The 60229-nt window shown below is 40.8% G+C and overlaps 1 long non-coding RNA gene across 1 annotated transcript; it reads right to left on the minus strand.

Moving 5' to 3' along the window:
* Positions 1–29112: 29112 nt before the first annotated feature.
* On the minus strand, positions 29113–43197 carry LOC106592955 (uncharacterized). The gene is made up of 6 exons (XR_006763630.2): positions 41508–43197; positions 39196–39303; positions 33633–35572; positions 33390–33506; positions 33040–33138; positions 29113–31622 (listed from the first exon to the last, which is right to left on the minus strand). It is a non-coding gene; the product is annotated as an uncharacterized LOC106592955 (long non-coding RNA).
* Positions 43198–60229: the final 17032 nt, after the last annotated feature.

A 60229-nucleotide genomic window follows, 5' to 3' on the forward strand; every position in this document is an offset into this window, starting at 1 on the left:
CTAACCTTCCCTCATATCATATCACTACATACAGACATGTCTAACACTAACCTACCCTCATATCATAACACTACATACAGACATGACTACAACTAACCTACCCTCATATCATAACACTACATACAGACATGTCTAACACTAACCTACCCTCATATCATAACACTAACCTACCCTCATATCATAACACTACATATAGACATGTCTACCACTAACCTACCCTCATATCATAACACTACATACAGACATGTCTACCACTAACCTACCCTCATATCATAACACTACATACAGACATGTCTACCACTAACCTACCCTCATATCATAACACTACATACAGACATGTCTATCACTAACCTACCCTCATATCATAACACTAACCTACCCTCATTTCATAATTCTACATACAGACATGTCTAACACTAACCTAACCTCATATCATAACACTATCCTACCCTCATATCATAACACTACATACAGACGTGTCTACCACTAACCTACCCTCATATCATAACACTACATACAGACATGTCTAACATAACCTACACACATATCATAACACTACATACAGACGTGTCTACCACTAACCTACCCTCATATCATAACACTACATACAGACATGTCAAACACTAACCTACCCTCATATCATAACACTACATACAGACATGTCTAACACTAACCTACCCTCATATCATAACACTACATACAGACATGTCTACCACTAACCTACCTTCATATCATAACACTACATACAGACATGTCTACCACTAACCTACCCTCATATCATAACACTACATACAGACATGTCTACCACTAACCTACCCTCATATCATAACACTAGATACAGACATGTCTACCACTAAGCTACCCTCCTATCATACCACTAACCTACCCTCATATCATAACACTAACCTACCTTCATATCATAACACTACATACAGACATGTCTACCACTAACCTACCCTCATATCATAACACTACATACAGACATGTCTACCACTAACCTACCCCTCATATCATAACACTAACCTACACTCATATCATAACACTACATACAGACATGTCTAACACTAACCTACCCTCATATCATAACACTACATACAGACATGTCTAACACTAACCTACCCTCATATCATAACACTACATACAGACATGTCTACCACTAACCTACCCTCATATCATACCACTAACCTACCCTCATATCATAACACTACATACAGACATGTCTACCACTAACCTACCCTCATATCATAACACTACATACAGACATGTCTAACACTAACCTACCCTCATATCATAACACTACATACAGACATGTCTAACACTAACCTACCCTCATATCATAACACTACATACAGACATGTCTACCACTAACCTACCCTCATATCATAACACTAACCTACCCTCATATCATAACACTAACCTACCCCTCATGTCGTAACACTACATACAGACATGTCTAACACTAACCTACCCTCATATCGTAACACTACATACAGACATGTCTAACACTAACCTACCCTCATATCATAACACTACATACAGACATGTCTAACACTAACCTACCCTCATATCATAACACTAACCTACCCTCATTTCATAACACTAACCTACATTCATATCATAACACTACATACAGACATGTCTAACACTAACCTACCCTCATATCATAACACTACATACAGACATGTCTACCACTAACCTACCCTCATATCATAACACTAACCTACCTCTCATATCATAACACTACATACAGACATGTCTACCACTAACCTACCCCTCATATCATAACACTACATACAGACATGTCTACCACTAACCTACCCTCATATCATAACACTACATACAGACATGTCTAACACTAACCTACCCTCATTTCATAACACTAACCTACACTCATATCATAACACTACATACAGACATGTCTAACACTAACCTACCCTCATATCATAACACTACATACAGACATGTCTAACACTAACCTACCCTCATATCATAACACTACATACAGACATGTCTACCACTAACCTACCCTCATATCATAACACTACATACAGACATGTCTAACACTAACCTACCCTCATATCATAACACTACATACAGACATGTCTACCACTAACCTACCCTCATATCATAACACTACATACAGACATGTCTAACACTAACCTACTCTCATATCATAACACTACATACAGACATGTCTACCACTAACCTACCCTCATATCATAACACTACATACAGACATGTCTACCACTAACCTACCCCTCATGTCGTAACACTACATACAGACATGTCTAACACTAACCTACCCTCATGTCGTAACACTACATACAGACATGTCTAACACTAACCTACCCTCATATCATAACACTACATACAGACATTTTTACCACTAACCTACCCTCATATCATAACACTAACCTACCTCTCATATCATAACACTACATACAGACATGTCTACCACTAACCTACCCCTCATATCATAACACTTCATACAGACATGTCTACCACTTACCTACCCTCATATCATAACACTACATACAGACATGTCTAACACTAACCTACCCTCATATCATAACACTAACCTACCTCTCATATCATAACACTACATACAGACATGTCTACCACTAACCTACCCCTCATATCATAACACTACATACAGACATGTCTACCACTAACCTACCCTCATGTCATAACACTACATACAGACATGTATACCACTTACCTACCCTCATATCATAACACTAACCTACCCTCATATCATAACACTACATACAGACATGTCTAACACTAACCTTCCCTCATATCATATCACTACATACAGACATGTCTAACACTAACCTACCCTCATATCATAACACTACATACAGACATGACTACAACTAACCTACCCTCATATCATAACACTACATACAGACATGTCTAACACTAACCTACCCTCATATCATAACACTAACCTACCCTCATATCATAACACTACATATAGACATGTCTACCACTAACCTACCCTCATATCATAACACTACATACAGACATGTCTACCACTAACCTACCCTCATATCATAACACTACATACAGACATGTCTACCACTAACCTACCCTCATATCATAACACTACATACAGACATGTCTATCACTAACCTACCCTCATATCATAACACTAACCTACCCTCATTTCATAATTCTACATACAGACATGTCTAACACTAACCTACCCTCATATCATAACACTATCCTACCCTCATATCATAACACTACATACAGACGTGTCTACCACTAACCTACCCTCATATCATAACACTACATACAGACATGTCTAACATAACCTACACACATATCATAACACTACATACAGACGTGTCTACCACTAACCTACCCTCATATCATAACACTACATACAGACATGTCAAACACTAACCTACCCTCATATCATAACACTACATACAGACATGTCTAACACTAACCTACCCTCATATCATAACACTACATACAGACATGTCTACCACTAACCTACCTTCATATCATAACACTACATACAGACATGTCTACCACTAACCTACCCTCATATCATAACACTACATACAGACATGTCTACCACTAACCTACCCTCATATCATAACACTAGATACAGACATGTCTACCACTAAGCTACCCTCCTATCATACCACTAACCTACCCTCATATCATAACACTAACCTACCTTCATATCATAACACTACATACAGACATGTCTACCACTAACCTACCCTCATATCATAACACTACATACAGACATGTCTACCACTAACCTACCCCTCATATCATAACACTAACCTACACTCATATCATAACACTACATACAGACATGTCTAACACTAACCTACCCTCATATCATAACACTACATACAGACATGTCTAACACTAACCTACCCTCATATCATAACACTACATACAGACATGTCTACCACTAACCTACCCTCATATCATACCACTAACCTACCCTCATATCATAACACTACATACAGACATGTCTACCACTAACCTACCCTCATATCATAACACTACATACAGACATGTCTAACACTAACCTACCCTCATATCATAACACTACATACAGACATGTCTAACACTAACCTACCCTCATATCATAACACTACATACAGACATGTCTACCACTAACCTACCCTCATATCATAACACTAACCTACCCTCATATCATAACACTAACCTACCCCTCATGTCGTAACACTACATACAGACATGTCTAACACTAACCTACCCTCATATCGTAACACTACATACAGACATGTCTAACACTAACCTACCCTCATATCATAACACTACATACAGACATGTCTAACACTAACATACCCTCATATCATAACACTAACCTACCCTCATTTCATAACACTAACCTACATTCATATCATAACACTACATACAGACATGTCTAACACTAACCTACCCTCATATCATAACACTACATACAGACATGTCTACCACTAACCTACCCTCATATCATAACACTAACCTACCTCTCATATCATAACACTACATACAGACATGTCTACCACTAACCTACCCCTCATATCATAACACTACATACAGACATGTCTACCACTAACCTACCCTCATATCATAACACTACATACAGACATGTCTAACACTAACCTACCCTCATTTCATAACACTAACCTACACTCATATCATAACACTACATACAGACATGTCTAACACTAACCTACCCTCATATCATAACACTACATACAGACATGTCTAACACTAACCTACCCTCATATCATAACACTACATACAGACATGTCTACCACTAACCTACCCTCATATCATAACACTACATACAGACATGTCTAACACTAACCTACCCTCATATCATAACACTACATACAGACATGTCTACCACTAACCTACCCTCATATCATAACACTACATACAGACATGTCTAACACTAACCTACTCTCATATCATAACACTACATACAGACATGTCTACCACTAACCTACCCTCATATCATAACACTACATACAGACATGTCTACCACTAACCTACCCCTCATATCATAACACTTCATACAGACATGTCTACCACTTACCTACCCTCATATCATAACACTACATACAGACATGTATACCACTTACCTACCCTCATATCATAACACTAACCTACCCTCATATCATAACACTACATACAGACATGTCTAACACTAACCTACCCTCATATCATAACACTAACCTACCTCTCATATCATAACACTACATACAGACATGTCTACCACTAACCTACCCCTCATATCATAACACTACATACAGACATGTCTACCACTAACCTACCCTCATGTCATAACACTACATACAGACATGTATACCACTTACCTACCCTCATATCATAACACTAACCTACCCTCATATCATAACACTACATACAGACATGTCTACCACTAACCTACCCTCATATCATAACACTACATACAGACATGTCTACCACTAATCTACCCTCATATCATAACACTACATACAGACATGTCTACCACTAACCTACCCTCATATCATAACACTACATACAGACATGTCTAACACTAACCTACCCTCATTTCATAACACTAACCTACCCCTCATATCATAACACTACATACAGACATGTCTACCACTAACCTACCCCTCATATCATAACACTAACCTACACTCATATCATAACACTACATACAGACATGTCTAACACTAACCTACCCTCATATCATAACACTACATACAGACATGTCTAAGACTAACCTACCCTCATATCATAACACTACATACAGACATGTCTACCACTAACCTACCCTCATATCATAACACTACATACAGACATGTCTAACACTAACATACCCTCATATCATAACACTAACCTACCCTCATTTCATAACACTAACCTACATTCATATCATAACACTACATACAGACATGTCTAACACTAACCTACCCTCATATCATAACACTACATACAGACATGTCTACCACTAACCTACCCTCATATCATAACACTAACCTACCTCTCATATCATAACACTACATACAGACATGTCTACCACTAACCTACCCCTCATATCATAACACTACATACAGACATGTCTACCACTAACCTACCCTCATATCATAACACTACATACAGACATGTCTAACACTAACCTACCCTCATTTCATAACACTAACCTACACTCATATCATAACACTACATACAGACATGTCTAACACTAACCTACCCTCATATCATAACACTACATACAGACATGTCTAACACTAACCTACCCTCATATCATAACACTACATACAGACATGTCTACCACTAACCTACCCTCATATCATAACACTACATACAGACATGTCTAACACTAACCTACCCTCATATCATAACACTACATACAGACATGTCTACCACTAACCTACCCTCATATCATAACACTACATACAGACATGTCTAACACTAACCTACTCTCATATCATAACACTACATACAGACATGTCTACCACTAACCTACCCTCATATCATAACACTACATACAGACATGTCTACCACTAACCTACCCCTCATATCATAACACTTCATACAGACATGTCTACCACTTACCTACCCTCATATCATAACACTACATACAGACATGTATACCACTTACCTACCCTCATATCATAACACTAACCTACCCTCATATCATAACACTACATACAGACATGTCTAACACTAACCTACCCTCATATCATAACACTAACCTACCTCTCATATCATAACACTACATACAGACATGTCTACCACTAACCTACCCCTCATATCATAACACTACATACAGACATGTCTACCACTAACCTACCCTCATGTCATAACACTACATACAGACATGTATACCACTTACCTACCCTCATATCATAACACTAACCTACCCTCATATCATAACACTACATACAGACATGTCTACCACTAACCTACCCTCATATCATAACACTACATACAGACATGTCTACCACTAATCTACCCTCATATCATAACACTACATACAGACATGTCTACCACTAACCTACCCTCATATCATAACACTACATACAGACATGTCTAACACTAACCTACCCTCATTTCATAACACTAACCTACCCCTCATATCATAACACTACATACAGACATGTCTACCACTAACCTACCCCTCATATCATAACACTAACCTACACTCATATCATAACACTACATACAGACATGTCTAACACTAACCTACCCTCATATCATAACACTACATACAGACATGTCTAACACTAACCTACCCTCATATCATAACACTACATACAGACATGTCTACCACTAACCTACCCTCATATCATACCACTAACCTACCCTCATATCATAACACTACATACAGACATGTCTACCACTAACCTACCCTCATATCATAACACTACATACAGACATGTCTAACACTAACCTACCTTCATATCATAACACTACATACAGACATGTCTAACACTAACCTACCCTCATATCATAACACTACATACAGACATGTCTACCACTAACCTACCCTCATATCATACCACTAACCTACCCTCATATCATAACACTAACCTACCCTCATATCATAACACTAACCTACCCTCATATCATAACACTACATACAGACATGTCTAACACTAACCTACCCTCATATCATAACACTACATACAGACATGTCTACCACTAACCTACCCTCATATCATAACACTAACCTACCCTCATATCATAACACTAACCTACCCCTCATGTCGTAACACTACATACAGACATGTCTAACACTAACCTACCCTCATATCGTAACACTACATACAGACATGTCTAACACTAACCTACCCTCATATCATAACACTACATACAGACATGTCTAACACTAACCTACCCTCATTTCATAACACTAACCTACATTCATATCATAACACTACATACAGACATGTCTAACACTAACCTACCCTCATATCATAACACTACATACAGACATGTCTACCACTAACCTACCCTCATATCATAACACTAACCTACCTCTCATATCATAACACTACATACAGACATGTCTACCACTAACCTACCCCTCATATCATAACACTACATACAGACATGTCTACCACTAACCTACCCTCATATCATAACACTACATACAGACATGTCTAACACTAACCTACCCTCATTTCATAACACTAACCTACACTCATATCATAACACTACATACAGACATGTCTAACACTAACCTACCCTCATATCATAACACTACATACAGACATGTCTAACACTAACCTACCCTCATATCATAACACTACATACAGACATGTCTACCACTAACCTACCCTCATATCATAACACTACATACAGACATGTCTAACACTAACCTACCCTCATATCATAACACTACATACAGACATGTCTACCACTAACCTACCCTCATATCATAACACTACATACAGACATGTCTAACACTAACCTACTCTCATATCATAACACTACATACAGACATGTCTACCACTAACCTACCCTCATATCATAACACTACATACAGACATGTCTACCACTAACCTACCCCTCATGTCGTAACACTACATACAGACATGTCTAACACTAACCTACCCTCATATCGTAACACTACATACAGACATGTCTAACACTAACCTACCCTCATATCATAACACTACATACAGACATTTTTACCACTAACCTACCCTCATATCATAACACTAACCTACCTCTCATATCATAACACTACATATAGACATGTCTACCACTAACCTACCCCTCATATCATAACACTTCATACAGACATGTCTACCACTTACCTACCCTCATATCATAACACTACATACAGACATGTATACCACTTACCTACCCTCATATCATAACACTAACCTACCCTCATATCATAACACTACATACAGACATGTCTAACACTAACCTACCCTCATATCATAACACTAACCTACCTCTCATATCATAACACTACATACAGACATGTCTACCACTAACCTACCCCTCATATCATAACACTACATACAGACATGTCTACCACTAACCTACCCTCATGTCATAACACTACATACAGACATGTATACCACTTACCTACCCTCATATCATAACACTAACCTACCCTCATATCATAACACTACATACAGACATGTCTACCACTAACCTACCCTCATATCATAACACTACATACAGACATGTCTACCACTAATCTACCCTCATATCATAACACTACATACAGACATGTCTACCACTAACCTACCCTCATATCATAACACTACATACAGACATGTCTAACACTAACCTACCCTCATTTCATAACACTAACCTACCCCTCATATCATAACACTACATACAGACATGTCTACCACTAACCTACCCCTCATATCATAACACTAACCTACACTCATATCATAACACTACATACAGACATGTCTAACACTAACCTACCCTCATATCATAACACTACATACAGACATGTCTAACACTAACCTACCCTCATATCATAACACTACATACAGACATGTCTACCACTAACCTACCCTCATATCATACCACTAACCTACCCTCATATCATAACACTACATACAGACATGTCTACCACTAACCTACCCTCATATCATAACACTACATACAGACATGTCTAACACTAACCTACCTTCATATCATAACACTACATACAGACATGTCTAACACTAACCTACCCTCATATCATAACACTACATACAGACATGTCTACCACTAACCTACCCTCATATCATACCACTAACCTACCCTCATATCATAACACTAACCTACCCTCATATCATAACACTAACCTACCCTCATATCATAACACTACATACAGACATGTCTAACACTAACCTACCCTCATATCATAACACTACATACAGACATGTCTACCACTAACCTACCCTCATATCATAACACTAACCTACCCTCATATCATAACACTAACCTACCCCTCATGTCGTAACACTACATACAGACATGTCTAACACTAACCTACCCTCATATCGTAACACTACATACAGACATGTCTAACACTAACCTACCCTCATATCATAACACTACATACAGACATGTCTAACACTAACCTACCCTCATTTCATAACACTAACCTACATTCATATCATAACACTACATACAGACATGTCTAACACTAACCTACCCTCATATCATAACACTACATACAGACATGTCTACCACTAACCTACCCTCATATCATAACACTAACCTACCTCTCATATCATAACACTACATACAGACATGTCTACCACTAACCTACCCCTCATATCATAACACTACATACAGACATGTCTACCACTAACCTACCCTCATATCATAACACTACATACAGACATGTCTAACACTAACCTACCCTCATTTCATAACACTAACCTACACTCATATCATAACACTACATACAGACATGTCTAACACTAACCTACCCTCATATCATAACACTACATACAGACATGTCTAACACTAACCTACCCTCATATCATAACACTACATACAGACATGTCTACCACTAACCTACCCTCATATCATAACACTACATACAGACATGTCTAACACTAACCTACCCTCATATCATAACACTACATACAGACATGTCTACCACTAACCTACCCTCATATCATAACACTACATACAGACATGTCTAACACTAACCTACTCTCATATCATAACACTACATACAGACATGTCTACCACTAACCTACCCTCATATCATAACACTACATACAGACATGTCTACCACTAACCTACCCCTCATGTCGTAACACTACATACAGACATGTCTAACACTAACCTACCCTCATATCGTAACACTACATACAGACATGTCTAACACTAACCTACCCTCATATCATAACACTACATACAGACATTTTTACCACTAACCTACCCTCATATCATAACACTAACCTACCTCTCATATCATAACACTACATATAGACATGTCTACCACTAACCTACCCCTCATATCATAACACTTCATACAGACATGTCTACCACTTACCTACCCTCATATCATAACACTACATACAGACATGTATACCACTTACCTACCCTCATATCATAACACTAACCTACCCTCATATCATAACACTACATACAGACATGTCTAACACTAACCTACCCTCATATCATAACACTAACCTACCTCTCATATCATAACACTACATACAGACATGTCTACCACTAACCTACCCCTCATATCATAACACTACATACAGACATGTCTACCACTAACCTACCCTCATGTCATAACACTACATACAGACATGTATACCACTTACCTACCCTCATATCATAACACTAACCTACCCTCATATCATAACACTACATACAGACATGTCTAACACTAACCTTCCCTCATATCATATCACTACATACAGACATGTCTAACACTAACCTACCCTCATATCATAACACTACATACAGACATGACTACCACTAACCTACCCTCATATCATAACACTACATACAGACATGTCTAACACTAACCTACCCTCATATCATAACACTAACCTACCCTCATATCATAACACTACATATAGACATGTCTACCACTAACCTACCCTCATATCATAACACTACATACAGACATGTCTACCACTAACCTACCCTCATATCATAACACTACATACAGACATGTCTACCACTAATCTACCCTCATATCATAACACTACATACAGACATGTCTACCACTAACCTACCCTCATATCATAACACTACATACAGACATGTCTATCACTAACCTACCCTCATATCATAACACTAACCTACCCTCATTTCATAACACTACATACAGACATGTCTAACACTAACCTACCCTCATATCATAACACTATCCTACCCTCATATCATAACACTACATACAGACGTGTCTACCACTAACCTACCCTCATATCATAACACTACATACAGACATGTCTAACATAACCTACACACATATCATAACACTACATACAGACGTGTCTACCACTAACCTACCCTCATATCATAACACTACATACAGACATGTCAAACACTAACCTACCCTCATATCATAACACTACATACAGACATGTCTAACACTAACCTACCCTCATATCATAACACTACATACAGACATGTCTAACACTAACCTACCCTCATATCATAACACTACATACAGACATGTCTACCACTAACCTACCCTCATATCATACCACTAACCTACCCTCATATCATAACACTACATACAGACATGTCTACCACTAACCTACCCTCATATCATAACACTACATACAGACATGTCTAACACTAACCTACCTTCATATCATAACACTACATACAGACATGTCTAACACTAACCTACCCTCATATCATAACACTACATACAGACATGTCTACCACTAACCTACCCTCATATCATACCACTAACCTACCCTCATATCATAACACTAACCTACCCTCATATCATAACACTAACCTACCCTCATATCATAACACTACATACAGACATGTCTAACACTAACCTACCCTCATATCATAACACTACATACAGACATGTCTACCACTAACCTACCCTCATATCATAACACTAACCTACCTCTCATATCATAACACTACATATAGACATGTCTACCACTAACCTACCCCTCATATCATAACACTTCATACAGACATGTCTACCACTTACCTACCCTCATATCATAACACTACATACAGACATGTATACCACTTACCTACCCTCATATCATAACACTAACCTACCCTCATATCATAACACTACATACAGACATGTCTAACACTAACCTACCCTCATATCATAACACTAACCTACCTCTCATATCATAACACTACATACAGACATGTCTACCACTAACCTACCCCTCATATCATAACACTACATACAGACATGTCTACCACTAACCTACCCTCATGTCATAACACTACATACAGACATGTATACCACTTACCTACCCTCATATCATAACACTAACCTACCCTCATATCATAACACTACATACAGACATGTCTAACACTAACCTTCCCTCATATCATATCACTACATACAGACATGTCTAACACTAACCTACCCTCATATCATAACACTACATACAGACATGACTACCACTAACCTACCCTCATATCATAACACTACATACAGACATGTCTAACACTAACCTACCCTCATATCATAACACTGACCTACCCTCATATCATAACACTACATATAGACATGTCTACCACTAACCTACCCTCATATCATAACACTACATACAGACATGTCTACCACTAACCTACCCTCATATCATAACACTACATACAGACATGTCTACCACTAATCTACCCTCATATCATAACACTACATACAGACATGTCTACCACTAACCTACCCTCATATCATAACACTACATACAGACATGTCTATCACTAACCTACCCTCATATCATAACACTAACCTACCCTCATTTCATAACACTACATACAGACATGTCTAACACTAACCTACCCTCATATCATAACACTATCCTACCCTCATATCATAACACTACATACAGACGTGTCTACCACTAACCTACCCTCATATCATAACACTACATACAGACATGTCTAACATAACCTACACACATATCATAACACTACATACAGACGTGTCTACCACTAACCTACCCTCATATCATAACACTACATACAGACATGTCAAACACTAACCTACCCTCATATCATAACACTACATACAGACATGTCTAACACTAACCTACCCTCATATCATAACACTACATACAGACATGTCTAACACTAACCTACCCTCATATCATAACACTACATACAGACATGTCTACCACTAACCTACCCTCATATCATACCACTAACCTACCCTCATATCATAACACTACATACAGACATGTCTACCACTAACCTACCCTCATATCATAACACTACATACAGACATGTCTAACACTAACCTACCTTCATATCATAACACTACATACAGACATGTCTAACACTAACCTACCCTCATATCATAACACTACATACAGACATGTCTACCACTAACCTACCCTCATATCATACCACTAACCTACCCTCATATCATAACACTAACCTACCCTCATATCATAACACTACATACAGACATGTCTAACACTAACCTACCCTCATATCATAACACTACATACAGACATGTCTACCACTAACCTACCCTCATATCATAACACTAACCTACCCTCATATCATAACACTAACCTACCCCTCATGTCGTAACACTACATACAGACATGTCTAACACTAACCTACCCTCATATCGTAACACTACATACAGACATGTCTAACACTAACCTACCCTCATATCATAACACTACATACAGACATGTCTAACACTAACCTACCCTCATTTCATAACACTAACCTACATTCATATCATAACACTACATACAGACATGTCTAACACTAACCTACCCTCATATCATAACACTACATACAGACATGTCTACCACTAACTTACCCTCATATCATAACACTAACCTACCTCTCATATCATAACACTACATACAGACGTGTCTACCACTAACCTACCCTCATATCATAACACTACATACAGACATGTCTAACATAACCTACACACATATCATAACACTACATACAGACGTGTCTACCACTAACCTACCCTCATATCATAACACTACATACAGACATGTCAAACACTAACCTACCCTCATATCATAACACTACATACAGACATGTCTAACACTAACCTACCCTCATATCATAACACTACATACAGACATGTCTAACACTAACCTACCCTCATATCATAACACTACATACAGACATGTCTACCACTAACCTACCCTCATATCATACCACTAACCTACCCTCATATCATAACACTACATACAGACATGTCTACCACTAACCTACCCTCATATCATAACACTACATACAGACATGTCTAACACTAACCTACCTTCATATCATAACACTACATACAGACATGTCTAACACTAACCTACCCTCATATCATAACACTACATACAGACATGTCTACCACTAACCTACCCTCATATCATACCACTAACCTACCCTCATATCATAACACTAACCTACCCTCATATCATAACACTAACCTACCCTCATATCATAACACTACATACAGACATGTCAAACACTAACCTACCCTCATATCATAACACTACATACAGACATGTCTACCACTAACCTACCCTCATATCATAACACTAACCTACCCTCATATCATAACACTAACCTACCCCTCATGTCGTAACACTACATACAGACATGTCTAACACTAACCTACCCTCATATCGTAACACTACATACAGACATGTCTAACACTAACCTACCCTCATATCATAACACTACATACAGACATGTCTAACACTAACCTACCCTCATTTCATAACACTAACCTACATTCATATCATAACACTACATACAGACATGTCTAACACTAACCTACCCTCATATCATAACACTACATACAGACATGTCTACCACTAACTTACCCTCATATCATAACACTAACCTACCTCTCATATCATAACACTACATACAGACATGTCTACCACTAACCTACCCCTCATATCATAACACTACATACAGACATGTCTACCACTAACCTACCCTCAAATCATAACACTACATACAGACATGTCTAACACTAACCTACCCTCATTTCATAACACTAACCTACACTCATATCATAACACTACATACAGACATGTCTAACACTAACCTACCCTCATATCATAACACTACATACAGACATGTCTAACACTAACCTACCCTCATATCATAACACTACATACAGACATGTCTACCACTAACCTACCCTCATATCATAACACTACATACAGACATGTCTATCACTAACCTACCCTCATATCATAACACTAACCTACCCTCATTTCATAACACTACATACAGACATGTCTAACACTAACCTACCCTCATATCATAACACTATCCTACCCTCATATCATAACACTACATACAGACGTGTCTACCACTAACCTACCCTCATATCATAACACTACATACAGACATGTCTAACATAACCTACACACATATCATAACACTACATACAGACGTGTCTACCACTAACCTACCCTCATATCATAACACTACATACAGACATGTCAAACACTAACCTACCCTCATATCATAACACTACATACAGACATGTCTAACACTAACCTACCCTCATATCATAACACTACATACAGACATGTCTAACACTAACCTACCCTCATATCATAACACTACATACAGACATGTCTACCACTAACCTACCCTCATATCATACCACTAACCTACCCTCATATCATAACACTACATACAGACATGTCTACCACTAACCTACCCTCATATCATAACACTACATACAGACATGTCTAACACTAACCTACCTTCATATCATAACACTACATACAGACATGTCTAACACTAACCTACCCTCATATCATAACACTACATACAGACATGTCTACCACTAACCTACCCTCATATCATACCACTAACCTACCCTCATATCATAACACTAACCTACCCTCATATCATAACACTAACCTACCCTCATATCATAACACTACATACAGACATGTCTAACACTAACCTACCCTCATATCATAACACTACATACAGACATGTCTACCACTAACCTACCCTCATATCATAACACTAACCTACCCTCATATCATAACACTAACCTACCCCTCATGTCGTAACACTACATACAGACATGTCTAACACTAACCTACCCTCATATCGTAACACTACATACAGACATGTCTAACACTAACCTACCCTCATATCATAACACTACATACAGACATGTCTAACACTAACCTACCCTCATTTCATAACACTAACCTACATTCATATCATAACACTACATACAGACATGTCTAACACTAACCTACCCTCATATCATAACACTACATACAGACATGTCTACCACTAACTTACCCTCATATCATAACACTAACCTACCTCTCATATCATAACACTACATACAGACGTGTCTACCACTAACCTACCCTCATATCATAACACTACATACAGACATGTCTAACATAACCTACACACATATCATAACACTACATACAGACGTGTCTACCACTAACCTACCCTCATATCATAACACTACATACAGACATGTCAAACACTAACCTACCCTCATATCATAACACTACATACAGACATGTCTAACACTAACCTACCCTCATATCATAACACTACATACAGACATGTCTAACACTAACCTACCCTCATATCATAACACTACATACAGACATGTCTACCACTAACCTACCCTCATATCATACCACTAACCTACCCTCATATCATAACACTACATACAGACATGTCTACCACTAACCTACCCTCATATCATAACACTACATACAGACATGTCTAACACTAACCTACCTTCATATCATAACACTACATACAGACATGTCTAACACTAACCTACCCTCATATCATAACACTACATACAGACATGTCTACCACTAACCTACCCTCATATCATACCACTAACCTACCCTCATATCATAACACTAACCTACCCTCATATCATAACACTAACCTACCCTCATATCATAACACTACATACAGACATGTCAAACACTAACCTACCCTCATATCATAACACTACATACAGACATGTCTACCACTAACCTACCCTCATATCATAACACTAACCTACCCTCATATCATAACACTAACCTACCCCTCATGTCGTAACACTACATACAGACATGTCTAACACTAACCTACCCTCATATCGTAACACTACATACAGACATGTCTAACACTAACCTACCCTCATATCATAACACTACATACAGACATGTCTAACACTAACCTACCCTCATTTCATAACACTAACCTACATTCATATCATAACACTACATACAGACATGTCTAACACTAACCTACCCTCATATCATAACACTACATACAGACATGTCTACCACTAACTTACCCTCATATCATAACACTAACCTACCTCTCATATCATAACACTACATACAGACATGTCTACCACTAACCTACCCCTCATATCATAACACTACATACAGACATGTCTACCACTAACCTACCCTCATATCATAACACTACATACAGACATGTCTAACACTAACCTACCCTCATTTCATAACACTAACCTACACTCATATCATAACACTACATACAGACATGTCTAACACTAACCTACCCTCATATCATAACACTACATACAGACATGTCTAACACTAACCTACCCTCATATCATAACACTACATACAGACATGTCTACCACTAACCTACCCTCATATCATAACACTACATACAGACATGTCTAACACTAACCTACCCTCATATCATAACACTACATACAGACATGTCTACCACTAACCTACCCTCATATCATAACACTACATACAGACATGTCTACCACTAACCTACCCTCATATCATAACACTACATACAGACATGTCTACCACTAACCTACCCCTCATGTCGTAACACTACATACAGACATGTCTAACACTAACCTACCCTCATATCGTAACACTACATACAGACATGTCTAACACTAACCTACCCTCATATCATAACACTACATACAGACATTTTTACCACTAACCTACCCTCATATCATAACACTAACCTACCTCTCATATCATAACACTACATATAGACATGTCTACCACTAACCTACCCCTCATATCATAACACTTCATACAGACATGTCTACCACTTACCTACCCTCATATCATAACACTACACACAGACATGTATACCACTTACCTACCCTCATATCATAACACTAACCTACCCTCATATCATAACACTACATACAGACATGTCTAACACTAACCTACCCTCATATCATAACACTAACCTACCTCTCATATCATAACACTACATACAGACATGTCTACCACTAACCTACCCCTCATATCATAACACTACATACAGACATGTCTACCACTAACCTACCCTCATGTCATAACACTACATACAGACATGTATACCACTTACCTACCCTCATATCATAACACTAACCTACCCTCATATCATAACACTACATACAGACATGTCTAACACTAACCTTCCCTCATATCATATCACTACATACAGACATGTCTAACACTAACCTACCCTCATATCATAACACTACATACAGACATGACTACCACTAACCTACCCTCATATCATAACCCTACATACAGACATGTCTAACACTAACCTACCCTCATATCATAACACTAACCTACCCTCATATCATAACACTACATATAGACATGTCTACCACTAACCTACCCTCATATCATAACACTACATACAGACATGTCTACCACTAACCTACCCTCATATCATAACACTACATACAGACATGTCTACCACTAATCTACCCTCATATCATAACACTGCATACAGACATGTCTACCACTAACCTACCCTCATATCATAACACTACATACAGACATGTCTATCACTAACCTACCCTCATATCATAACACTAACCTACCCTCATTTCATAACACTACATACAGACATGTCTAACACTAACCTACCCTCATATCATAACACTATCCTACCCTCATATCATAACACTACATACAGACGTGTCTACCACTAACCTACCCTCATATCATAACACTACATACAGACATGTCTAACATAACCTACACACATATCATAACACTACATACAGACGTGTCTACCACTAACCTACCCTCATATCATAACACTACATACAGACATGTCAAACACTAACCTACCCTCATATCATAACACTACATACAGACATGTCTAACACTAACCTACCCTCATATCATAACACTACATACAGACATGTCTACCACTAACCTACCTTCATATCATAACACTACATACAGACATGTCTACCACTAACCTACCCTCATATCATAACACTACATACAGACATGTCTACCACTAACCTACCCTCATATCATAACACTACATACAGACATGTCTACCACTAAGCTACCCTCCTATCATACCACAACCTACCCTCATATCATAACACTAACCTACCTTCATATCATAACACTACATACAGACATGTCTACCACTAACCTACCCTCATATCATATCACTACATACAGACATGTCTAACACTAACCTACCCTCATATCATAACACTACATACAGACATGACTACCACTAACCTACCCTCATATCATAACACTACATACAGACATGTCTAACACTAACCTACCCTCATATCATAACACCAACCTACCCTCATATCATAACACTACATATAGACATGTCTACCACTAACCTACCCTCATATCATAACACTACATACAGACATGTCTACCACTAACCTACCCTCATATCATAACACTACATACAGACATGTCTACCACTAATCTACCCTCATATCATAACACTACATACAGACATGTCTACCACTAACCTACCCTCATATCATAACACTACATACAGACATGTCTATCACTAACCTACCCTCATATCATAACACTAACCTACCCTCATTTCATAACACTACATACAGACATGTCTAACACTAACCTACCCTCATATCATAACACTATCCTACCCTCATATCATAACACTACATACAGACGTGTCTACCACTAACCTACCCTCATATCATAACACTACATACAGACATGTCTAACATAACCTACACACATATCATAACACTACATACAGACGTGTCTACCACTAACCTACCCTCATATCATAACACTACATACAGACATGTCAAACACTAACCTACCCTCATATCATAACACTACATACAGACATGTCTAACACTAACCTACCCTCATATCATAACACTACATACAGACATGTCTACCACTAACCTACCTTCATATCATAACACTACATACAGACATGTCTACCACTAACCTACCCTCATATCATAACACTACATACAGACATGTCTACCACTAACCTACCCTCATATCATAACACTACATACAGACATGTCTACCACTAAGCTACCCTCCTATCATACCACAACCTACCCTCATATCATAACACTAACCTACCTTCATATCATAACACTACATACAGACATGTCTACCACTAACCTACCCTCATATCATAACACTACATACAGACATGTCTACCACTACCGGAACCGAGGGATTCTGCCTGCGATCCGGAACACTGGGAGTCTGCCTGCAACCCGGAACCGAGGGAGTCTGCCTGCGACCCGGAACCGAGGGGGTCGGCCTGCGACCCGGAACCGAGGGGGTCGGCCTGCGACCCGGAACCGAAGGGGTCTGCCTGTGACCTAGAACCGGGTGAGTCTGCCTATGACCCGGAACCAAGGGAGTCTACCAGCAACCCGGAACTGAGTAAGTCTGTTGACGATCTGGAACTAAATATGATTAACTGTGTATCAAATGAGTCTGCCTACAGTGTGGAACGGAAGAGGTCTGCCTACGATCCGGAACGATGGGAGTCTGCCTACGGCCCGAAACTGAGCAAGTCTGTCTGCATTCTGGAGCACAGTAGGCCGGAGCCAGAACCACCTCCTGTATAGGTGGGTTGGGGAGGTGTAGCACAAGTGGCGTCGGTGACGGCAGCCACCCTCCCTTCCCTCCCTTTAGTTTAGGGGGATTTTTTGTTGTTGTTGTTTTTTTTTTGTTTTTTTTTTATTTATGAGGTGCATCCAGGGTCTGCACCTTTAGGGGGGGGTACTGTCACGTCCTGACCAGTATAAGGGTTATTTGTTATTGTAGTTTGGTCAGGACGTGGCAGAGGGTATTTTCTTTATGTGGTTTGGGGTGGTGATTAATGTAGTAGGGTGTTTGATTTATTATTTACGGGTTTTGGTCTTTGTTCTATGTTTTATATTTCTATGTTCTTTCTGGTTTGTTGTATGTCTATGTTTAGGTTGATGGGGGGTTGGACTCTCAATTGGAGGCAGGTGCTTTCTCGTTGCCTCTGATTGAGAGATCTATATATGGGTAATTGTTTCTTGTTTTTCCTGTGTGAGCTTGACAAGACTGTTTTGTTGTTCGTGCGTTTTTTCGGTTTGTTATTTTGGTGTTCTCTTTATTTAAAATAAATAATAAGATGAGCATCCACATTCCTGCTGCATTTTGGTCCTCTATTCCCGACGACAACCGTTACACCTACATAAATGACTACCAACCTGTAGCACTCACGTCTGTAGCCATGAAGTGTTTTGAAAGGCTGGTCATGGCTCACATCAACACCATTATCCCAGAAACCCTAGACTCACTCCAATTTGAAAACCGCCCCAAGAGATCCACAGATGATGCAATCTCTATTGCACTCCACATTGCCTTTTCCCACCTGGACAAAAGGAACATCTACATGAGAATGCTATTCATTGACTACAGCTCAGCGTTCAACACCTTAGTGCTTTCAAATCCCATTAATAAGCTAAGGACCCTGGGACTAAACACCTCCCTCTGCAACTGGATCCTGGACTTCCTGACGGGCCGCCCCCAGGTGGTAAGGGTAGGTAACAACACATCCACCACGCTGATCCTCAACACAGGGGCCCCTCAGGGGTGCGTGCTCAGTCCTCTCCTGTACTTCCTGTTCACTCATGACTGCACGGCCAGGCACGACTCCAACACTTGCATTAAGTTTGCCGATGACACAACAGTGGTAGGCCTGATCATCGATAACGACAAGACAGCCTATAGGGAGGAGGTCAGAAACCTGTCTGTGTGCTGCCAAGACAACAACCTCTCCCTCAACGTGATCAAGACAAAGGAGATGATTGTGGACTACAGGAAAAAGAGGACCGAGCACACCGCCATTATCATCGACAGGGCTGCAGTGGAGCAGGTTGAGAGATTCAAGTTCCTTGTTGCCCACATCACCAACAAACTAACGTGGGCCAAGCACACCAAGACAGTCGTGAAGAGGGCACGACAAAACCTATTCCCCCTCAGGAGACTGAAAAGATTTGGCATGGGTCCTCAGATCCTCAAAAGGTTCTCCAGCTGCACCATCGAGAGCATCCTGACTGGTTGCATCACTGCCTGGTATGGCAACTGCTCGGCCTCCGACCGTAAGGCACTACAGAGGGTAGTGTCAGAGGAAGCCCCTAAAAATTGTCAAAGACTCCAGCCACCCTAGTCATAGAGTGTTCTCTCTGCTACCGCACGGCAAGCGGTACCGGAGCGCCAAGTCTAGGTCCAAGAGGCTTCTAAACAGATTCTACCCCCAAGCCATAAGACTCCTGAACACCTAATAAAATGGCTACCCAGACTATTAGCATTGCCCCCCTCCAACCTCTTTTACGCCGCTGCTACTCTCTGTTGTTATCATCTATGGATAGTCACTTTAATAACTCTACCTACATGTACATATTACCTCAACTAACCGGTGCTCCCGAACATTGCCTCTCAATCGGTACCCCCCTGTATAAAGTCTCGCTATTGTTATTTTTATTTTTAACTACTTGTTACTTTTATCTCTTATTCTTATCCAGATTTTTTTCAACTGCATTGTTGGTTAGGGGCTCGTAAGTAAGCATTTCACTGTTGTATTCGGCGCATGTGACTAATAATATTTGATATAGAAACACACAGACATTACAGAGGAAGTTACAGTGTTCTTGTCCAGTGTCTTTTCACACCACTACAGACACACAGACACACCCAGCCTCCACTAACACACTGACTAACATACTGTAGTTATTGCTATATCTAATAGCATGATAAAATAGAATGATATGTGTTATTTACAATGTCAGACATAACATAGTTACTGCAGGTGGACAGCATGGGAAGCAGAGAAGGCTGGTGGGAGGAGAAATGGGAGGATCGGCTCATCCTAATGGCTGGAATTTCTATGGTTTCCACGAGTTGATACTTTTCCATCCGTTCCACTCCAGCCTTCACTATGAGCCCGTCCTCCGATATCTCCTCCCACCAGCCACCACTGATGTAAAGAGTTGATCCACTTACCCACAGAGAGGATAAATCTAGTGTGGTCTGCAGGTCTCCATCTTCTATCAGATCCACACCAATATGTCCCAGAATCCTCTGGTCTCAGCTCTTTGATGTACACTGTGAAGATGGTCTTCTCATGGTTGTCAAATAGGGAAAACCTGCCATTGTCTGCCAATTTGTTCTGTGTCCTAGATGTTATCTTATCTTCACATGTTGAAGGACTGTCCCCTTTACAAAATATCTTGTCTTTCTCCTCATTCTCCCGTGGATATTTACACCAGAGACTGACGACCTCCCCAACATGTCGTGTCTTCTTTACAGATCTGACGTCCCTCCAATCTGTGAATGACACATGCAATTATGATTTAAATTAAACTACTTTTATCAAAAAGATAACTGTAACTTGTGAGTTTATGTACACATGCTAAAGAGAAAGACGATTATACTCACTTATAAGACGCAGTTTCACCTGTCTGATCAGTGTAATGTAACGTTGTTTTGTCCTACTGGTTTCTACTCCACACCAGTATGTTCCAGTATTTCTCTCAGTGTAATGTAACGTTGTTCTGTCCTACTGGTTTCTACTCCACACCAGTAGGTTCCAGTATTTCTCTCAGTGTAATGTAACGTTGTTCTGTCCTACTGGTTTCTACTCCACACCAGTATGTTCCAGTATTTCTCTCAGTGTAATGTAACGTTGTTCTGTCCTACTGGTTTCTACTCCACACCAGTAGGTTCCAGTATTTCTCTCAGTGTAATGTAACGTTGTTCTGTCCTACTGGTTTCTACTCCACACCAGTATGTTCCAGTATTTCTCTCAGTGTAATGTAACGTTGTTCTGTCCTACTGGTTTCTACTCCACACCAGTATGTTCCAGTATTTCTCTCAGTGTAATGTAACGTTGTTCTGTCCTACTGGTTTCTACTCCACACCAGTAGGTCCCTGTATCATCAGGTCACTGATGGTCACTGTGAAGAATCTCTCTCTTCTTCTCTTAGAAATAGAGTATCTTCCTAGTTTTGAGTAATATGTACCTGATATCTGGTATTCACAGTCAGATTCACCGTCTTCCTTGCAGAAATACTTGATGCTGTCCTCATGGTCCTCTGGATAGTTGCATCTGATGGTAGCTTCTCCTCCCAGATAGGCCGTCTCTGTGACTGACTTCTCACAGCAGTCATCTGTCAATAGAAACACACAACACAACCTTAGTCTAATACTATAGACTGACTTCTCACAGCAGTCATCTGTCAATAGAAACACACATCACAACCTTAGTCTAATACTATAGACTGACTTCTCACAGCAGTCATCTGTCAATAGAAACACACATCACAACCTTAGTCTAATACTATAGACTGACTTCTCACAGCAGTCATCTGTCAATAGAAACACACAACACAACCTTAGTCTAATACTATAGACTGACTTCTCACAGAAGTCATCTGTCAATAGAAACACACAACACAACCTTAGTCTAATACTATAGACTGACTTCTCACAGCAGTCATCTGTCAATAGAAACACACATCACAACCTTAGTCTAATACTATAGACTGACTTCTCACAGCAGTCATCTGTCAATAGAAACAGTTCCTCCAGAGTATCCTGTCATGTTGAAGGAGCTCAAACAACCTGTCAATTAGACAAGAGAAAATATATTTTATATTCCTCCTTGTTTAGTGTTTTGTAATACTTATATAATTACGGTTAGGACTCCTACACCAGTGGCATCGTCATGTTATACAAACAAAATACACACAAACACACAAACACACACACACACACACACACACACACACACACACACACACACACACACACACACACACACACACACACACACACACACACACACACACACACACACACACACACACACAGTAGTGTTTCCTTGTCTGTAGTAGCAGCCTTAAGTCTTGATCAAATGATTGATAAGATAAATGAATGAGTTAAAAACACAAATGAATTAATAAATGACATGAAAACATAAATTACTTCTGTGACAGATCAGGGACAGTAGTAGACTAACTGGATGTTATTACATTGTTATAGAGAGTTATAAAAAGCTTATTACCTGTCATGAAGGAGAGGAGGATGACTATCAGCAGGATCCTCATCTTGTTGTGTTCTCTCCAGGTTGGTCCAGGTGTCTATAGGTCCTGATATAATACTGTGTTCTCTCCAGGTTGGTCCAGGTGTCTATAGGTCCTGATAAAATACTGTGTTCTCTCCAGGTTGGTCCAGGTGTCTATAGGTCCTGATATAATACTGTGTTCTCTCCAGGTTGGTCCAGGTGTCTATAGGTCCTGATATAATACTGTGTTCTCTCCAGGTTGGTCCAGGTGTCTATAGGTCCTGATATAATACTGTGTTCTCTCCAGGTTGGTCCAGGTGTCTATAGGTCCTGATATAATGTTGTGTTCTCTCCAGGTTGGTCCAGGTGTCTATAGGTCCTGATATAATGTTGTGTTCTCTCCAGGTTGGTCCAGGTGTCTATAGGTCCTGATATAATGCTGTGTTCTCTCCAGGTTGGTCCAGGTGTCTATAGGTCCTGATATAATGCTGTGTTCTCTCCAGGTTGGTCCAGGTGTCTATAGGTCCTGATATAATGCTGTGTTCTCTCCAGGTTGGTCCAGGTGTCTATAGGTCCTGATATAATGCTGTGTTCTCTCCAGGTTGGTCCAGGTGTCTATAGGACCTGATATAATGTTGTGTTCTCTCCAGGTTGGTCCAGGTGTCTATAGGTCCTGATATAATGCTGTGTTCTCTCCAGGTTGGTCCAGGTGTCTATAGGTCCTGATATAATACTGTGTTCTCTCCAGGTTGGTCCAGGTGTCTATAGGTCCTGATATAATGCTGTGTTCTCTCCAGGTTGGTCCAGGTGTCTATAGGTCCTGATATAATACTGTGTTCTCTCCAGGTTGGTCCAGGTGTCTATAGCTTCATATATAATACTGTGTTCTCTCCAGGTTGGTCCAGGTGTCTATAGGTCCTGATATAATGCTGTGTTCTCTCCAGGTTGGTCCAGGTGTCTATAGGTCCTGATATAATACTGTGTTCTCTCCAGGTTGGTCCAGGTGTCTATAGGTCCTGATATAATACTGTGTTCTCTCCAGGTTGGTCCAGGTGTCTATAGGTCCTGATATAATACTGTGTTCTCTCCAGGTTGGTCCAGGTGTCTATAGGTCCTGATATAATGTTGTGTTCTCTCCAGGTTGGTCCAGGTGTCTATAGGTCCTGATATAATGCTGTGTTCTCTCCAGGTTGGTCCAGGTGTCTATAGGTCCTGATATAATGCTGTGTTCTCTCCAGGTTGGTCCAGGTGTCTATAGGTCCTGATATAATGCTGTGTTCTCTCCAGGTTGGTCCAGGTGTCTATAGGTCCTGATATAATGCTGTGTTCTCTCCAGGTTGGTCCAGGTGTCTATAGGTCCTGATATAATACTGTGTTCTCTCCAGGTTGGTCCAGGTGTCTATAGGTCCTGATATAATACTGTGTTCTCTCCAGGTTGGTCCAGGTGTCTATAGGTCCTGATATAATACTGTGTTCTCTCCAGGTTGGTCCAGGTGTCTATAGGTCCTGATATAATGCTGTGTTCTCTCCAGGTTGGTCCAGGTGTCTATCGGTCCTGATATAATGCTGTGTTCTCTCCAGGTTGGTCCAGGTGTCTATCGGTCCTGATATAATACTGTGTTCTCTCCAGGTTTCTCCAGGTGTCTATAGGTCCTGATATAATACTGTGTTCTCTCCAGGTTGGTCCAGGTGTCTATAGGTCCTGATATAATGCTGTGTTCTCTCCAGGTTGGTCCAGGTGTCTATAGGTCCTGATATAATACTGTGTTCTCTCCAGGTTGGTCCAGGTGTCTATAGGACCTGATATAATGCTGTGTTCTCTCCAGGTTGGTCCAGGTGTCTATAGGTCCTGATATAATGCTGTGTTCTCTCCAGGTTGGTCCAGGTGTCTATAGGTCCTGATATAATGCTGTGTTCTCTCCAGGTTGGTCCAGGTGTCTATAGGTCCTGATATAATGCTGTGTTCTCTCCAGGTTGGTCCAGGTGTCTATAGGTCCTGATATAATACTGTGTTCTCTCCAGGTTGGTCCAGGTGTCTATAGGTCCTGATATAATGCTGTGTTCTCTCCAGGTTGGTCCAGGTGTCTATAGGTCCTGATATAATGCTGTGTGTCCAAGTCTACAACTCTGTCTGTTCTCTCTCTACTTGTAGAAACTTAAATACAAACTTAATGTACTTCATGTAATCTCTCTCTCTCTGCCCCTCCCTCTCTCTCTCTCACTCACTCTGCACACTTACAACTATGAACTTCCCTATTTCTGCATCTCTCTCTGTCTCTCTCTCTCTACCAGTTCAAACCCTCCTACCACATGTTATGTCTGACAGCACCCTCCATCTTCCTCCTTAACCAATCACATCTTTGTTCCTACATCACAGTAGAGAGAGAGGGAGAGTGAGAGAGAGGGAGGGTGAGAGAGAGAGAGAGAGAATGAGATCAGTGAGAAAAAGAGAGTGAGAGATTCCTCTATGGATCGTAGCACAGAAACACATTCATACACTCTCATGCAGAGTGGAGGCTGTCTACAGAGGAGAGAAACAGAGTTATTCTGTCACTGGAGGCTGTCTACAGAGGAGAGAAACAGAGTTATTCTGCCACTGGAGGCTGTCTACAGAGGAGAGAAACAGAGTTATTCTGCCATTGGAGGCTGTCTACAGAGGAGAGAACCAGAGTTATTCTACCACTGGAGGCTGTCTACAGAGGAGAGAAACAGAGTTATTCTGCCACTGGAGGCTGTCTACAGAGGAGAGAAACAGAGTTATTCTGTCACTGGAGGCTGTCTACAGAGGAGAGAAACAGAGTTATTCTGCCACTGGAGGCTGTCTACAGAGGAGAGAAACAGAGTTATTCTGCCACTGGAGGCTGTCTACGGAGGAGAGAAACAGAGTTATTCTGCCACTGGAGGCTGTCTACAGAGGAGAGAAACAGAGTTATTCTGCCACTGGAGGGCACTATCCCTCCATCTCGCCCTCCATCTCATCTCTGTGTGTCTAATGACAGTGGTACATGCTGATGAGACAGGTACTGAGTTTACTGACAGCACCAGTGGAGGCTGGTGAGGGGAGGACTACTTATAGTAATGGCTAGAATGGAACGTATCAAACACATAGAAATATATTGGTGCTTTATTGATAAATACACATCGTCTCATTTCCCATCAAGTGGAGTAAGAAACACTGAATAATCAAAGGTTTCTAAAAGCTACAAACTGTCTCTTTTTGTTCAAGCCAGTTTTACATTCACAGTAGAAACAATGAGAGAATGAATGAATGAATGAACGGACGTACCGACGGACCGACAAACAAACTAAAGAACGAATGAACAAACTGAAGAACGAATTATCAAAATAATTATACAAAAATAAGAATAAAAACATGAATTAACGAAGAAACAAAACAATAAATGAATGAATGAACGGACGTACTTACGTAAAGACTGACAAACGAAAGAACAAATAAACAAACAGAGGAACTAACGAATGATGAATGAATGAACAAACAATACATGAAGGAATATATGAACAAATTAACAAAATCATTCTTTTAAAAAATGAATAAAAATATGAATGAATTAACAAACAAATAATACATGAATGATTTTAAAATACCAATGAATGAAAACATGAATTAATTCTGTGCCATACAGATCAGTGACGGTAGTAGACTATGTAGCAGAGTGTTTAACGGTGCAGTACATTATGAGGTGTCTACAGTAGTAGACTATGTAGCAGAGTGTTTCACGGTGCAGTACATTATGAGGTGTCTACGGTAGTAGACTATGTAGCAGAGTGTTTCACGGTGCAGTACATTATGAGGTGTCTACGGTAGTAGACTATGTAGCAGAGTGTTTAACGGTGCAGTACATTATGAGGTGTCTGCAGTAGTAGACTATGTAGAAGAGTGTTTAACGGTGCAGTACATGATGAGGTGTCTGCAGTAGTAGACTATGTAGCAGAGTGTATAACGGTGCAGTACATTATGAGGTGTCTACAGTAGTAGACTATGTAGCAGAGTGTTTAACGGTGCAGTACATTATGAGGTGTCTACAGTAGTAGACTATGTAGCAGAGTGTTTAACGGTGCAGTACATTATGAGGTGTCTACGGTAGTAGACTATGTAGCAGAGTGTTTAACGGTGCAGTACATTATGAGGTGTCTACGGTAGTAGACTATGTAGCAGAGTGTTTAACGGTGCAGTACATTATGAGGTGTCTACAGTAGTAGACTATGTAGCAGAGTGTTTAACGGTGCAGTACATTATGAGGTGTCTACAGTAGTAGACTATGTAGCAGAGTGTTTAACGGTGCAGTACATTATGAGGTGTCTACAGTAGTAGACTATGTAGCAGAGTGTTTAACGGTGCAGTACATTATGAGGTGTCTACAGTAGTAGACTATGTAGCAGAGTGTTTAACGGTGCAGTACATTATGAGGTGTCTACAGTAGTAGACTATGTAGCAGAGTGTTTAACGGTGCAGTACATTATGAGGTGTCTACAGTAGTAGACTATGTAGCAGAGTGTTTCATGGTGCAGTACATTATGAGGTGTCTACAGTAGTAGACTATGTAGCAGAGTGTTTAACGGTGCAGTACATTATCAGGTGTCTACAGTAGTAGACTATGTAGCAGAGTGTTTAATGGTGCAGTACAATATGAGGTGTCTACAGCTGTTGGGTCAGTGTCTGGGTGGTTACTAGCATCAGAGTCTTTACTGAAGGAAACAGTAACATAGTGGAGACAGGCTGGATCTCTGGGAATGTGACAGTAGCATAGTGGAGACAGGCTGGATCTCTGGGGAAGTTGACAGTAGCATAGCGGAGACAGGCTGGATCTCTGGGGACATGGACAGTAGCATAGTAGAGACAGGCTGGATCTCTGGGGAAGTTGACAGTAGTATAGTGGAGACAGGCTGGATCTCTGGGGAAGTTGACAGTAGCATAGTGGAGACAGGCTGGATCTCTGGTGAAGTTGACAGTAGCATAGTGGAGACAGGCTGGATCTCTGGGGAACTTGACAGTAGCATAGTGGAGACAGGCTGGATCTCTGGGGAAGTTGACAGTAGCATAGTGGAGACAGGCTGGATCTCTGGGGAAGTTGACAGTAGCATAGTGGAGACAGGCTGTATCTCTGGGGAAGTTGACAGTAGCATAGTGGAGACAGGCTGGATCTCTGGTGAAGTTGACAGTAGCATAGTGGAGACAGGCTGGATCTCTGGGGAAGTTGACAGTATCATAGTGGAGACAGGCTGGATCTCTGGGGAAGTTGACAGTATCATAGTGGAGACAGGCTGGATCTCTGGGGTTGTTGACAGTATCATAGTGGAGACAGGCTGGATCTCTGGGGAAGTTGAAGGTAGCGTAGTGGAGACAGGCTGGATCTCTGGGGAAGTTGACAGCAGCATATGTCACACTGTCTGGAACCTTTGTAGACGGACCATATTGGAGTAGATGTCACCTGCACAAGGATTGATTGCAGTGGCTCAGGTGGTGGTGATGTCACGGGTTGTATCTGGGTTCTGATTGGTTGCTGTGGCGTAGGTGGGGTTAGTGATGGTTCCTGTGTCTGGATCCTGGTTGGTTGTCATGGAGTCAGACACCAACGGTCTGGTAGAGTGTTTGGATGCTGAAGAGGAAAACAAACAGATTATTTATTTATAATTTATCTTTGATACAGCCTTATTCTAAAAATTGATTGAATATATATTTTTTCTTATCAATCTACACACAATACTACATAATGACAAAGAGAAAACAGGTTTTTAGACATTTTTGCAAAAACAACAAAAAGAAAACGTATTTACATCAGCATTCAGACACTTTGCTATGAGCCTTGAAATTGAGCTCAGTAGCATCCTGTTCCATTGATCATCCTTGAGATGTTTCTACAACTTAATTGGAGTCTACCTGTGGTAAATTCAATTTATTGGACATGATTTGGAAAGGCACACACCTGTCTATATAAGGTTCCACAGTTGAAAGTACATGTCAGAGCAAAAACCAAGCCATGAGGTCGAAATAATTGTCCGTAGAGCTCTGAGACAGGATTGTGTCGAGGCACAGATCTGGGGAAGGGTACCAAAACATTTCTGCAGCATTGAAGGTCCCCAAGAACAGTGGTCTCCATCATTCTTAAATGGAAGAAATTTGGAACCAACAAGAATCTTCCAAGAGCTGGCCGTCCGGCCAAACTGAGCAATCGGGGGAGAATGGCCTTGGTCAGGTAGGTGACCAAGAACCTGATTGTCACTCTGACAGAGCTGTGGAGTTCCTCTGTGGAGATGGGAGAAACTTACAGAAGGACAACGATCTCTGCAGCACTCCACCAATCAGGCCTTTATGGTAGAGTGGCCAGACGGAAGCCACTCCTCAGTAAAAGGCATGACAGCCCACTTGGAGTTTGCCAAAAGGCACCTAAAGGACTCTCAGACCATGAGAAACAAGATTCTCTGGTCTGATGAAACCAAGATTGAACTCTTTGGCCTGAATGCCAAGCATCACGCCTGGAGGAAACCTGGAACCATCCCTACGGTGAAGCATGGTGGTGGCAGCATCATGCTCATCAGGATTGAGGGAAAGATGAACGGAGCAAAGTACAGAAAGATCCTTGATTAAAACCTGCTCCAGAGCTCTCAGGACCTCAGACTGGGGCGAAGGTTCACCTTCCAACAGGACAATGACCCTAAGCACACAGCCAAGAGAACGCAGGAGTGGCTTCGGGGACAAGTCTCTGAATGTCCTTGAGTGGCCCAGCCAGAGCCCGGACTTGAACCCGATCGAAAATCTCTGGAGAGACCTGAAAATAGCTGTGCAGCGATGCTTCCCATCCAACCTGACAGAGCTTGAGAGGTCATAGTTCCGTTTTTAATTTTAAATACATTTCCAAACAATTCTAAAAACCTGTATTTGCTTTGTCATTATGGGGTATTGTAGATAAATGAGGGGGGAAAAAACTATTTAATCAATTTTAGAATAAGGCTATAACATAATAAAATGTGGAAAAAGTCAATGTATATGCATACATTCATTTGAGAGTTACTCACTTGATGTTTTCCTGTTTCTCCTCCATTTGTAGATCAGTAGCAGGATGAGTCCCACCACCAACACAGGACTCACACACACCATGATGACCACTTGTGTAACTGGTAGGAAGACAGACAGACAGACAGACTGAGAAAATAAAGATGTGATGAAAGAAGAGACTTAGAAAGCGAGTGATCCGAGTAACCTTAGCAACCTCGAGTTACATCACTTCCTGTTGGAAGAGAGAGATTTGTCCTACGCATTAACATACATAGTTGATTCCGTCAATATTATCCGATTGCATTATTTAACAGCATATTATAGTTGACTGAAGGTCATAGAATGATGGCAAGTGACAGGTGTATCACACCTGTTCTCTGAGAAGGATCAATACTTATGTCTCCAGATGCCATACATGTTGTAGACAGGTTTAGTAGGGTTGTGGAGACATTGGGTCTGGAGTTTAATGTTGATGTTTCAGGAGGAGCTGTATGTGAAAAGAAAGTATGGGTTAACACAAATACAGTCACCATTTGGTTTTACTGTTGCTGGAAATAACTCAGAAAGCCTCTAACAAACAAACAATGTTCAAGACAAGTGTGTGTTAACTTACCATCTGTAACTGTGAGATGCACCTCTTGGAATGTGCCCTTTATAGTTCGTTCCACTCCACACCAGTAGGTCCCAGAGTCTGTCTTCCTCAAGTCCTTGATGGTCACATAGAATACATTTCCCTTGTCTTCTATACTGTGTTACAGTCTTGCTCCCCTTCGTTTCAACCAGAATGTCTTTACCAGAACATGTCCCCTTGCAGAAGTATTTGATGTTGTTTCCTGCCAATGTGAATGAGCAGCCCACAGTGAATTGTCCTCCTAAAACGTTCTTCTCAGTATTGACAGCTGACACCACAACACACAGAGCTGTCAAACAGAAACACACAGTACAGTCACAACTGTTGACCTGTGAGATATACTTTAACCCTGCTCAAATCTTACTTGAACCCTGCTCAAATCTAACTTTAACCCTGCTCAAATCTAACTTTAACCCTGCTCAAATCTAACTTTAACCCTGCTCAAATCTAACTTGAACACTGCATAAATCTTGCTTTAACCCTGAACATCTTACTTTAATCTTGCTCAAATTTGACTTGAACCCTGCATGAATCAAACTTTAACCCTGCATGAATATTATTTTGACCCTGCTCAAATCTTACTTTAACCCTGCTCAAATCTTACTTTCACCCTGCTCAAATCTGCACACATGTTACTTACAGACAAATAATTACAAATAATTATCTAATTCATTATGTACTATATGATCCAGACATTAGTATAGAAACTGAGACAGACAAACAGACAGAACTCATATGAGAGGAGACAGCAGTAGACAAGATGGAGTATCTTCATTCTGGACAGTTACTCCTCAGTTACTATACTGTTAAAGTTACTTTACTAGCACAGTTACTGTACTGTTAATGTTACTTTACTATACTACCAGCTAGCACAGGTCAACAACAGCTTGTCTGTCAGTTACTAGTTTGACAGCTGGGTGTTTCTGAAGAGATCTTTCTTATTTTTTGAAAGCTCCTTCCTCCTCTGACACCCAACTCCTCTCACTCACTCTATCTATCTCTCTCTCTCTCTCTCTCTCTCTCTCTATCTCTCCATGTCAGAGGTGGTGTTCAGGGGATGGGCATTTGCCTACACATCCTCATTTCTCTGTAGTGACCTCAGTGTCTCCAGGTCTATATGTGCTGCAGAGTGAAACTGGTTCAATCAGGCCGGAGGTTAGACTTCTAAACCACCAGACAACTCAGCTTCCTGTAGGTGACTAAGTCTTAAAACTGTCAACTTCACTGTTCTAAAGTTACCATGTCTATTTCAGCAGACGAGGAACACATTGTTGAGATGATGACAATATATGCATCAGGTATACATCACTATATTGTATTAAATTGATCCACATATATTTACTGTGATTGAAAAAGTATGCTCCAAAATTGATTTCCAAGTACAAATGTTACAGAGACTAACACTTCGCTAACACTATCCTGTCTCAGTGTGAAGTTAATGGTGCCATCATTTTAGTTTGGGTCTGTTGTGTTTTGGGTTTGAATGGTGAAGTCATGGGTTGTTGTATTGAGGGTTTGGTAGGTGGAGTCTTGGGTTGCTGTGTTGAGGGTTTGGTAGGTGGAGTCTTGGGTTGCTGTGTTGAGGGTTTGGTAGGTGGAGTCTTGGGTTGCTGGGTTGAGGGTTTGATAGGTGGAGTCTTGGGTTGTTGTGTTGAGGGTTTGGTAGGTGGAGTCTTGGGTTGTTGTGTTGAGGGTTTGGTAGGTGGAGTCTTGGGTTGTTGTGTTGAGGGTTTGGTAGGTGGAGTCTTGGTTTGTTGTGTTGAGGGTTTGGTAGGTGGAGTCTTGGGTTGTTGTGTTGAGGGTTTGGTAGGTGGAGTCTTGGTTTGTTGTGTAGAGGGTTTGGTAGGTGGAGTCTTGGGTTGCTGTGTTGAGGGTTTGGTAGGTGGAGTCTTGAGTTGTTGTGTCTGGATTGGTGACTGGTCCTATGGAACAAACAACATATAATTAATGTGTGTGTGTGTGTGTGTGTGTGTGTGGTGTGTGTGTGTGTGTGTGTGTGTGTGTGTGTGTGTGTGTGTGTGTGCGTACTGTACACATGCAGTGCTGCAGTTGTGGTGTGTTGTAGTGGTGCAGTGGTGTAGTGGTGCAGTGGTGTAGTGCTGTAGTGCTGCACTGGTGTAGTGGTGCACTGGTGTAGTGGTGTAGTGCTGTAGTGCTGCAGAGGTGTAGTGGTGCAATGGTGTACTGCTGCAGTGGTGCAGTGGTGTAGTGCTGCAGTGGTGCAGTGGTGTAGTGCTGCAGTGGTGCAGTGGTGTAGTGCTGCAGTGGTGCAGTGGTGTAGTGCTGTAGTGGTGCAGTGGTGCAGTGCTGTAGTGGTGTAGGGGTGTAGTGGTGTAGTGCTGCAGTGGTGTAGTGGTGTAGTGCTGCAGTGGTGTAGTGCTGCAGTGGTGCAGTGGTGTAGTGCTGCAGGGGTGCAGTGGTGCAGTGCTGCAGTGGTGTTGTACAGTAGTGGTGCAGTACTGCAGTGGTGTAGTGGTGTAGTGCTGCAGTGGTGTAGTGCTGCAGTGGTGTAGTGGTGTAGTGCTGTAGTGCTGCAGTGGTGTAGTGGTGTAGTGCTGCAGTGGTGTAGTTCTGCAGTGGTGCGATGGTGTATTGGTGTAGTGCTGCAGCGGTGCGGTGGTGTAATGGTGTAGTGGTGTAGTGCTGTAGTGCTGCAGTGGTGTAGTGGTGTAGTGCTGCAGTGGTGTAGTGCTGCAGTGGTGTAGTGCTGCAGTGGTGTAGTGGTGTAGTGCTGTAGTGCTGCAGTGGTGTAGTGGTATAGTGCTGCAGTGGTGTAGTTCTGCAGTGGTGCGATGGTGTAGTGGTGTAGTGCTGCAGTGGTGCGGTGGTGTAGTGGTGTAGTGCAGTAGTGCTGAGGTGGTGCAGGGGTGCAGTAGGTATACTCGGCCCGCCCAATGAAGGAAAGGCACCCTGTGGGAAAAAGTCTATGAGAAACAGTGACATGTACTCTGAATTACCTAAAATTATAAGTCTTTCACAGTCAGGCAAACCCAAGCTGTACTGTGCTGGCCTGGATATTTTCTTCTCACTAACATTTCTAGAATGAGTATCTAGGTCAACTCATCTAGGCTTTTTCTTGGCTCAGTGTCATCTTAGTTCTGTGGTGTGTAAACCACCACTGTGTTCTTGTGTTCTGAGTTCCTACAGTACCTCTCTTCCCACTGCAGAGCCAAGCTGGACTAGGCTGGCCTGGTTAGTCATTCAACTGAAGCCTGGAACTGAACTGACATTGAAAATGTGAAAATAATCAATCAGATCCAGCAGTGTAAAAAGTCTATGTTCTGAGAAATGTTCTTGTTTCTTACAACCTCATGCTTATCGCATTAGCCTACTCTAGCTCAACAGTCCCGTGGACTGGACACTGATCCCAAAGAAGTTTCAAGCTACAGTACATGGCTAGTTTATTCCTGAATGATTTAAAGTTAATATTTTATTTAATAGCATGTTGTTGAAATGTTGAACACTTCTGAGATCTCTTACTGATACGGCGAATACCTCCATGACACTACTTTGATACGTATCAGTGGGGATTAAGAAATGAGTATATTCCAATAAACTACTTTGACACATGTCAATGGGGATTAAGAAATCAGTGTACCTCCACTACACTACTTTGATACGTATCAATGGGGATTAAGAAATCCATATACTCCACTACACTACTTTGATATGAATTTATGGGGATTAAGAAGTCAGTACACACCACTACACTACTTTGATATGAATCAGTGGGGATTAAGAAATTGGCATACTCCAATACACTACTATGATATGTATTTATGGGGATTAAGAAGTCAGTACACACCACTACACTACTTTGATAAGTATCAGTGGGGATTTAAAAGTCAGTATACTCCACTAGACTACTTTGATACATGTAAATGGGGATCAAGAAGTCGTTATACTCCACTACACTACTTTGATATGTATCAATGGGGATTAAGAAATTGGCATACCCCATTACACTACTTTGATACATTTCAGTGGGGATTAAGAAATCCGTATACTCCATTACACTAATTTGATATGTATCAATGGGGATTAAGAAATTGGCATACTCCATTACACTACTTTGATACAAATAAATGGAGATTAGGAAATCAGTATACTACACTACTTTGAAATGCATCTATGGGTATTAAGAAGTCAGTACACACCACTAAACTACTTTGATACATATCAATGGGGATTAAGAAATCAGTGTACTCCACTACACAACTTTAATATGTATCAATGGGGATTAAGAAGTCAGTACACACCACTACACCACTTTGATACCTATCAGTGGGAATTTAAAAGTCAGTATACTCCACTACACTACTTTGATGTGTATCAGTGGGGATTAAGAAGTCAGTACACACCACTACACCACTTTGATACCTATCAGTGGGAATTTAAAAGTCAGTATACTCCACTACACTACTTTGATGTGTATCAGTGGGGATTAAGAAGTCAGTACACACCACTACACCACTTTGATACCTATCAGTGGGAATTTAAAAGTCAGTATACTCCACTACACTACTTTGATGTGTATCAGTGGGGATTAAGAACTCAGTAGACTCCACTACACTACTTTGATACATGTCAATGGGGATTAAGAAATCAGTATATTCCACTACACTACTTTGATACTTGTAAATGGGGATTAAGATGTCATTATACTCCACTACACTACTTTGATACGTATCAAAGGGTATTAAGAAGTCAGTAGACTCCACTACACTACTTTGATACACATTCATGGGGATTAAGATATCAGTATACTCCACTACACTACTTTGATACGTATCAAAGGGTATTAAGAAGTCAGTAGACTCCACTACACTACTTTGATACACATTCATGGGGATTAAGATATCAGTATACTCCACTACACTACTTTGATATGCATCAGAGGGGATTAAGAAATCAGTCAAATCCACTACACTACTTTGATACGTATCAGTGGGGATTAAGAACTCAGTATACCTCCCCTACACTAACTTGATACACGTCAATAGGGATTAAGAAGTCAGTATATTCCACTACACTATTTTGATACTTACCATTGGGGATTAAGAAACCAGTATACTCCACTCCACTACTTTGATACATATCAATGGGGATTAAGAAGTCGTTTTACTCGAATACACTACTTTGATATGTATCAGTGGGGATTACGAAGTCAGTATACTCCACTACACTACTTTGATACATATCAATTGGGATTAATTAAGAAGTCATTATACTCCACAACACTACAGTGTTACGAATAAATGGGGATTAGAAAATCAATATACTCCAGTACACTACTTTGATATGTATCATTGGGGATTAACAAATCGTCATTCTCCATTACACTACCTTGATACGGAATAAATGTGTATTAGGAAATCAGTATACAACACTACTTTGATATGTATCAATGGGGATTAAGAAGTCAGTATAGACAAAAAAACGTATGTGTACTACACCATGCATGCACGCACGTACATTTAGTACATACACACATAAATACATACATACATAGATACAAACATATCTACGTATGAGGGTTACTCACTTGATGATTTCCTGTTTCTCCTCCATTTGTATATCAGTAGCAGGATGAGTCCCACCACCAACACAGCCAGACTCACACACACCATGATGACCACTGGTGGACCTAGAACTACAAATACAAGATAATCACATTCCTCTCAGACCCTTCTCCTTCCTAAACTACTGTAATAGTTTCCTAACCACCTAGTCCTCCTGCTGTATCAGTAGGACACTAAAGAACATCAGATCACCTAGAACACACAGACCAACACCAGAGAACATCAGAACACCTAGAACACCCAGACCAACACCAGAGAACATCAGAACACCTAGAACACACAGAACAACACCAGAGAACATCACCTCACATAGAACACCCAGACCAACACCAGAGAACATCACATCACCTAGAACACCCAGACCAACACCAGAGAACATCACATCACCTAGAACACCCAGACCAACACCAGAGAACATCACATCACCTAGAACACCCAGAACAACACCAGAGAACATCACATCACCTAGAACACCCAGACCAACACCAGAGAACATCACATCACCTAGAACACCCAGACCAACACCAGAGAACATCACATCACCTAGAACACCCAGACCAACACCAGAGAACATCACATCACCTAGAACACCCAGACCAACACCAGAGAACATCACATCACCTAGAACACCCAGACCAACACCAGAGAACATCACCTAGAACACCCAGACCAACACCAGAGAACATCACCTCACCTAGAACACCCAGACCAACACCAGAGAACATCACATCACCTAGAACACCCAGACCAACACCAGAGAACATCACATCACCTAGAACACCCAGACCAACACCAGAGAACATCACCTCACCTAGAACACCCAGACCAACACCAGAGAACATCACCTCACCTAGAACACCCAGAACAACACCAGAGAACATCACATCACCTAGAACACCCAGACCAACACCAGAGAACATCACCTCACCTAGAACACCCAGACCAACACCAGAGAACATCACATCACCTAGAACACCCAGAACAACACCAGAGAACATCACATCACCTAGAACACCCAGACCAACACCAGAGAACATCACCTCACCTAGAACACCCAGACCAACACCAGAGAACATCACATCACCTAGAACACCCAGAACAACACCAGAGAACATCACCTCACCTAGAACACCCAGACCAACACCAGAGAACATCACATCACCTAGAACACCCAGAACAACACCAGAGAACATCACATCACCTAGAACACCCAGACCAACACCAGAGAACATCACATCACCTAGAACACCCAGACCAACACCAGAGAACATCACATCACCTAGAACACCCAGACCAACACCAGAGAACATCACCTCACCTAGAACACCCAGACCAACACCAGAGAACATCACCTCACCTAGAACACCCAGAACAACACCAGAGAACATCACCTCACCTAGAACACCCAGACCAACACCAGAGAACATCACCTCACCTAGAACACCCAGACCAACACCAGAGAACATCACATCACCTAGAACACCCAGACCAACACCAGAGAACATCACATCACCTAGAACACCCAGCGACAGTACACAGGCATAATGTTACAGTGATGCTACATTTAGCTAGTCTCTACTGTACTGTACTTCTGTGTTTCTACCATTTCAGAGGGAGGGAGGAGGGAAGACAACATTAGACAGAGAAAGGTGGTGTTGAGAAGGGCAGAAATAAAGATGAAATGTTAATGATGAGATATCAATAGTCACAGTCAGATTATTCAATCTAATACCAGTATCAGGCAAAGTCAATGTGGTTCTTTTTATGGTTCTATTACAGTGTGATTCTTGGTAGTTGTAGTCCATGTTACAGTATGGTGCTTGGTAGTTGTCCATATTACAGTATGGTGATTGGTAGTTGTAGTTTATCTCATGTTGTGCTGAGGGTTCATTCTGTTACCTTGGTAATGTTCACCATGTGTGTTATGTGTGCTCTAGAGAGATAGTGTGTGATTAATGTGTGTGAGTTTGAGAGTGTGTGTGTGCATGCGCCTGAAAGTACTACCCTCTCTGTGTGTTTCAGAGGAAGTGGTGTGAACCTTGACCTTGAGGCCCTGACGTTCTTATTGTCATAAACACACAATGATTATAACTACTAGTCTCTCAATACAGAACCTCTCTGAGTACAGTTACAATACTAAAGATAATGACTATAACTACTAGTCTCTCAATACAGGAGAGGAAGAGATATGAGAAGGGGGTGAGGAAGAGATATGAGAAGGGGGAGAGTACAACGGTGGAGAAGGGGAAGATGTGAAGTAATGAGGGTAATATACCTGCAGAGTTTAAGGGCTCAGTTGCCATGGTGATGTTTATTGATGGGTGTGTCGTGGAGAGGAGAGGTCTGGAGGTGATGGAGCCAGGGTTGGGAGGAACAGGAGCTGAGAGAGAGAGAGAGAGAGAGAGAGCGAGACAGAGAGAGAGAGAGAGGATGCGAGAATGCGATAATGCGAGAATGCGCCTTCGTACTTGTTTATGTGTGTGTGGTTTGGGGTGTGTGTATCCGAGGCTGAAAGCAGTACCCTCTCTGTGTGTTTCAGAGGAAATGGTGTGAACCTTGACCTTGAGGCCCTGATGTTCTTATTGTCATAAACACACAATGACTATAACTACTAGTCTCTCAATACAGAACCTCTCTGAGTACAGTTACAATACTAAAGATAATGACTGTAACTACTAGTCTCTCAATACAGAACCTCTCTGAGTACAGTTACAATACTAAAGATAATGACTGTAACTACTAGTGTCTCAATACAGAACCTCTCTGAGTACAGTTACAATACTAAAGATAATGACTGTAACTACTAGTCTCTCAATACAGAACCTCTCTGAGTACAGTTACAATACTAAAGATAATGACTGTAACTACTAGTCTCTCAATACAGGAGAGGAAGAGATATGAGAAGGGGGAGAGTACAGCAGTGGAGAAAGGGAAAATGTGAAGTAATGAGGGTGATATATCTGCAGATTTGTACCTTGTCAGCTCAGGGATTCAAACTTGCAACCTTTCGGTTACTAGTCCAAAGCTCTAACCACTAGGCTACCCTGCCGCCCCATATAATGCTGTGTGCACACTGATACACACTAATAGGACGTCTTAGACACCAACCTCTGTCCACAGTGATCCTGACTTCAGTCTTGTTATACCACCACCATGTGTTTATTTCACACCAGTAGGTCCCTGAATCCTCTAGGGTCAGGTTAGTGATGGTCACAGTGAAGACTCTTCTCTTTGTGTCGTCATACAGAGAGAATCTCCCTTTATGAGTCCACGCTGGGTTCTGATGCGTTTGGGTTTGGATTACGTCAACCCGGTAGGCCCAGATCCCTTTAGAGAGGTACTTCTGGTATGTCTCAAACCCCCGGTCATAAGGACACTGAATGCTGGAATTTCCTCCTTCTTTCCATCTCTTTGTGATCACTCCGGACACCACACAGCTCACAGCTATGAAACAACCAAAGAAACACGTTCACATCATCTCTACAATAACAGTTGCCATAGTCACCATGTTTAACAGACAGTCAGGTAAGGGAGATAGTTGAGTGACAGGTAGAGAATGTTTAACAGTCTGGGACTGAGTGATACAGTACATTTCTGTGTTCAGGACTACAGCAATACAGTAAAACAGTGTTGAAGGGTAAAGAAAAGTACAGTATTGATCACTGTAGCATAATAATTGAGTGATGTGTTCAGCGAGTAACACAGTTCAATATGGGGTGTGTATTAATGTATTGAGGTCTGATAGTAACAGTTCAATATGGGGTGTGTATTAATGTACTGAGGTCTGATAGTAACAGTTCAATATGGGGTGTATATTAATGTATTGAGGTCTAATAGTAACAGTTCAATATGGGGTGTGTATTAATGTATTGAGGTCTGATAGTAACAGTTCAATATGGGGTGTGTATTAATGTATTGAGATCTGATAGTAACAGTTCAATATGGGGTGTGTATTAATGTATTGAGGTCTAATAGTAACAGTTCAATATGGGGTGTGTATTAATGTAATATATTCTAATAGTAACAGTTCAATATGGGGTGTGTATTAATGTATTGAGGTCTGATAGTAACAGTTCAATATGGGGTGTGTATTAATGTATTGAGGTCTAATAGTAACAGTTCAATATGGGGTGTGTATTAATGTAATATATTCTAATAGTACCAGTTCAATATGGGGTGTGTATTAATGTATTGAGGACTGATAGTAACAGCTCAATATGGGGTGTGTATTAATGTATTGAGGTCTGATAGTAACAGTTCAATATGGGGTGTGTATTAATGTAATATATTCTAATAGTAACAGTTCAATATGGGGTGTGTATTAATGTAATATATTCTAATAGTAACAGTTCAATATGGGGTGTGTATTAATGTAATATATTCTAATAGTAACAGTTCAATATGGGGTGTGTATTAATGTATTGAGGTCTGATAGTAACAGTTCAATATGGGGTGTGTATTAATGTAATATATTCTAATAGTAACAGTTCAATATGGGGTGTGTATTAACGTATTGAGGTCTGATAGTAACAGTTCAATATGGGGTGTGTATTAATGTAATATATTCTAATAGTAACAGTTCAATATGGGGTGTGTATTAATGTAATATATTCTAATAGTAACAGTTCAATATGGGGTGTGTATTAATGTATTGAGATCTGATAGTAACAGTTCAATATGGGGTGTGTATTAATGTATTGAGGTCTGATAGAAACAGTTCAATATGGGGTGTGTATTAATGTATTGAGGTCTGATAGTAACAGTTCAATATGGGGTGTGTATTAATGTATTGAGATCTGATAGTAACAGTTCAATATGGGGTGTGTATTAATGTAATATATTCTAATAGTAACATTTCAATATGGGGTGTGTATTAATGTAATATATTCTAATAGTAACAGTTCAATATGGGGTGTGTATTAATGTATTGAGGTCTAATAGTAACAGCTCAATATGGGGTGTGTATTAATGTATTGAGGTCTAATAGTAACAGTTCAATATGGGGTGTGTATTAATGTATTGAGGTCTGATAGTAACAGTTCAATATGGGGTGTGTATTAATGTAATATATTCTAATAGTAACAGTTCAATATGGGGTGTGTATTAACGTATTGAGGTCTGATAGTAACAGTTCAATATGGGGTGTGTATTAATGTAATATATTCTAATAGTAACAGTTCAATATGGGGTGTGTATTAATGTAATATATTCTAATAGTAACAGTTCAATATGGGGTGTGTATTAATGTATTGAGATCTGATAGTAACAGTTCAATATGGGGTGTGTATTAATGTATTGAGGTCTGATAGAAACAGTTCAATATGGGGTGTGTATTAATGTATTGAGGTCTGATAGTAACAGTTCAATATGGGGTGTGTATTAATGTATTGAGATCTGATAGTAACAGTTCAATATGGGGTGTGTATTAATGTAATATATTCTAATAGTAACATTTCAATATGGGGTGTGTATTAATGTAATATATTCTAATAGTAACAGTTCAATATGGGGTGTGTATTAATGTATTGAGGTCTAATAGTAACAGCTCAATATGGGGTGTGTATTAATGTATTGAGGTCTAATAGTAACAGTTCAATATGGGGTGTGTATTAATGTATTGAGGTCTGATAGTAACAGTTCAATATGGGGTGTGTATTAATGTAATATATTCTAATAGTAACAGTTCAATATGGGGTGTGTATTAATGTATTGAGGTCTGATAGTAACAGTTCAATATGGGGTGTGTATTAATGTAATATATTCTAATAGTAACAGTTCAATATGGGGTGTGTATTAATGTATTGAGGTCTAATAGTAACAGTTCAATATGGGGTGTGTATTAATGTATTGAGGTCTAATAGTTACAGTTCAATATGGGGTGTGTATTAATGTATTGAGGTCTGATAGTAACAGTTCAATATGGGGTGTATTAATGTAATGTATTCTAATAGTAACAGTTCAATATGGGGTGTGTATTAATGTATTGAGATCTGATAGTAACAGTTCAATATGGGGTGTGTATTAATGTATTGAGGTCTGATAGTAACAGTTCAATATGGGGTGTGTATTAATGTAATGTATTCTAATAGTAACAGTTCAATATGGGGTGTGTATTAATGTATTGAGATCTAATAGTAACAGTTCAATATGGGGTGTGTATTAATGTATTGAGGTCTGATAGTTACAGTTCAATATGGGGTGTGTATTAATGTATTGAGGTCTAATAGTAACAGTTCAATATGGGGTGTGTATTAATGTAACATATTCTAATAGTAACAGTTCAATATGGGGTGTGTATTAATGTATGGAGATCTGATAGTAACAGTTCAATATGGGGTGTGTATTAATGTATTGAGGTCTAATAGTAACAGTTCAATATGGGGTGTGTATTAATGTAATATATTCTAATAGTAACAGTTCAATATGGGGTGTGTATTAATGTATTGAGGTCTGATAGTAACAGTTCATAATGGGGTGTGTATTAATGTATTGAGGCCTGATAGTAACAGTTCAATATGGGGTGTGTATTAATGTATTGAGGTCTGATAGTAACAGTTCAATATGGGGTGTGTATTAATGTATTGAGGTCTAATAGTAACAGTTCAATATGGGGGTGTATTAATGTATTGAGGTCTGATAGTAACAGTTCAATATGGGGTGTGTATTAATGTAATATATTCTAATAGTAACAGTTCAATATGGGGTGTGTATTAATGTAATATATTCTAATAGTAACAGTTCAATATGGGGTGTGTATTAATGTAATATATTCTAATAGTAACAGTTCAATATGGGGTGTGTATTAATGTATTGAGGTCTAATAGTAACAGCTCAATATGGGGTGTGTATTAATGTATTGAGGTCTAATAGTAACAGTTCAATATGGGGTGTGTATTAATGTATTGAGGTCTGATAGTAACAGTTCAATATGGGGTGTGTATTAATGTAATATATTCTAATAGTAACAGTTCAATATGGGGTGTGTATTACTGTATTGAGGTCTGATAGTAACAGTTCAATATGGGGTGTGTACTAATGTAATATATTCTAATAGTAACAGTTCAATATGGGGTGTGTATTAATGTATTGAGGTCTAATAGTAACAGTTCAATATGGGGTGTGTATTAATGTATTGAGGTCTAATAGTTACAGTTCAATATGGGGTGTGTATTAATGTATTGAGGTCTGATAGTAACAGTTCAATATGGGGTGTATTAATGTAATGTATTCTAATAGTAACAGTTCAATATGGGGTGTGTATTAATGTATTGAGATCTGATAGTAACAGTTCAATATGGGGTGTGTATTAATGTATTGAGGTCTGATAGTAACAGTTCAATATGGGGTGTGTATTAATGTAATGTATTCTAATAGTAACAGTTCAATATGGGGTGTGTATTAATGTATTGAGATCTAATAGTAACAGTTCAATATGGGGTGTGTATTAATGTAATATATTCTAATAGTAACAGTTCAATATGGGGTGTGTATTAATGTAATATATTCTAATAGTAACAGTTCAATATGGGGTGTGTATTACTGTATTGAGGTCTGATAGTAACAGTTCAATATGGGGTGTGAATTAATGTAATGTATTCTAATAGTAACAGTTCAATATGGGGTGTGTATTAATGTAATGTATTCTAATAGTAACAGTTCAATATGGGGTGTGTATTAATGTATTGAGGTCTGATAGTAACAGTTCAATATAGGGTGTGTATTAATGTATTGAGGTCTGATAGTAACAGTTCAATATGGGGTGTGTATTAATGTAATATATTCTAATAGTAACAGTTCAATATGGGGTGTGTATTAATGTATTGAGGTCTGATAGTAACAGTTCAATATAGGGTGTGTATTAATGTATTGAGGTCTGATAGTAACAGTTCAATATGGGGTGTGTATTAATGTATTGAGGTCTGATAGTAACAGTTCAATATGGGGTGTGTATTAATGTATTGAGGTCTAATAGTAACAGTTCAATATGGGTGTGTATTAATGTATTGAGGTCTGATAGTAACAGTTCAATATGGGGGTGTGTATTAATGTATTGAGGTCTGATAGTAACAGTTCAATATGGGTTGTGTATTAATGTAATATATTCTAATAGTAACAGTTCAATATGGGGTGTGTATTAATGTATTGAGGTCTAATAGTAACAGTTCAATATGGGGTGTGTATTAATGTAATATATTCTAATAGTACTCACCACAGAGGAGGCTGATGTTGACAGATATGAGATTCCTCATTCTGCTCTCTGGCTTCCCTCCTATGTTGTAAAAATGATACTGTTCTCCACTCACTCCAGTCCTCTACCAGTCACTACCAGTCTAGTCCCAGATACTCAGACTCTCTACCAGTCACTACCAGTCTAGTCCCAGATACTCAGACTCTCTCCCAGTCACTACCAGTCTAGTCCCAGATACTCAGACTCTTTACCAGTCACTACCAGTATAGTCCCAGATACTCAGACTCTCTCCCAGTCACTACCAGTCTAGTCCCAGATACTCAGACTCTCTACCAGTCACTACCAGTCTAGTCCCAGATACTCAGACTCTCTCCCAGTCACTACCAGTCTAGTCCCAGATACTCAGACTCTTTACCAGTCACTACCAGTATAGTCCCAGATACTCAGACTCTCTCCCAGTCACTACCAGTCTAGTCCCAGATACTCAGACTCTCTACCAGTCACTACCAGTATAGTCCCAGATACTCAGACTCTCTCCCAGTCACTACCAGTCTAGTCCCAGATACTCAGACTCTCTACCAGTCACTACCAGTCTAGTCCCAGATACTCAGACTCTCTACCAGTCACTACCAGTCTAGTCCCAGATACTCAGACTCTCTACCAGTCACTACCAGTCTAGTCCCATATACCAAGACTCTCTCCCAGTCACTACCAGTCTAGTCCCAGATACTCAGACCCTCTACCAGTCACTACCAGTCTAGTCCCAGATACTCAGACTCTCTACCAGTCACTACCAGTCTAGTCCCAGATACTCAGACTCTCTACCAGTCACTACCAGTCTAGTCCCAGATACTCAGACTCTCTCCCAGTCACTACCAGTCTAGTCCCAGATACTCAGACTCTCTACCAGTCACTACCAGTCTAGTCCCAGATACTCAGACTCTCTACCAGTCACTACCAGTATAGTCCCAGATACTCAGACTCTCTACCAGTCACTACCAGTCTAGTCCCAGATACTCAGACTCTCTACCAGTCACTACCAGTCTAGTCCCAGATACTCAGTCTCTCTACCAGTCACTACTAGTAGCTATTAACACAACTCTAACCATGTTTAAGCGTTCGGGTAGCTGTTATGTCCACTCTCTCTCTCCTCTCTCTCTCTCTCTCTCTCTCTCTCTCTCTCCTCTCTCTCTCTCTCTCTTCTCTCGCTCTCGCTCTCTCTGCATGTCAAGGAGATAGTGATAGTGATGGTAGTTGTGAGGAGGTAGGTATTAGCCTGCACATCCGGGGGATTTCTATGAAGTGACATTATTCTCTCCAGGTCTATATGTGCTGCAGAGTAAAACTGGTTCAATCAGGCCGAAGGTTAGACTTCTAAACCACCAGACAACTCAGCTTCCTGTAGGTGACTAAGTCTTAAAACTGTCAACTTCTCTGTTCTAAAGTTACCATGTTTGTTTCAGCAGAGGAGGAACACATTGTTGAGATGTGCCAACCGATCTGATAGAACGAATGACCAGCCGGCTTGGGTAGCAACCCTAGATTTGTGCCGGGACTATTATCTTGTGGAAGAAAGAAATAGTGTGAATAAATTCATCAAAATAAAGTTTTTAATGAAAATACGTAAATCATTATTTGAATATTTTGGTAATCCACTGTGTGAAGTGATAATGCCCTCGAAACCTAACACCCGTGCCAATATAACCCCAAAAATATACTGTGCTATATCTATTGAAACAGAGTAGACCTGATCTAGGACCAGTCCCGAGTATAACAGTGTAGACCTGATCTAGGACCAGTCTCTAGTGAAACAGAGTAGACCTGATCTAGGTCCAATCTCTAGTGAAACAGTGTAGATCTGATCTAGGACCAGTCTCTAGTGAAACAGAGTAGACCTGAGCTAGGACCAGTCTTTAGTGTAACAGTGTAGACCTGATCTAAAACCAGTCTTTAGTGTAACAATGTAGACCTGATCTAGGATCAGTCTCTAGTGTAACAGTGTAGACCTGATCTAAGACCAGTCTCTAGTGAAACGCTGTAGACCTGATCTAGGACCAGTCTCTAGGACAAGTCTCTACTTTAACAGTGTACCGTAAACCTACCTGAGAGGAGATGAAGTATAGCGATACAGACAGTCAACATGATTCTCTCCCTGTACTGTCTCCATCAATCCTGTCACAGTACCTTCACTACACCCTACACTACTCCTGTTACAGTACCTTCACTATGCCCTACACTACTCCTGTTACAGTACCTTCACTACACCCTACACTACTCCTGTTACAGTACCTTCACTACACCCTACACTACTCCTGTTACAGTACCTTCACTACACCCTACACTGCTCCTGTTACAGTATCTTCACTACACACTACACTACCCCTGTCACAGTACCTTCACTACACCCTACACTACTCCTGTTACAGTACCTTCACTACACCCTACACTACTCCTGTCATAGTACTTTCACTACTCCTGTTACAGTACCTTCACTACACCCTACACTACTCCTGTTACGGAACCTTCACTACACCCTACACTACTCCTGTTACAGTACCTTCACTACACCCTACACTTCTCCTGTCACAGTACCTTCACTACACCCTACACTACTCCTGTTACAGTACCTTCACTACACCCTACACTACTCCTGTTACAGTACCTTCACTACACCCTACACTACTCCTGTCACAGTACCTTCACTACTCCTGTTACAGTACCTTCACTACACCCTAGACTACTCCTGTTACAGTACCTTCACTACACCCTACACTACTCCTGTTACAGTACCTTCACTACACCCTACACTACTCCTGTTACAGTACCTTCACTACACCCTACACTTCTCCTGTCACAGTACCTTCACTACACCCTACACTACTCCTGTTACAGTACCTTCACTACACCCTACACTATTCCTGTTACAGTACCTTCACTACACCCTACACTACTCCTGTTACAGTACCTTCACTACACCCTACACTACTCCTGTTACAGTACTTTCACTACACCCTACACTACTCCTGTTACAGTACCTTCACTACACCCTACACTACTCCTGGCACAGTACTTTCACTACTCCTGTTACAGTACCTTCACTACACCCTACACTACTCCTGTTACAGTACCTTCACTACACCCTACACTACTCCTGTTACAGTACCTTCACTACACCCTACACTACTCCTGTTACAGTACCTTCACTACACCCTACTCTACTCCTGTTACAGTACCTTCACTACACCCTACACTACTCCTGTTACAGTACCTTCACTACACCCTACACTACTCCTGTTACAGTACCTTCACTACACCCTATACTACTCCTGTTACAGTACCTTCACTACACCCTACACTACTCCTGTCACAGTACCTTCACTACACCCTACACTACTCCTGTTACAGTACCTTCACTACACCCTACACTACTCCTGTTACATTACCTTCTCTGCTCTCTACACTACTCCAGACATGTCTACCACTAACCTACCCTCATATCATAACACTACATACAGACATGCCTACCACTAACCTACCCTCATATCATAACACTACATACAGACATGTCTACCACTAACCTACCCTCATATCATAACACTACATACAGACATGTCTACCACTAACCTACCCTCATATCATAACACTACATACAGACATGTCTACCACTAACCTACCCTCATATCATAACACTACATACAGACGTGTCTAACACTAACCTACCCTCATATCATAACACTACATACAGACATGTCTACCACTAACCTACCCTCATATCATAACACTAACCTACCCTCATATCATAACACTAACCTACCCTCATATCATAACACTACATACAGTCATGTCTACCACTAACCTACCCTCATATCATAACACTAACCTACCCTCATATCATAACACAACATACATACATGTCTACCACTAACCTACCCTCATATCATAACACTACATACAGACATGTCTAACACTAACCTACCCTCATATCATAACACTAACCTACCCTCATATCATAACACTACATACAGAAATGTCTACCACTAACCTACCATCATATCATAACACTACATACAGACATGTCTACCACTAACCTACCCTCATATCATAACACTACATACAGACATGTCTACCACTAACCTACCCTCATATCATAACACTACATACAGACATGTCTACCACTAACCTACCTTCATATCATAACACTACATACAGTCTGGTTTAACACTAACCTACCCTCATATCATAACACTAACCTACCCTCATATCATAACACTACATACAGACATGTCTACCACTAACCTACCCTCATATCATAACACTACATACAGACATGTCTACCACTAACCTACCCTCATATCATAACACTACATACAGACATGCCTACCACTAACCTACCCTCATATCATAACACTACATACAGACATGTCTACCACTAACCTACCCTCATATCATAACACTACATACAGACATGTCTACCACTAACCTACCCTCATATCATAACACTACATACAGACATGTCTACCACTAACCTACCCTCATATCATAACACTACATACAGACGTGTCTAACACTAACCTACCCTCATATCATAACACTACATACAGACATGTCTACCACTAACCTACCCTCATATCATAACACTAACCTACCCTCATATCATAACACTAACCTACCCTCATATCATAACACTACATACAGTCATGTCTACCACTAACCTACCCTCATATCATAACACTAACCTACCCTCATATCATAACACAACATACATACATGTCTACCACTAACCTACCCTCATATCATAACACTACATACAGACATGTCTAACACTAACCTACCCTCATATCATAACACTAACCTACCCTCATATCATAACACTACATACAGACATGTCTACCACTAACCTACCCTCATATCATAACACTACATACAGACATGTCTACCACTAACCTACCCTCATATCATAACACTACATACAGACATGTCTACCACTAACCTACCTTCATATCATAACACTACATACAGTCTGGTTTAACACTAACCTACCCTCATATCATAACACTAACCTACCCTCATATCATAACACTACATACAGACATGTCTACCACTAACCTACCCTCATATCATAACACTAACCTACCCTCATATCATAACACTACATACAGACATGTCTACCACTAACCTACCCTCATATCATAACACTACATACAGACATGTCTAACACTAACCTACCCTCATATCATAACACTAACCTACCCTCATATCATAACACTACATACAGACATGTCTACCACTAACCTACCCTCATATCATAACACTACATACAGACATGTCTACCACTAACCTACCCTCATATCATAACACTACATACAGACATGTCTACCACTAACCTACCTTCATATCATAACACTACATACAGTCTGGTTTAACACTAACCTACCCTCATATCATAACACTAACCTACCCTCATATCATAACACTACATACAGACATGTCTACCACTAACCTACCCTCATATCATAACACTACATACAGACATGTCTACCACTAACCTACCCTCATATCATAACACTACATACAGACATGCCTACCACTAACCTACCCTCATATCATCTAACACTAACCTACCCTCATATCATAACACTACATACAGACATGTCTACCACTAACCTACCCTCATATCATAACACTACATACAGACATGTCTAACACTAACCTACCCTCATATCATAACACTAACCTACCCTCATATCATATCATAACACTAACCTACCCTCATATCATAACACTACATACAGATATGTCTAACACTAACCTACCCTCATATCATAACACTACATACAGACATGTCTACCACTAACCTACCCTCATATCATAACACTACATACAGACATGTCTAACACTAACCTACCCTCATATCATAACACTAACCTACCCTCATATCATAACACTACATACAGACATGTCTACCACTAACCTACCATCATATCATAACACTACATACAGACATGTCTACCACTAACCTACCCTCATATCATAACACTACATACAGACATGTCTACCACTAACCTACCCTCATATCATAACACTACATAAAGACATGTCTACCACTAACCTACCATCATATCATAACACTACATACAGACATGTCAAACACTAACCTACCCTCATATCATAACACTACATACAGACATATCTAACACTAACCATTTGAATATGTAAAAGTTTATTTTCCAGATCCGTTGAAAGATCAAATCAAATCAAATATATTTATATAGCCCTTCTTACATCAGCTGATATCTCAAAGTGCTGTACAGAAACCCAGCCTAAAACCCCAAACAGCAAGCAATGCAGGTGTAGAAGCACGGTGGCTAGGAAAAACTCCCTAGAAAGGCCAAAACCTAGGAAGAAACCTAGAGAGGAACCAGGGTATGAGGGGTGGCCAGTCCTCTTCTGGCTGTGCCGGGTGGAGATTATAACAGCACAAGGCCTAGATGTTCAAATGTTCATAAATGACCAGCATGGTCAAATAATAATAATCATAGTAGTTGTCGAGGGTGCAACAAGTCAGTAACACAAGAGTAAGGGTCAGTTGGCTTTTTCATAGCCGATCTTTGAGAGTATCTCTACCGCTCCTGCTGTCTCTAGAGAGTTGAAAACAGCAGGTCTGGGACAGGTCGCACGTCCGGTGAATAGGTCAGGGTTCCAGCAGGTCTGGGACAGCAGGTCTGGGACAGCAGGTCTGGGACAGGTAGCACGTCCGGTGAATAGGTCAGGGTTCCAGCAGGTCTGGGACAACAGGTCTGGGACAGGTAGCACGTCCGGTGAACAGGTCAGGGTTCCATAGCTGCAGGCAGAACAGTTGGAACTGGAGCAGCAGCACGGCTAGGTGAACTGGGGACAGCAAGGAGTCATCAAGCCAGGTAGTCCTGAGGCATGGTCCTAGGGCTCAGGTCCTCCAAGAGAGAGAAAGAAAGAAAGAGAGAAAGAGAGAATTAGAGAGAGCATATTTCAATTCACACAGGACACTGGAAAAGACAAGAGAAATACTCCAGATGTGGCAGACTGACCCTAGCCCCCCGACACATAAACTACTGCAGCATAAATACTGGAGGCTAAGACAGGAGGGGTCAGGAGACACTGTGGCCCCATCCGATGAAACCCCCGGACAGGGCCAAACAGGTAGGATGTAACCCCACCCACTTTGCCAAAGCACAGCCTCCACACCACTGGAGGGATATCTCCAACCACCAACATACCATCCCGGGACAAGGCCGAGAATAGCCCACAAAGATCTCCGCCACAGCACAGCCCAAGGGGGGGCGCCAACCCAGACAGGAAGACCACGTCAGTGACTCAACCCACTCAAGTGACGCACCCCTCCCAGGGACGGCATGGAAGAACACCAGCAAGCCAGTGACTCAGCCCCTGTAACATGGGTAGAGGCAGAGAATCCCAGTGGAAAGAGGCGAAACCGGCCAGGCAGAGACAGCAAGGGCGGTTCGTTGCTCCAGCCTTTCCGTTCACCTTCACACCCCTGGGCCAGACTACACTTAATCATAGGACCTACTGAAGAGATATGTCTTCAGTAAAGACTTAAAGGTTGAGACTGAGTCTGCGTCTCTCACATGGGTAGGCAGACTATTCCATAAAAATTGAGCTCTATAGGAGAAAGCCCTGCCTCCAGCTGTTTGCTTAGAAATTCTAGGAACAATTAGGAAAGATGATGATGATGATGGTGAGATGAAGGTGGTTGTGGTTGGGGCTGGAAGTGCTGTAGTTGTTGTTGTTGTTATAGTGATGGTTGGTGCCACTGATATAAATTGTTAAGCAAGGTCAGGAGAGGGAGAGATGAGGAGGGAGAGAGAGAGTGAATGAGGGAGAGAGTCACAGAGAGAGAGATGGAGGGATATATTGATGGTGGAAGAGGACAATAGATAGAAAAGAAGGAGAGAGAAAGAGAGTGATATAGAGAGATAGATACAGTGCATGATACATGTTGTTGTAACTTTCCTCTCTAGACAGACAGATGTAAAGACAGGAAGGTTCCTCTTGTTCCTGTTGAAGTGTGTTAGTTCTCCTTTAGCTCACCATATCTCTCTCTATCTCTCTTACGCTCATCACTCTTTCATCTCTCTCTCTCCCTCCCTCTCTCTCACTTTCTCCCTCCTCTTTCTCTCTCTCTCTCTCTCTCTCTCTCTGTGTGTTTCTCTCTCTCTCTCTCTCTGTCTCTCTCTCTCTCTCTCCCCTCTCTCTCTCTCTCTCTGTCTCTCTCTCTCTCTCTCTCTCTCTCTCTCTCTCTCTCTCTCTCTGATGACAACTGCAGGTTTCATGATGACATTCATACTGAATCTTGAACACATGACTGCTTAGTGATACTGAGACAGAGATAGAAACACACAGTTATTACAGAGGAAGTTACAGTGTTCTGGTCCAGTGTCTTTTCACACCACTACAAACACACAGTTATTACAGAGGAAGTTACAGTGTTCCTGGTCCAGTGTCTTTTCACACCACTACAAACACACAGACCCACCCAGCCTCCACTAACACACTGACTGCCTGCTGTCAACCCCTGAACAACTACTACTGATAACATGTTTAGTTCAATGCTACATTTCACTAAACTGGTTGTTGACATTTAATAACAGTCAATAACAGTTAATAACAGCATATTTCAGAAAGTTCTAGATGTGATTGCTATTTTACGGTTATTTACATTGTATGCCATAACATAGCTACAGTGTAGTTACATAGTTACTGCAGGTGTACAGCATGGAAAGCAGAGGAGGGCACTGGTGGAGAAATAGGAGGATCGGCTCATCCTAATGGCTGGAATGGAATGGATGGAACAGTATCGGACCTCCGTTCCACTCCAGCCTTCACTATGAGCCCGTCCTCCGATATCTCCTCCCACCAGCCACCACTGATGTAAAGAGTTGATCCACTGACCCACAGAGAGGATACATCTAGTGTAGTCTGCAGTCAGGTCACTGATGGTCACTGTGGAGAATCTCTCTCTTCTGTTGTCAGACACAGAGAAACGGCCAGCTTTTGTAGTTGTCTGGTAAGCAGAGATCATATAAACACATGTCTTGAAGTCATTGCTTTCCTTGCAGAAATACTTGATGCTGTCCTCATGGTCCTCTGGATAGTTGCATCTGATGGTAGCTTCTCCTCCCAGATAGGCCGTCTCTGTGACTGACTTCTCACAGCAGTCATCTGTCAATAGAAACACACATCACAACCTTAGTCTAATACTATAGACTGACTTCTCACAGCAGTCATCTGTCAATAGAAACACACATCACAACCTTAGTCTAATACTATAGACTGACTTCTCACAGCAGTCATCTGTCAATAGAAACACACAACACAACCTTAGTCTAATACTATAGACTGACTTCTCACAGCAGTCATCTGTCAATAGAAACACACAACACAACCTTAGTCTAATACTATAGACTGACTTCTCACAGCAGTCATCTGTCAATAGAAACACACATCACAACCTTAGTCTAATACTATAGACTGACTTCTCACAGCAGTCATCTGTCAATAGAAACACACATCACAACCTTAGTCTAATACTATAGACTGACTTCTCACAGCAGTCATCTGTCAATAGAAACACACATCACAACGTAAGTCTAATACTATAGACTGACTTCTCACAGCAGTCATCTGTCAATAGGAACACACATCACAACCTTAGTCTAATACTATAGACTGACTTCTCACAGCAGTCATCTGTCAATAGAAACACACAACACAACCTTAGTCTAATACTATAGACTGACTTCATTGACTAGTGGTACTGATCATGTAAGAACATATGTAGCTAAATTCATTTTATAAGGTTAAAGTAAAAGTCTCTCACCCTTCTTCACATCCAGCTCTACCTTGGTATAACTGTCAGGTATAGTAGGTTTGTCCACTCCACACCAGTAGGTCCCTTCATCTTTTCTGGTCAGTTGTCTGATGATCACCTTGAAGTAGTTTCCTCCAGTGTTGTCATACAGAGAGAATCTACCACTGTGTACCCAGGTGTTCTTCAATCCAGTTTTGATTTGATCCTTGCTGTTGCCATCAGTGAAATATTTTGATTGTCGTCATGACGATGTGAATATTTACAGTAGAGGATGACAGTTCCTCCAGAGTATCCTGTCACTTTGAAGGAGCTCAAACAACCTGTCAATCAGAACAGAGAAAATATATTTTATATTCCTCTTGGTTTAGTGTCTATAGGTCCTGATATAATACTGTGTTCTCTCCAGGTTAGGTCCAGGTGTCTATAGGTCCTGATATAATGCTGTGTTCTCTCCAGGTTGGTCCAGGTGTCTATAGGTCCTGATATAATGCTGTGTTCTCTCCAGGTTGGTCCAGGTGTCTATAGGTCCTGATATAATGCTGTGTTCTCTCCAGGTTGGTCCAGGTGTCTATAGGTCCTGATATAATGCTGTGTTCTCTCCAGGTTGGTCCAGGTGTCTATAGGTCCTGATATAATGCTGTGTTCTCTCCAGGTTGGTCCAGGTGTCTATAGGTCCTGATATAATGCTGTGTTCTCTCCAGGTTGGTCCAGGTGTCTATAGGTCCTGATATAATGCTGCGTTCTCTCCAGGTTGGTCCAGGTGTCTATAGGTACTGATATAATGCTGTGTTCTCTCCAGGTTGGTTCAGGTGTCTATAGGTCCTGATATAATGCTGTGTTCTCTCCAGGTTGGTCCAGGTGTCTATAGGTCCTGATATAATGCTGTGTTCTCTCCAGGTTGGTCCAGGTGTCTATAGGTCCTGATATAATGCTGTGTTCTCTCCAGGTTGGTCCAGGTGTCTATAGGTCCTGATATAATGCTGTGTTCTCTCCAGGTTGGTCCAGGTGTCTATAGGTCCTGATATAATGCTGTGTTCTCTCCAGGTTGGTCCAGGTGTCTATAGGTCCTGATATAATGCTGTGTTCTCTCCAGGTTGGTCCAGGTGTCTATAGGTCCTGATATAATGCTGTGTTCTCTCCAGGTTGGTCCAGGTGTCTATAGGTCCTGATATAATGCTGTGTTCTCTCCAGGTTGGTCCAGGTGTCTATAGGTCCTGATATAATACTGTGTTCTCTCCAGGTTGGTCCAGGTGTCTATAGGTCCTGATATAATACTGTGTTCTCTCCAGGTTGGTCCAGGTGTCTATAGGTCCTGATATAATGCTGTGTTCTCTCCAGGTTGGTCCAGGTGTCTATAGGTCCTGATATAATGCTGTGTTCTCTCCAGGTTGGTCCAGGTGTCTATAGGTCCTGATATAATGCTGTGTTCTCTCCAGGTTGGTCCAGGTGTCTATAGGTCCTGATATAATACTGTGTTCTCTCCAGGTTGGTCCAGGTGTCTATAGGTCCTGATATAATGCTGTGTTCTCTCCAGGTTGGTCCAGGTGTCTATAGGTCCTGATATAATGCTGTGTTCTCTCCAGGTTGGTTCAGGTGTCTATAGGTCCTGATATAATACTGTGTTCTCTCCAGGTTGGTCCAGGTGTCTATAGGTCCTGATATAATGCTGTGTTCTCTCCAGGTTGGTCCAGGTGTCTATAGGTCCTGATATAATACTGTGTTCTCTCCAGGTTGGTCCAGGTGTCTATAGGTCCTGATATAATGCTGTGTTCTCTCCAGGTTGGTCCAGGTGTCTATAGGTCCTGATATAATGCTGTGTTCTCTCCAGGTTGGTCCAGGTGTCTATAGGTCCTGATATAATGTTGTGTTCTCTCCAGGTTGGTCCAGGTGTCTATAGGTCCTGATATAATGCTGTGTTCTCTCCAGGTTGGTCCAGGTGTCTATAGGTCCTGATATAATACTGTGTTCTCTCCAGGTTGGTCCAGGTGTCTATAGGTCCTGATATAATGCTGTGTTCTCTCCAGGTTGGTCCAGGTGTCTATAGGTCCTGATATAATGCTGTGTTCTCTCCAGGTTGGTCCAGGTGTCTATAGGTCCTGATATAATGCTGTGTTCTCTCCAGGTTGGTCCAGGTGTCTATAGGTCCTGATATAATGCTGTGTTCTCTCCAGGTTGGTCCAGGTGTCTATAGGTCCTGATATAATGCTGTGTTCTCTCCAGGTTGGTCCAGGTGTCTATAGGTCCTGATATAATACTGTGTTCTCTCCAGGTTGGTCCAGGTGTCTATAGGTCCTGATATAATGCTGTGTTCTCTCCAGGTTGGTCCAGGTGTCTATAGGTCCTGATATAATGCTGTGTTCTCTCCAGGTTGGTCCAGGTGTCTATAGGTCCTGATATAATGCTGTGTTCTCTCCAGGTTGGTCCAGGTGTCTATAGGTCCTGATATAATACTGTGTTCTCTCCAGGTTGGTCCAGGTGTCTATAGGTCCTGATATAATGCTGTGTTCTCTCCAGGTTGGTCCAGGTGTCTATAGGTCCTGATATAATACTGTGTTCTCTCCAGGTTGGTCCAGGTGTCTATAGGTCCTGATATAATGCTGTGTTCTCTCCAGGTTGGTCCAGGTGTCTATAGGTCCTGATATAATGCTGTGTTCTCTCCAGGTTGGTCCAGGTGTCTATAGGTCCTGATATAATGCTGTGTTCTCTCCAGGTTGGTCAGGGTGTCTATAGGTCCTGATATAATACTGTGTTCTCTCCAGGTTGGTCCAGGTGTCTATAGGTCCTGATATAATACTGTGTTCTCTCCAGGTTGGTCCAGGTGTCTATAGGTCCTGATATAATGCTGTGTTCTCTCCAGGTTGGTCCAGGTGTCTATAGGTCCTGATATAATGCTGTGTTCTCTCCAGGTTGGTCCAGGTGTCTATAGGTCCTGATATAATGCTGT

This window comes from Salmo salar, chromosome 12 (assembly GCF_965601325.2).
Source record: "Salmo salar chromosome 12, fSalSal1, whole genome shotgun sequence".
In the NCBI taxonomy this organism is placed as follows: Eukaryota; Metazoa; Chordata; class Actinopteri; order Salmoniformes; family Salmonidae; genus Salmo; species Salmo salar.